Genomic DNA, 70,331 nt, shown 5'->3' on the forward strand with positions numbered 1-70,331 from the left:
ACCATGTTATTATTTATAACCAATGAATCCCCATCAGCTCTTATAAGGGCAGATATTAAGAATTAAAGAAAAGAGAAAAGGGGGACAAGATTTAAAAAAAAAAAAAAAAAAAAAAAAGTGCAAAAACATTGCACTGCCTCCAGCACCACATGGCAACACCTGCCATGGGACTGTAGAATAGAATAATCAAAAGAATGAAATGGGACACAGGTGCTTCCTTTTCTTGTTATTGTGATTTTTATATCATTTGTTCATTAATTTCTTTTGAATGCAGTTATGGCGAGTGCCAAGGTGGAAGTTAAATTAGTTGTCCGACAACGCCAGACTTGGGCTGGGACTCTCACCCCAGTCACCAAAATGAAAAACACAGGTCCAAATAAATGCACCGTGGCAGACAGATTCAGTACAAAAAAGGATGTTTTATTTAAAAATTGTGTATCAAGAAAATAAAAAAAAGAGCATAACTATGGAAATAATAAAACAAATATAAACATTGAAAAATAACAGAACCATTAAAAGACAAAGTTTTAAAAAGTTGACAGTTCTCCCAGCAGAGTTGGACCCCAACAAGCTGACCCTCAGATCAGACCCTGAAATGCCACCCCATTCTGTCCTCGGTTGTTGAAGTTCATGTCTCCCCTGTTTGAATCTATCTGTCTGGTGTTGCAGACACAATAAGTACATGTTTCTTGCAGTTATTCTTTTAATCTTGGCATTATTGATGGGAGCAAAGTTTAGGTGCCAACTTGTTGCAGCTCAAATCACTTTATGATTTGTGTGAAAGTAACTTTAATACATTGTTGATCCTCATAAAGCTGCTGCTGCACAACCACACGAGTGTTCAAAACAGTCAAAGAAAAAGTGGAAAGGAACAAATTGTAGATGAATTTACAGCATTTATGCTAATAATGGAAGGGTATGGATTGTTGTAAGACGAAAAATTATAATTTGTTTGAAGATCATTTTCATTTCTCAACTCAGATCAGTTTTCTAGGAATCGATATGATGTAAAAATATTTGTTCAGACACGAATAATAAGTAATGAAGGTATAATATACATTGTTCAAACTGTTATTGTAAGAAATGCAAGATAAACATTTATATTTAGCTTTATTGGAGTTAATGCCAACGAGGATTTCAGATTTAGAAAATAAAAACGTTAAATTATAAACTAGTATAGCTGGATCTGTTTTATTTATTATATATTTTGGTTTTATTTGTTTTTAATATTTTATTCTTGAAATTTTTTTTATTGTTTGTAACTATTTTTAGAAACAGTGACCAGTTATTTTATGGTACTATTATTTAACTGTTTTATTCTCTTGTGTTGCTTTGTCTGATTGTGATGCATTTTGTTCCAACTCTGGTTGTTTTAAAGGGCTTTATAAATACAGTGGAGTTGAGTTTTCAACATTAGAATTTTTGTTTTTGGAAAAATCAGGCTGAAGTGCACTTGGATAGCCTTTTTCCAGTCATACCGCCACCCAAAATACTTTACTCTATGTGTCACCAATTCACACACACACACACATATCATTAAAGGCACATTGGGCAATGCATGGTTCAAAGCCTTTTCCATGGACCCTTAGGCAAGCACTCAGGTGAAGTCTTTCAACTCTCTGCTCTTCTGTGGTCGTTTTTCAACACATCAGAGCTGGTGTTCATTTCTGTAGATTCTTCAAAGGCAGAACAGTTTGCCTCCCCTTCCTGAGAAACATAATAAATTGATGGCATGCTAAAATTCGAGGATGGAAATGGAGCACAAACGCCTCCACTCTATCTCCAGTTCCCTGTCAAAACTTTTCCCAGCAGAAATAACCAAAGGCTCAGAGTTTTTCTCATCTTGTCTCAAATGTGGACTAAAATACGGATAAAGCTCGTCTTTAAATAAACAGTTGTTGAATGAGTAGATGTGAGATTGAGCCGTCACATCGTAGAAGGAGACGAGACCTTTCTCGTAGTCCACCAACACCCCCACTTTGGTACATTTCTCTTTCAGGGTAAGACGAACTGGCGGTGCTGTCATGGCTGCGTAGTTCTCCTCTTCATAGTGGACCAGAACCCAGTAACCACTATCAGGGCTCAGCGTGAGTTTCCCCTTGCGGTCAGCACCGCCTCTTGCCACACCTAGATCCCACCCCGTTTTCTTGTTGACCTCGACTTCCCAGTATGACTTTCCAGTGGTGAAGCTGTTGACCCCCAGGACGCTGCCAAAATGATCAAACCTCTCAGGATCATCATCCACTTGCTGGTCCTCTCCGCCATCTTTCACTTCTTTCCCATCATCGGAAACAACAAGGCGCTGGTGTGCGGTGGTCCGATCCAGCTTTACATCCACTGTTAAATCCAAAAGGAAACTAAATTATGAGTTCAAACTTAGCTTTTTTTTTAATATTCATGTAATATAAAAGTGAAATATGTTGCCTACCTTTAAACTTTATGAGTCTCTCGAGTTCTGTGAAGAGAAGAAGAGTTCATGATCAATGAAGGCATCATTATAGTCTCTAAGTGTTCCTGCTACGGACTGAACTCTTACCAATGGTGGCCAGTTTCTCCAGTTCCTGTTGAATAGTTTCCATCATTGTCATTGTGGTCTTCTTCATGGTGTCAAAAGACAGAGTTGTGTCAAGCGCCACCTCTGTCCAGTCCTTCAAGTCATCCTGAACTGTAAGAGATGGGTACCGCTGAAAAAGGACGAAAGGACTGGTTAACAATTCCGAACGAAATGAAAAAAATCTTGAAAAGACGAAGAACTTCCAAGATGCTACAAGTTTCTTCTCACTTGTAAGAAAAGGATGTGATCCTCCAGCCCAGAAATGTCATCCATTTCAGAGATCGTCCTCTCGAGATGGCCGATTTCCATTTCCAGTTCATCTTTGAGGTTTTTTGCTTCTTTTTCCAGCAACTGTCTCTTGTCCGCCAGCGGTTGAAGTACTTTCTCCTGGGCAGTCTCCAAAATGGCGAGCACGGCTCTGAAAACAGCCTCGATATCCCACCACTCGTTTTCCAGGTGGTCCTGAAAATGAAAAATTACTGTAAAATCTGCTTGACAAGTCGAGTTTGGGCATTGCTAACATGTCCATATAGTATTTCTTCTAGGCTCAAAGACCTATCTTTGCTGAAATTAACTATCAACATAATGATTCAGTTTTCCCCCTTAGGTGTATCAGAAGTTGTGTTTCCATTACCACTAGAATTGCGTAAAATCTAAATATTGCAAAATAAAACTAAAAACACTAATGGAAACATCTACATTTTCTCTCAAATATAAAAAAGGTTTTCCTGCCAGGAAAACAGGAAGTTTTGATGTAGAATTATATCGCAAAATTGTAAAGGAAACACTTTTTTTTTGCATTTATGGCTCCCTGAGCTTGACTTACAAGGTCATGTGACCAGTTCATTTCTAGTAAAGATGGCACAGTGTTGCCCAAACAACAGCAAATTTCAGAGTTTTATAATGAGTTCGAAAAGGAAATGAAGGAGAAGGGCTTTGAGAAGCCGCAGCAAATTCTCCGCACGGAGTAGAAAAACCGTGAATTACGGTAGGTGGCTACTTTGCTTAAGAAGAAATTCTCATAAAATCTTGTCAGCTGGATGAGTGATAGGGTCTTGGCTGCACACTAGAGAATGAGGCGGGGCGGGATATTGGACGGGGCTGGATGTCTAACCCTGCCCCCTCAACATTTTGATTGGATTAACCCTAACCCTGATACTAGCCCTAACCCTAACCCCACGCCCATTTGACATCCAACTCCGCCCAATATCCAGCCCCGCCCCATTCTCCAGGCTGAAGCTGGGGGTTATTGGATATAAATATCACTTTTAATACGTGACAAAACTGTAACATAAACACAACTAGAAGAAACAGCCTAAGAAAATGTTTGTGATATATAAGGTCAATCTGGTTGAAGTTTTTCTGGTCATACGTGGAAAATAAGTGTCATAAATCCTCAACGTGACAGTTGCAATCTCAACTCGTTCAGAATAAATGGTGAAAATGGATTGGGACATTGCAAAATAAAGGTATTAAAACTGTAGAATGGTTCTGCTTGTAGTCTGAGCTGAATGGTTTCATGCAGCAGGAGCGAAGAAGGTGATCTGATCAAGATATGAGCTTGGTTACAAACACAAACGACTGAACAGATAATGTGATTCACTTCTTTCTTTTATAAATGATGGATTTATAAATGGACTTTTATATTCACTGGAATAATAGCTTTTCAGTCTTGAGCAGAGAAAAAAAAAGTATTTGTAGATTCATTCATTCATTATCCTAACTGCTAAGTCCAATGAAGGGTCGCAGGGGAGCTGGAGCCTATCCCAGCAGGGTACACCCTGGATAGCTCGCCAGTCCATCGCAGGTATTTGTAGATTCATGCATTTGAATTTGTTTTGTGTGTTTGTGTACTGTGATAAGACACACACCATATCAAAGGTGGTCAAGCAGCTGTGTTTCAGGTTCACTGAGTTTTCATAGAGATGTTTAATTTGTTGACAACCGAATGTGAATGTTTGATTCCCCTGCTGATTACCTTGCAAGTCTTTAGAGCAACATTGATCTCATCCAGTTTTGTTTGCCTCTTCTTAATTTCCCGCAGTAACTCTGTCTTGGAGTTTTCAAGCTGTGACTGCAGAAGACAAAGAATACGTCCATTTCCAAAACTTAAACAGGCTCAATGTATTCACAGCGATGCAATACAGGAACCATTTCATGCAGGTTTTTTCACAGCCGAATGAACTTAACATACCTTCTTTTTCTGCCATTCGTACTCAGCCGAGACAACTTCCTCCTGACCTTCTTGCACGCATCGGATGCAGATGCACTCCTGCTGCTTCCTGCTGTACAGCTCAAACGTAAGTCCATGTGTCAGACAGGCCCTTGAGTCCAAGTTCTCCACAGGCTCCACCAACTTGTGGCCCTTCAGCCTTTCAGCTGAATAATGATTCTGCAGGTGAATTGAACAGTATGAGGCCAGACACACAAGGCAGGACTTCTCAGCCTTCTGTTTGGATGTCACGCAGACATCACAAGCCACTTCGCCAGGCTTGCCCACAAATTCTGCAGCTTTCAGCTGCTGAGTTAAATCCCTGAGCACAATATTCACATCAGGGGTTTTGTTGACGTGGCTTTTGCAAATGGGACACGTGCTGGACACACAGCGAAGATGGCGATCCAGACATGACTCGCAGAAGGAGTGACCACAAGCTGTGGTGACAGGCTGAGTGAATGCATCCATACAAATGGCGCAGGTCACATGCTTCTCCAATGAGCAGGGCTTGCTGGGTGAGCTGGAGGCCATGACTGCTGAAACAAAAAGATCAGTGTATCAGAAAATAGAAGAGTCAAACTTCACTTTCAGTGTTTACAGCATGTCATACAAAGGCATTTTTATTCAGTTACGTTTAAAATAGTTATTCAGTTTGCAGATTATTTGAGATTAGTTTAATTAAATTGTACAGATCAGTGGACAACTGTTCATTAGATCTGTTTAACTGCTCATAGTTGCATTTACATAGATTTGGCCTGTCTGGGTTTAGGACATAGATTGTATATAAAAAGATTGACGGAGCCCCATAGGTTTCGGAAGAGCTGAATTGAAGCTCGATGGGCGGTTCCTGCCATCGCCATCTTGGCAGGGGCATGCGTGTCATCTCGCCCAGAAAATACATATATGGGCAAAGAGGCGGAGTTTAGAGGGGAGCTGTGAGCGTCACGGTGGATCCGAAGAAGCGAGCTAACCCGGAAATAACAGGAGCTAACCAGCTATTGGAGGTAAAAACCGCAGTTGTTCTACGTTCTTCTTACTTAAAGCAGGAGATCAGGTATCTGTCAATCAAAAGGACACGCCCCTAAATATGCTGCATTTTGAGATTAAATTACTTTTAAACGGGCATGTTAGAAAAAAATTCACTCCCCCCACAGTTGTTATGAAGGTAAACCTGACCTATTAAACCAAAAATGGATTTTTTAACCAGGCTGTAAACGTGTTTATTTCTGCTGTGAAGTTGGCCTTTTCAACATGGGAGTCTATGGGGATTTGCTCTGATTTGTCCGTTTTGTGTGTCCTGGGTCTCCTCCCACAGGAACGTGCCTACAACACCTCACCAGGGAGGCGTCCATGAGGCATCCTGACCAGATGCCCGAGCCACCTCAACTGGTTCCTTTCGATGCGAAGGAGCAGCGGCTCTACTCTGATCTCCTCCCGGATGACCGAGCTCCTCACCCTATCTCTAAGGGAGAGCCCGGCCACCCTGCGGAGGAAACTCATTTCAGCCGCCTGTATACAAGATCTCGTTCTTTTGGTCACGACCCACAGCTCATGACCATAGGTGAGGGTAGGAACGTACATCGACTGGTAAATGGAGAGCTTCGCCTTCTGACTCAGCTCTTTCTTCACCACGACAGACCGGTGCAGAATCCCCATTACTGCAGACGCCGCACCGATCCGTCTTTCGATCTCACGCTCCATCCTTCCCTCACTCGTGAACAAGACTCTGAGGTATTTAAACTCCTCCACTTGAGTGAACCTTATTTATGTAAATACATGATAAATGATCTTCTTGGCAGCTGTGGTTTGTTACTGCACTCCAGAAGGGAGACCATTATCTAATAACTGCAAAATTAGCTTCAGAGGGACCTTTATAAATATATTTTTCTGATCAAATTAAGCTAACAAAGGGAGTTTTATGCATGAGTTTATAAAGTCTGTTCTGTTGTATATCAAGCTATTATTATGAGTTAATTTGAAGGTGCATTTTGGTGGTTTATTAAGAAGACAACACCTTTGTTAACATCCTTGAAAGACAGTTTCTGCTGAAGGCGGCCAGGCTGGGTTGTCTTGCCATGGTCAACATCTGGACCCTGGTATTATGAAGTTATTCTGTGCAGTCTTGCATATTTTCAGTAGATGCATACCTTTTTTTTTCTTTCTTTATTTTTTAATAAAAGGTCACATGACCTTGTAAGTAGGTAAAGTAGTTTTAACATTTATGTTGAAGAACTGTTCTTCCGTTCGCTTACGGCTCTCATTTAGTTCACATCTGGATGTAGACTGTGCACAGTTTGTTGTCTTCTGTATTTCAGCTGAGGGGAACTCCTAGCGAGATTTATTCCACTTATATATTTATTTAAATACTGCAAATAAAAATGAAAACACAAAAATGCTATGAATAGCCTTTACTTTTTCTAGATTCCAGGGTCAGTTTCACACAAACTCCTTCTGATGGTGGATTCAAAAAGAAAAGATGATTTGTGAAAACTTTCTTATTATCAAATAAAATACAACAACTTTGAGCTTCGCTGTGGTTTGTAAAGTTGAACATTGTGTTACAAAAGCTATTCCTGTGCTTTAATGGATGGTGCAAAGTTTGTCTCCAGTTTCTTGGGATTTTCTTACATTTCCAACACTCCTCTGTTAAACAGCGAAACATTTTAACCACAGACGCTTGTTTCTTGTCTGAATCAGTTCTGTTGTTTATCTGATGATAAATTAACCTTTGAAACTGACATGATTTAGTGTCATTGCAGGCTAAAAATCATTTTCACATTTCTGCAAGTGCCTAAAATATTTCCTGGTGCTAAAACTAAAAAAAAAAAAAAAATCATGTTAATGTTAAAACGGCTAAACATGTTCACATTGTTACCCAGATGTTTGCTGAGTTTATTCCAAAAAGAAAGCTTTTTTCCCTGAAACAATAACAATGAAAGGAACTTACCGACGTGTGACTGTCTTTAATCTGTCAATAGTTTGTGATCTGCCGAGTCAGCGAAGTGACTGGAAGAGGAAAAAATGTAAAACATGGCTTATTATCCTGAATATGAGGAGCGTTGCCACTTTCTAGTTCATCTAATAAGTTTCTATTGTCAAACAGAGAAAACAAAACGCTTTAAGTTAAATCTAGAAATGCACGTTTTTTTATGAAGCTACTCAGATTTTGGGTTTTCTGAGTCTCCTTTTCGACTAGGAGTGTGTTTGTTTTGCGAGCGCAGTCATTTCAGCTAAATCACCAGACTCAATTCCTCTGAGGTTATAAGGCTGAATAAATAAAGCCTGGGTGGGTGTGACAGTAAGATAACAAGACCAGAGAGCCACGAAAGCACTGAGGTTCATGAAAACAAAATTATTTCCGATCAGATGGATAAAACTTTCTCACAAGGCTTGCAATGATCACACATTTAAATCTGATAACATTGGTAGCTGGTAAATAGTTCCCAGCAGCTGAGTGTTGATTAGTAAGGAGTCTGAGAACTATAATATGTCATCAATCTATTCCAAAAACGCTGAAGGTAAAAGAATCAAAAGATCCTACATAGTCTGTCATTTTACCTTCTGGTTGCTGAGATGCTCCTCTTATGACAGGCTTCAGTTTCCTTCTTGTCTTTACTCCCACCTAGTGTGTGTGCCCTCCTCTTGGACTTCCTCCCTGTGTTAAGTTTCATTTCTGTTCAAAAGTCCAACCAGGCACCTCCTATAATTCAGAGGGAGGCTTGCACACAAATGAGCAAGCAAATGATGTGTTTGCTTGCTGCAGGGCATTGAACGTTGAGCAGATCAAATACTCAGCTTGCAAACAGGTTCTGACAGAGCAAAACAAGGTTTTATAAGTTCAGGTTGCTGAACGGGAAAAATGTTTAGTTGTGTAAGAGTAGAAGCGATCTGTAACGTTCTTTTTTCCATTTCTGATCCCAAAACAAAAAATTATTGAGAACAAAACAAGTCAAAACACAGAAAAGTTGCTTCAAAGAATTTTTCCTACTTTATTGTTTTTAATGTAAACCTGCAGTGTTTCACCTTTATTCATTCATCCACAAAGATAAAACACAAAACTGGAATGTCATGTCACAACATCAACCATTTAGACATAAATGACAGTCATACAAGTTTAGTTTTTCGTACTTCCTGGAAATTATAATTAAACACAAAAGAAAATAAATACTGAAATAATTCTGTCACTTAGAATGAGTGAAATTAATGCTAATATTTTAATATGTTAAAAGTAACAGAATGACTTAAAGGTTACGTTAAATTGGTTCAATATGCTGGAAAGCAAATGGCCCATCTCTGTTTGGTATTAAACATTGATTTTTACAGGTATGAGGTGGATTTTATTTCTTTTTATACAATAAATAGTTTCAAATAAACTGTTTGCAAACTATGTGCCATCTCAAGGAGAATGTGGGAGATATTCCTCCAGATGCTTCCTCATCACCAGTCACTTGCCTACAATGTGAAACTGTTTCTGTCAATACAAACACACAAACTGATATCTTTAAAGCTCCGCTGTGCAGGAAATACAGGAAATATTGGGCACACTGGAAACTGAAACTAACAAGTCATACCACAAAACCACGTTGGCCTCAAAAACTACGAAAATCCTAATACTGAGGGCCTGACTCTCAGTATACAGCAATATTTACTTTCACATCATTTCACAGCAATAAAAACATGATTTTACAACTGGAATGCATTTCTGCAAATATCCGCTGGAACTTTTGCCACTTTGTAGAACTAAAGATAGAAAAGTTGCTTCAGATGATTCGTCGTCATGTTGTTGTCATGAGGCAGAATGTAGGAATCTCTGCGGAGACAAGAGTTTAATGATGAGTTCATTTGTTTCACTTGATTGTTTTTTATGGACTTTCTATCAGGATACAAACCTGTAAGAAATGCAGGCTGTCTTCAGTCTGCGAGAGCAGCTCCAGCTCAGCGTTCCTCCTCTGCAGCTCGGTGATTTCCTCTTCCAGCTGTCTGATGAGCTCTTTGTTTGGCACCCAAGTGACTTTGGGATTTTCTCCTCGGTGGTCCACACATTGCTTGACCTTCTCCACCTCAATCAGTCTGTCTGTGATGTCCCGCTGAAGCTGCATCCGTGTGCGTTTTAGTTTAACCTGTGGAGAAACAGCATTATCATTTGAGAGGAAGCGAGTGCAATAAAACCCTGAAATGTGTTTGCAACCATAGACTGTATATAAAAAAATGGACGGAGCCTCCATGACGTCCCCCATAGGTTTCTGAAGAGCTAAACTGAAGCTCAGTGGGCGGTTCCTACCATCGCCATCTTGGTAAGGGCATGCATGTTGTCTTGCCCGGAAAATACAAAAATGGGCAAAGAGGTGGAGCTGAGAGGGGGGCTGTGAGCGTCATGGTGGATGATTGACATCAAGCAAACTCCGAGCTTTCTGTAGCTAAGAGCTAACCGAGCTAACCCAGAGATAACTGGAGCTAACCAGCTAACAGTGGTAAGCAGGCTAAAGCTAAGTCACGTTGTTAACCGGCTAAAACCGCGGTTGTTCTACGTTCTTCTTACTTGAAGCGGGAGATCTGGTACCTGTCAATCAAAAGGACATGCCCTCTAAATATGCCAAACTTCGAGATTAAATTACTTTTAAATGGGCGAGTTAGAAAAAAATTCACTCCCCCCACAGTTGTCATGAAGGTAAACCTGACATATTAAACTGAAAATGGATTTTGAACCAGGATGTACACATGTTTATTTCTGCTGTGAAGTTGGTCTTTTTAACATGGGAGTCTATGGAGATTCACTCGGTTTTGCAGCCCCTAGTGGATGAAGAGGGAACTGTAGTTTTGTGCACTTCTGCATAGGCTTCACTTTTTTACTGCCAGAGGCTCCATCCATCTTTCATATACGGTCTACTGTCACAACCCTGACAACTGTTAAGTCACTTAAGTGTTTTATACCTTTTACAACTGATGTAAAACAACCCTGGTCTTTGGACCTTGGATCCACATTCATAAAAGTTTCATTTCCTCTTCAGAGCTGCTGTAGAAGATGTTGTGTTCTTTTGTGCAACTTCATGAAGCCTTAACAGCAACATTTGTGTCATGTCTGTGGTTTTCCTTCTCAATTAAAACCACGTCCTCTCAGAAGTTGTAGCTTGGTCACATAATGCTTATGCATTTCCTTTCCTTTTCGTTTCTCTTGAGACGACTAACACAATGTGAAAATAGAAGCTTTTGCTTTAATCTTTATAAACAATAAAGGTGAAGAAATAAAATGAGTTAATCTGGAAGGAAAACTGTAGAAGCTTCTATAATGTGTTTTAGACACTATGCCAAAAGGCAGAGATATAATAAAGCTTATGTAACTCCACATATAATACTGGAATAAAATGAAGCTGAATTAACGTTTTCATTTCACAGATGGAAGCTCCTCACCTTCTTCTTTGCAGCTTCCTTGCTAACAGATATCGTGTGGTGTCCTCTGTGTTCTGTCTGGGCACATCGTGAACAAATGCACGACTGATCAGTCCTGCAGAACCTCTGCAACTTCCTGCCATGCAGCCCGCACACTGAGTCCTCCAGGTTCTTTGCAACACTGATCAGAAGGTGGCGCCCAAGGTCTTCTTCCTGGTAATGAGGTTCCAGATGAGCCGCGCAGTAAGAAGCCAGGCACACCAAGCAGGACTTCACCGCTGGATGTTTTTCAGAGCAAAAATCACAAGGAACCTCCCCGGTTTTTAAAGTTGCATCCTGAGTCGGTGGCGTTTGGTCTGTTTTGAGCTGTGGCCTCCTGGGGAAGACTGCCTTGCAGAGGGGGCACTGGCAGGTCTCATGGATCCTCCAGTATTCTCCAATACATCCCAAGCAGAAGCGGTGTCCACAGGGGAGGCGAGCAGGGCTGGTGAACTCCTCCAGGCAGATGCAGCAACCAGGAGGCTCCGACATCAGGTCCAAACTTAACGGCCCTCCTTTTTCTTTTCTTAAAGCTGTCTGGGCTCAGATGATCATCTATCCCAATGTCTGCCTGGCACAGTTTGTTCCTGCAGTACACAAAGTCCCAAATTAGTATACATCCAGCATGACTCTTGTGCAGATTGGATAAATAATGTTTCTGAAACTGAACAAAAGGAACTTTTCCTGCTATGTATTTGAACTGCTAAACTGTCTTAAAATGTCTTTGTTTACAGGATTAACAAAGGATTCAAGCTGATTTATTGTTTTGAATTTCAGCTTCTGAGTGAGGGAGGCAACCCAGTGAGAAATCAGCTGAAGTGGAGAAGAGAAGCTAGTGTATTGTGAAATGGAAACCTAATCTTTGTTGTGTTTTCTTATTTAATGTTTTTACGTCATTCCAACAAATTAATATGGCTTACATCAGTGGTTCCCAAACTTTTTCTGCAGGGCCCCCTTTTCATCAACGACAATAATGTCAAGCCCCCCCACCCGTCACATGGACCACAGAAACATACCAAGAAATGCCTCTTTAGTTTTAGTGGCTGTATTGTAGGTATCTATAACTAAAACTGTGTCAGTACTATTATCCATTCTTCTGCGTAAGTATGAAGCATTTTAAACCAGGAATCTCTGCAAACGACTTTAAGTGAGTGAAGTTTACTATGAGACAATGCTGCATACTTCATTATATTAGATGATAATATTTTGGTACATGCAAAAGACTGTGGTCTCATTATTACCCACCATTGATTATTATTATTACTGGTCAAGCAGGGACAGATATGTTCCATCTTAGTTTGTTCTCTTTTTTTACTGATTGAAGTCTCTCTTGTTGATTTATCGTCATTTCCTCTGAGTACTTTTACAAATTCATCCAGTGTAAAAACTCCCAAGTTTTATTTAGCCTTGCCGCACCCCCCCTGTGATAACTCTGAGCCCCCCTGGGAGGCCCGCCCCCAGTTTGGGAACCACTGGCTTACATCATAAGTCTGAATGCTATTAAGATGAAAATGTGGCAATTTTGTGGGGTTGTACGAAGGGAAATGTCTAAAAGACCTTCAGTTTCTTATAAAACTCTGCTGAAATAATGGCATGTTGCCAGTATTTCTGTGCTGAATGACGCAGAATATCCCACTCAATCTTGCCGACAAACTGATGTCTGATGTATGATCAAGTTTGGCTTCAGGTTAACTAAAGTGAAACTGTATCATCTTCATGTGAGAGGCGTGTCTAAATCTGTGATGGTGTTCTGCTTTAGACAGGAAGGAGTTGTGGAAATATGTGAATAAAGTTGTCATCAATCCAAAAGAGAAGCTAAACTGAGGTTCTGGCACAGCAGGGGAAAAAGTACAGGGAGGCAAACTGAAAACACTACAAAACCTACACTGTTATCAAACCAGAATAATGAAACAAAATCTTTAAAAAAAAAATCGAATAAACATCATTTAACCCAGCTGTATCAGCTGTTTATGTATATTCAGATGTAAACATATGTGAGAAAGAAAGTATATGTTAATACGTTAAGTTAGATGTACAAAGATGGTTTATGATTTTGGATGAATCAGAACAAAATTAATAACTGTGTAAACTGGTTTCTATGTTTGTCAGAGTTTGAGCCTGTGTTAGCTGATAAAACACATCTAGTTGTAGATTCCTGTGTGGACACACCAGTCCAGATGATGTTAGCGTAAATGACACTCTTACTCAGAATCTGCAGGAACTACAAACAAGTTCATGTAATCCCAGCAAACACCTTAATGCCGCAGTTTAACTGGAAATTTACCACAACAATCCCAATAAACAACACTGAAACGGAAATATTAAACCCAGATAAATGCTGTTTAATCAGAACTTTTTTTTACAGGTGAACTTAAAACTACAAACACAGAATAGACTGTTCTTTCTTAAACAACTTAAACTTAAAACAACAATGAGCATTTAACTGGAATCTACCCACATATCCACAACACACATAAAAAACATTAGATAATTAAAATAGAAATAGAAATAAAGACATACCTGTCTGTAACACATACCAGGTAGTCCTTCGTGGGCTGGAATATGTTGTGTTAGACTCTTATCAGTTAGTTCTGCCTTTTGACAGGTAAAGGCACACCTATAAAAGCAGGAAAGGAGAGGACGGCCCTCTTGGACTCGATAATTGTGAGGTGATAAAGCAGAGGTGTCTCATAAATGCCAAAAAAGGGCAATGAGTACAGTGGGATTGCATATCCTCAAGATCATTTCAGTAAACATGCCCAGACACTCGTTTTATTCCAGTAAATAAAGTCAACAAGTCCTTTTAGGGAGGAAATGAAAGGAATTGGTTTTGTCCTCACAACAATGTAAACTGATGACTATATGATAGCTGAACGTGGTGTGTACCAGTGGTGTAGGTCAGGGCAGGCAGTGCCTATCCAAGGCAGGAAGAAATAAATAGAATCAATTCATTTTAATAAGTAGTATATATGCACTTTCCTTTATAATACTTTAAAAAACCTTTCAGATGATAATTTCTAATACCCTATGGTACCCATTGATTTGAAAATTATAGCATTGAGTCCTTTTCATATCTAATTGAAAATGACTGAACAGCACCCCCTCCTGGTCAGGCAGAAAAGCTGCTCACCCTTGCACTGTATTACAGCAAAGGCCACGCGCCCTATTGAAGACACAGCGTTGCTCGGTCTTTTCGTCTCATACCATAACAACGATGTGTGTGTTCGCACAAGTGAAGTCCGTTTCCATACATAAAATCATCTTGGTTCTCCTAAGAATTCATCCGTGAGACGAGAATTACAACTTTTACCATGAGGCCGTGTAGCATCGTTTCAGGATTTTCCACAGTTTTTTGAAGCCCTTTTCCTTCATTTACCTTTCATTGTAAAATTCTTTGCAATCAAGGATGGCGGTTATAATATTTTCTTTTGTCATTCATACAGCGTCATCTTTACCTAAAAGGAACTGGTCACATAACCTTTTACATTACACCCCGGGATGTGCAATCCTGAAAAAAGCGTTTCCAATTTGCTTATATATACTTATATATCGAAACACCCAAAATACCACCTCAAGAGAATATCAAAACGTTTTAGCGATATGTGAGGTTTTTCAAAATGTAGGTGGCATACTGTCACGTACCCCATTTTGGTCGGGAAACTCTTGCACCTTCCCTGCATTATTTTCCCTGAAATTTCCCAAATAATGATATAGGGAGAAAAAGAACCAACATGAGGAGACAAATCGCTTACCCCTGAGAAGAACTAACATGCGGCAACCATATAACCCCATATAATAGAACAGACGCACCACTCACAGCCAAAATAAAGATGTGCAAACTCATTTACTAACAGCGCACACTGAGGGTTGCATCTTTTAAAAGTGAAAAATAGTGCGTTTCCATTCAGTTAGTACATCTGCCACAATGAATATTCAATATAGGGTGTTCAAATGCTTTTTTGCGTGTTGGATGGAGAAAATGTAAATATATTATTTGTTAACACCTGCAATGTCATCTATCAAACCTGAGAGCAACTATGCTTGTATTTAACACGTTTCAGAACGATGTGCAAAGTCAGTGTGCATAATTGCCCACATGGCTGTAGCTAATGTCATGAGAAGGAGACATGGAAACAATGTAGATATTTTTGGAATGAACGAGGAAACACTCATTCATCATATTGCTTATCCGAGTTATTTTAGACTCCTGGCATTAACTTTTCCATAAATTTGCTCATATATAGCGTTGTGTTGCAGTCAGATTTCTTTGCTGCAGGTCATGTTTTTACTCCAAACTCACCATGCCGCAAACCACATCATGCGCAAAATCCTCATTTAAAAAAAGTCTCAAACACCTGTTTGCACCTGCCATACATTTACACAATTATTCTTACAATTATGCAAACCATTGCCCAGTCCCTTGTGCAAAATTCTACTTTGTACAAGCAAATAGTGCCAACTCGTGTTATCTTTTCAGCGTTCTGACTACTGTTAGTGTTCAGTTATCATGAGGAGACTTTTGATGGTGACTCGTATCATTGCACCTTGGAGGAATGTGTCTGACCAGTTATCTGTTCTATCCTAAGAGAAGATTTGTCAGTAAGTACAGTTGCTCCTTATTACTTGAGTCTGTCCAGACATGTGAGCCACAGTGAAGTACCCTAAACTTTGTTTGTAGTTTTAAACCAAGCTAATGGTGCTAATGCTAATTGGTGCTAAATGTTAGCATGTGTTAGGCTATAAGTAGCTTGGTCTGTGGCCCACCTCGTGCTTCATTTGGAAAGCTTTACTTTACTTTTACAGATGTCTTTATTACTTGTTTCTGCTTATTTGATAACTGGTGAAAGGACTGTTTGATGATGTGTGTTAATTTGTCAAGCATTGTTACCTAAGCATTGGATGCATAGGTATTTGCTAAACGTTAGCTACTTTGTTATATTGTATTTTATTTTAATGTATTTGTAAATGTCCATTTGTATTGCAGTTTTACAAACTTGTGAAGATCTCAGTTTACCAACTCAATCAAGAGTCAAGTCTGCTGAGTCATCTTTGTTAGCTATCTGTCTAAGCAATACCAATACATATCTGCCAGGACAGAATACAAATTACTTTTGGCTAATTGGGATCTTAGTAGATCTGGCCAAAAATCTACAGTCCTAGTTCTAAAGTTGATCATTTAAGAATATTTGACAGCATTTAAAGGCTTTCTGGATGTTTTCATTTTTTCAGTTTTTTTAAAGGTATTGTTTAGTGGGGTTTGTTGCTACAATAAGTTTATGTCATTCGATTATTTTTTAAGCATGTTCCAACAGCTTGAATAAAAGCCAGGAAGTATTGTTTAACTTACGTAGTAGTGATATGCAACGTGCCAGGTTTCTTTGCTGTGCTGTACATGTAAAAATATGGGAAAAGTTTTCCAGTGAAGCGCTCTACTCTGAATGTGTAAATATGCAGCTTTTCATCCACATCATAGAAGGACACTCTGCCGCCTTCATAGTCTAAATAAACCCCCACATGTCTCGGCCTGGGAGAAAGGTGGAGAACTTTGCAGGGTGAACAGTTAACCTGATAATCAAACCCCGTCTTTCCAATGGAGAAGAATCCATTTTCTTTTTTCACAATGACCTCTTCTGTTTTATCAACTGTCTTCATAGCAACACCAACATCCCAGTCGTTTCTCCTACCAACTTGGACTTCCCAGTAGTGTCTGCCAGAAATGAAGCAATCTGTCCCAAAAATCATGTTCGATTTAAACCTCTGGGAATTATCAGACAAAGCGGATGATCTCCAGGTTTTAGTGTGCTTCAGACGAGTCCCAGATTCAGTCACCATGAGGTAGGGACCAGCAGTCGATGCGTCAAAGGTGACTGATTCTAAAATAAATGACACAAGTTTGTTTACCTGAAGCTGTTTAGGTTTAGAAACAGACAGTAATGAAATGGATTTGTGATCTCACCTTTATAATATCTCATTCTTTTCAGCTCTGCAGTTAGTAAAAAAAATAACAGCACTGTTATTGTTAACTAATAACAAATAACACATAAATGAAACCAATGCATCTGATATTTTACCCTTTTTCGTCAGAGTCCTCAGTGTCCTTTGGGAAATGTGCACAAATTTAGTCATTGCACTCCTCAGGTACTCTAAGCTCAAATCTGAGCTGAGCTTGACTTTGGACCAGTCCTCGGTGTCTGAGGTGTTCAGAGCCTGTAAAGTCTGACACGATTAACATAGTTAGTACAGGCTTTAAAACGGAATCATGGTACATGTGCCTTTTATCCCTGGATGTGATGTGGGATGTGAACTAAGCAATGCAATAAGCATAAACACACAAACGGTGAGCGCGACTAAGTATCGATGAGGGCAGCTATTGAGTTCATATTAGCCTAATCCTTCTGTTTATGAGATGTTACATTGACGGCGAAAGCAGTTGCGGTGCGCGCTCCCGCTGTAGTCCAGTGGCGGGAGGCGGGGCTTAATGCGGAAGAGTCTCAATCCACTCGTTTTGCTCACAGGCTGATCTGACAGCCTACGGAGAGGGTCGGTCTGAAGTAAATAAAGCCATTTGTGACAATAACTCGATCAATCCCAGCCCTTGTGGGCTCAGATATAAAAATAAATTAGCCTGAAATGCACATAATAGTTCCACTTTAAGCATTAGCTGCAGAATTTGCTTCATGGGATGTTCGGCCATAAAAACTACTTGGATAAATTCTTTAAACAAAAGTATGCTTCATGTTTTACCATGCAAGTATGTTTCTTTCATGTTTTTTTTTTTACACACACGCACAGAAAATTACTAAATTCAATGCGTACATTTTCACAGTTGTAGGAGTGTGAATGGGTCACCACAATGAAGCTACTTAAAGCTTATAATAAAAGGCCCACGTATATTTTAGAAAGCCATAACTTTCAGCTGTCATAATTCTCCCTCTTTTTTTTCATCAGCGTATGATGGAAGTGGCTCCTATCACATTCATAATGCACAAGTGCTGAGAAAAATCTGACGAAAATAAATGTTATTGGTCCAGTGCCTAAAAAACACCAAAGCTCTGAGGGCACTTACTGACAGTTCAATCGGCCCTGCGCCAACTCTCTTCATCCTCATTCCACACATACAAATGAAAAACAAGAACAGAACCTCACCCTGTAACTTCCAGCCAATCGCAGATCTCATATATACATATCCTTAATATATGACTATTATGTAAAACATGTTACAAGCTTCTGCTGGTATGCTCGGGGTCCATGGCTGATTGTCGGAAAAATGTTCAATGTGGTGTATTGATTTGATTAGGATGCTTTTTTTTTTTATTTTATATCCAAGCTCCATCTATAAATAGCAGCAATCAGAGACCTGATTCACACAAGTATATAACTCACATTGTGTCTCATGTGAATAAAAGTGGAAAAGTAAAGGAAAAATATCAATTTGCATTAACATTATACGTACATAATTTTTTTAATTGATGCACAAACAAGCCAGATGGATCGTAAACACACTTGTGCTAAGTTTTATTCTTCTATTTCTTTTTATTTTTAGCTACCAGTTTGTGATGTACTTCTTTTAAAACCGGTCCTGCTGTGTTTTATGGTCCTAAATGGATTTTTGTGTAAATGTCATTTAATTCATTTGACTGTGTATGCATTAAAATATTACCCATTCATGTCTAAAATTTTCAACTTTTAAGTATTAACTAATTGCACAGCGCTTAACAATGCAAATGTGATTATTTGTCAGTCAACATTTTTTTCTTTTATTACAGATATTTAATAGAAAACTTGCTTACTAACCTGCAGAATCTGAGCGTGGTCTTCATTTTGCAAAAGTTCCCCTAGCTTTGAGTGCTTCCTCTGCAGATCCTTGACTTCCTTGAACAGCGAGAGAAGAATGATCTGGTCCCGTTCTTGTGATTTTCTCAGCTTTTCTTTCATGTTTGACTTCAGTTCGTCTTGAATTTCTTTTACTTTATCTATCAGAGTTTTGAAAAGCTTCTCGCTGTCTTCAATCTCTTTTTTTATTTTTACCTGTGGAAAAACATGTGTATTAATGGAAATTAATATGTTTGCATGACCTTTTAAATGAACATTTGGCATAAATACTCACTTTGTTCTTTTTGGATGAATCAGCAAAATCCTTGATCTTTTTCATTCTTTCTTGGATCTTTCGTTTGATCGCTTCTTGTCTGGATGGAACAGTTTTCTAAAATGCATGTCAAGATAAATAAGAATAAGTCCATGTTTTTCATCATTCTAAACAGGTTCCTCTTCCAAAAACATAAAAATGATTAGTTTAGTTAAAAAATATAAAAAAAAAATGCTGCCTTACTTTCTGCAGATCCCCTTCCTGCTCAACTGGTACTGTGTGATGGTGTTTGTGCTCCGTCTTGCAGCACACCCAACAGATGGACACTTGTTCATCCCTGCAGTAAAACTCTAGGATCTTTGCATGCTTTTCACAAACCTTTTCTTTAGGATCAATAAGCTTGTGTCTCATCGGCGTTGGGATTCTCTGAGGTTCTGAGTGCACGTCGAGCGTTTCTATTTTTCTCCTCTTGATTTGGACAGTCATTTCTGAGAAGATTGTTGCTTTGGAGAGCTCCTGTTTCAAGTAAAATCTTTTATTACACACCTTGCAGTGGCATAACTCACTGTTGTTATAATGCTGATTGAGGCAGATCCTGCAGAAGTTGTGACCACATGGTGCGTCGACCAGGCACTTTGAGATGTTCAGACAGACTGAACACTGGAAACGATCCACTGGGAATGAAGCAAAAGTGTTTGATGCAGACATGATGTGATTTTCGTAACAAAAAAAAAATATATATATATATATATTTTTTTTTTAATCAACATCGCATGTAAGATGACATGCAAACAACTGTACCTCATGAAATGTGTTTAATCAAATCTATTTTCAGCCTAAAGCAGCTCAGACTCGCCCTGTGAGTCATGCTCATATGAATGTGCACATCAAAATCCTGTGTCACACTCATACGGATGTTAATTTTAAGAACTTAAACTACAGAAAAAGACCAAGTAATGACAGAATAACTCACCTGGACTTCTGTAGTTTTGTAGCATTTGGATCGTGTTCCATGCAAAAGATTGTAAACCAGATAATGCACTGCAAACCTTTCAGTGTGCAGCTTTCTCACAGAAAATGTGACTGCTGAGAGACTGGACCAGCTCCTTGTAATGTGTGGGTGGGGTCATGTTACATACTTCTGCTGAAATGAAACTTAAGAGTTTGATCTCCGATGAAAAATTAATTAAAGCAGCCAGATATTTGAGGATTTTAATTATAGCTGTAATTTTTCTCGTACAACTTTAAACTTTTTCAATATTCAATATGCAATTATATCATACGAGTAAATAAAAACCTTTGTCTAATTATATTTATTTTCTTTATGAATCACTTTAAAGTTAATTGTTGTCCTGCCGTTGAGTCTGGGCAGTAAATTAGAAATAAACTCCTATAGTTTGAGTTTGCCTATAATAAAATGTAAAAACAGCTGCCAGTACAACAACACTTCTAAAAAATGTCACAGAAGTTTGAAAATTTATTTTAAATAGAAATTTTGCAATGGTGCAGTTTTATTCTCATAAGTTTGTTTTTGTATCGATTTTATAACACATTTCAGGGATAGTACAGAGTAAAATGTTTGTATGATGTGCAGGCAGTAATGAAACAGACTGCTGAGCAAATCTGCATTTCTGTAATGCACGTTTTTCTTTATTTAACTTTATTGGATATTGAATAATTACATTTAAAAATCCAGTAACGTATTACAGAGAGCAATCATTAAACATGGGAAACATTAACATGACAAATAGAGCAGAAGTGATAAGAATAAAAAAAACTCATTTCATAGGTGTGACATTGATTCTGTCTGAAACCTGCCAACCCAGATCCACCACCTAACTGGTTCATGATGTACTTCAGATCGTCCCACTAGCCTCATCTTCAACTTGCCAAAGATTATAGAAATTATTTCTGAAAAGGAAAATCAACTACATCACACAGTTGAACAATATTGTTTCTATATAAAATAAAGAAAAAAAAAAAACAAATTAAAACATCTCCATGTAATTGTGTTAGCTAGACCAGTACATCCCACTGTCCGCTGCCTGCTTAAACCGATATCATTTTCCAGAATAGAGAAAAAACACTCCTATTAAAACATTTTTACCAACAGGGTGGCAGAGCACCTTCCAATGACCACAAGGTTTTGGGTTCAAATCCCACTCCCTCAGTCATCTGTCCTTGTGCCTCCGGTGTATGAATGAATATGCGTTTCAGTGGCAGTCAAAAAGCTGTTTGCACCCCCTGGCTTCCATGTTTCGATTGGTCTGCCCCAAGCTACACATGTAGCTTACGATCAACAGGAATAAATTATGCATGTGCATGAATAATGGATCAAATGTGAGTGCCATCAGCAATGAAGTGCAATATAAATATAAACCATTATCTTTACACCTACTGCTATTATTGCAAGACAAAACAACACAATCTTTGCCAAATTCACATGATATGATACAGTATAGACATAATATACTCAAGAAAAACCCATTGTATTGATATTAGCAAGTATCAAGCATAACTTGATGCAGAAATGTGGAAAAGGATGATCTCTGGTTTGTCTGCTAGGTGTGTCACGGCACCGCCCAATTTATGTTTTGGCTGTCATCCTGTGGTGGCTAACAATTTAAACTGTCAGCCAAGTGTGACAGAGAGAATGAGCTGAAACAGGTGAGGAGGACCCCATGGCCCTCTCCCTAAACCCCGATTTTGTTTTTTCTCACGATCTGCATAAAAAAAAGAACAGATATTAGAATGGTCCGCAAGAATTACGGTCCTGCTATTCTGATCCATCGTCCCAGATCAGAATAGCAGGAGGGTAACCTCTATATCTGATTAGCCTTGCTGGTAGGCTGTCTCCCCTTCATGTAGCTGATGATGATTTTGTTGCATGTACAGACCGGTGACCATATGGTAGAATAAATGCAGGGCTGATTAGTGTCGTGACAGGTGTGTGGTTCATTGCTGGCTAAGATAAACTCACAGACTGTGACGAAAAAGAACAACACTCCTATGTGATATCTGGTTATGTTGCCAAGAGGAAAAAAATTAATGTGCAAGGTCCAAAGCTTTTCAGTTAGCTTTGCAAAAAAGATACTTCAAGTTCTCAGCCAAGCTGCTACATTTGACACAAAATAACATCAAAGCTCTGTTTTGTTTACAAATTCTCACAGCAGGTGGTTTTATGTGTACATCAAGTCTCGTTAAATGAACCATTTTCTGAACCTTTACTGGAAAGCTTCAATACTTAATGAAGCTTATTAGCTGCGTTTCCATTACAGTTCTTTTTTTTTTTTTGTAAAATAAAAAGCGTAAATTTTGTAAGTTTCAACAAAGTTGCAACAAACAACAATTTCGATTTGCGGGTGTTTCCATTCAACAGTGTTTAGCGCATTAGCCTCAATGCTCGTAAAATCTCGTCCGTCTCGCGAGATTTTTTTGAAAATTGGGGCTTACCGTATTTTCACAACCATAAGGCACACCGTACTAAAAGGCGCAGTCTCAGTTATGTGCGCCCTTTCTGTATTTAACACATGCAAAAGGCGCACCTGACCATAGGGCGCAAGCTTTATATACCGGTACAATCCACGCCCACACTTCCCCCTTTAACATTCTCAATGCACACAAGCATACAAGTATGCCTTTTTAAAAATAGAGTATATATATATATATGTATATATACATATATATATATATATATATATGTGTGTATATATATATATATATATATATATATATATATATATATATATATATATACATATATATATATATATGTGTGTATATATACAATCTGTTAGATGTTTAGTTTAGGTGGTCCGTCACATGCAGTAGTATGGATGTACGATACTTTCAATCTGCCAGGAGCGTTGAAATATGGTCTCAATCTCAGCGCCACTTCACAACAATGTTGTCACAGGGCACTTTACATACACGAATCAACATACACACCATTTTGAGCCAATTCATACATATCCTTTAATAAAAAACCAACTGATTGCATCGAGTCATGACTTCGATTCAATCCGCCATCCTGAGCGGGAAGGAAAAACTCCCCTTTAACAGGAAGAAAACCTCCGGCAGAACCCGGCTCAGGGAGGGCAGCCATCTGCCTCGACTGGTTGGGGTGGAGATGACAGGAATGACAGATGAAGGCATTTTATCAATCCGATATGCTTTTTGGATAAAATAATAATATATATTAATTGTATCTTTTTAATTATCTATTAGAGCTGTTAGAGACCCCTCTTTTGGGACATCATAACACACAAACAAAAAAAACCCATGTCTTCGCACCAGCCTGTGGGTGGGCCCCTGCTGGTTAAGGGCTTAAAGGTCACTGTTAAATCTGATATGACATTAATGTAGAAAAGAATCAAACTCCTTTGTCATTCCTTATAAACTCCAAGCGTATCCGGGCAGTCTTTAACTTAAGCAATGCTAGATAAAGAAAGAAATGCTCTGTTGTGTGCTCTAAAATGATACTGAGTGTTACATAAGGAAAGTTTCTAGCTTCAGCCACACTAAACAGGTGTAACAACATATGGACTCAAAACAGGAGTAAAACCAAACAAAACTGTATGATGTGTTTAATCAAACTTATTTACAGTCTGTTTGAGGCACCAACTCACACCCGCCCTGTGAGTCATGCTCATGTGAATGTGGCTGGAAATCAAAATCCTGTAAAACACTTTAAAAGCTAAAACAGCAAAACAAAAAAATGACTTTCCAAAGAACTCACCAGATTTCAGAAAATTCTGAATCTTGTCTCATGCAAAGTTTCTTATGTTGCTAATAGAAGTTGCGAACCTTTGCGTACATTTCAGTCATGGAAACTCTATAAAACTGCTGCCAGACTGGAGCAGCTCCTTGTGTTTTGTAGGTGTGGTCATGTTTCACACTTCTGCTGAAATGAAACTTAAAAGTGTTTGATCTCAACAAATGAAAAAAAAAAAAAAAGACAACCTTTATGACTATTTTTTTTTAAAGAAGATTTATTGCTTCAAGCTTTTATCTTACAACTTTAAACTTTTCAAAGATCAGTCACACCCAAAAAGAATCAACATGCAGTTATATCAGACACGTAAGCACAAACCTTTCTTACCCTTATTTATGTATTTTTAATCACTTACAGCTGTTACCTGCTGTTGAGTATATTCACTAAACTGGAAGTGAACTGTTAGAAATAAATATCATTATGACAGCACTACTAACACTTACTAAGTGACATGTCACATCATGTTTGTTCAATGTGTTTTTCAAAAGAATTGTGCATTTATGTCCTTATATATATATATATATATATTCTTAAACAAATCTACGAGCTGTAACAGGTATTGCACAAAGCAAAAAAAAAAAAAAAATAAATAAATAGAGACATTCAAGCTTTTCATCATTGTACTGACAATTCTGCATAATACCAAAACAAAAACATTTCTTTTTAATACGAAATAAGATTTACAAATCTCCATGGGGAGAACACAAGCTCCGCCCACATTTTATCTGGAATTTTACCAGCCTGAATGGAGAAGAGTGGTCATTTCCAGGTCTTTCTCACAACACAACCTTTACCCGATTTTGAGAGTTTCTGAAGAGTTTTTTTTTTTTTGCTTTAAATTACTTTGTATTGTCTTACATGTATTTTGGGGGGGGGGGTTTGACTTGATTAAAAACATTAATTAATTACAGGCTCTGTAATTAATTAATCTTGATAATTTGCATTTTAATTCCCTAACAAAGTTTGCCCCAATAAGCAACTTTTTTTTAAATGGATGATTAAATCCTTTGCAGCTGCTGCCAATGGAGAACATTACACATTCTTTTAATGTTAATCAAGAAGAGTCCCCGATACTACCAGAAAGTCACTAAACATGTTGATGGTCGCTTTGTCTTTACAGACTCACTAAAAAAAAATTAAAACTGCTAAATATATCGCCAGTGTAGCTGAGTTCCTCTTCCTCTCCTGCTCTTAGTGACGGTGTACGCTTTTTCTCTTTGCCCCTGTTTCCTCGCTTCCCTCCCACTCTGGCCTGCAACTTTGTCCTGTCTGACTGAGAGCCTCATTTTACATCTTTTTACTCGAATTTACATCATGGATTTGATCGGCTGGTCTCTCAACGCAATTGATCAAATTTTCTCTACCCGAAGATCGGGCAGAGGGGAGCCTGCATGTCCTGAGGGGACGCTTCTGGCTGGATACGTTCAGGACTCATGGGCCAGGTGGAGACCGATGTGTCTAGCGGTTCTGTCCTTTGAGGACGGGGAGGATGTTTACATCTATGGATAATTGGTAATTGGGATTCTGCTGATTGGTGCTGGCGGAGTTCTGATCTACCTCAAGACCCGTGAGATTCTGGCAACAACTGGCAGGTTGCCTGAATTCTGTAACGGTATGTGCCGGGCTAGCAGTGCACAGACTCTTGCGTTGACCGGACTCGACCATAAGCAGGATACCAGTCTGGTCCATACTGGTCATTTGGCCGAGGTCCCAGAGCTGGTACGCAGAATTGATAACAACATGGAGAAGATGTCTGCTAGAATCGATGGAAATTGACCCCCCATTTGGCTGTTTGGAGGTTCCAGCCTGAGACCTGCTATGGACTCAAGGCCGAGGGCAAATTGTTTTCCTCGCCTGGAACCCAAACAACTATCATATCTGGATTCGGCTTCCCAGCGGCCTTCGGCCGGCGCAACCCCCCTTAAGAACGTAAGAAGAGATGTTCATAGACGCTCTGTCCCCCTCCTCATCCACCCCCGGTCCCCTCCCACATGACTCACCACCTCCCTGGACTTTTGTTTGAGTTTGTGCTTGAATCTATGTGTTTTTTTTTCTCTGTCTCTTCAGACTGCATCATCTAGTGGCATGGCCCAGAGTTACATGACCTTTTTTTCCCTTGAGCCCCCTATGATCCTAATGTATCTCTGCTCTTATCTGCTGTAAGGCGGCGCCGGTGAAAAACTAGCTGTGTGGCCTAAGCTTCAGTTTCGTTCTGTATTCTTCTTTGTCATTAATGTTACATGTCTGTATGTCAAACCTTGGATGAGCTGGCTTGAACTTTGAATTTCCCCTCAGGAATGAATCAAGGATCTTTGATTTGATTAGTAGCGCAGGTACCGAGTGCATCAGTGGAATCGTTGTACGAGGAAATTGTACACCAACAAACGTTACGTGATTAATTGAATTAATCTTTTTAAAGCTTGAATTTTTCTGTAAATAATTAATCGTAATTAACACGTAAAGGTCCCTTCCCAAATTTTTTTTCTCATAACTGTTATTTTCTTTTTCTGGCAATTAATTATAGAAGTATTCAGAACTCTTCGCATCAGAACAGTGATCGATGCCAAACAATCGCCCTTCCAAGCATGCAAAGTCACCTTGGTGAATGTCGGGAGCTAAGAAAAAAACTTGCAGTACCAAAACTTTTCTGTTGTTTTCTCTTAACAATTAAACAAATCAAAACTATAATACACTTAAAAGTTTATAGAGTATGCTTTTATCCTTTATTTTCTGCCCTTTTAATTTGTTTTATGTTCAATAGACAAAATCATTTGCCTTGAAAGAAATTTTGACCATATACAGCCAAACATCTGCATGCTAATGAACATAAATAACCAAGTCCACAATTCAAATCAGCTAAGTGCAACAAATACAGCCAGTTTCAGGGCATTTTGGTGTTTGTCTTTTGGTAAATCTTGCCCTTAACTTTGCTTGATCAGGCTTTTCTCATTGACTGGACAGATGACCATCGTATCAGAGGCTTTGTCGCAGCAGTACAGGTAGAAAAAGGGCAGAATTTTCTCCGTAAAGGTATCCTCAAATGTATAAATATGAGTCCGAGCTCTCACATCATAAAATGATACTTGCCCCTCTTCAAAGTCCACATAGACACCAACTCTCTTGGGCTTAGGGTCGAGGGAAAGCAGCATCGGTGGGGATGTTGACACCCGGTACTCTTGGCCTTTCTTCATGGCCAGAGCCCAGTAGCCTTGGGTTGTGCTGACAGAGATCCTGCCCTTTCTGTTCACTGAAGACTTGGCCACGCCAAGGTACCAGTCGTCTTTGTCTCCTACCTGAACCTCCCAGTAGTGTCTGCCTGAAGTAAAGCCCTCGTGGCCAAGTACTATGACCACAGTGTCGAAGCGTTCAGGATGGTCTGGGAGGTCCTGCCAGGCTCCCAGATGTCTCACCTGATGTCTGTCTTGAGAGAGCTGCAGCCAAGGGTTGGCGGTGTCGGGGTCCAGAGTGACATCCGCTGCAATTTGATTTCAAAACAAATTATTTATTACATTTGACTAAGTCAAGGTTAGAAATTTAAACAAAATCTGGAAAAAGAAAAGCAATTACCTGAATATTTTAAAAGTTTTCTGATCTCTATTCAAATAAAAAGATACATTTCAAATGATTTATTTCATGGTGACTAAATTCAACATTTAGATGCATTTCATATTTTTCATCAACAAAAGGAAAATTTCCCACCATTTTCAGACAGTTTATCAATCATTTCACTTAATGTTGCCTCCAGTTTGGACACAGATCTCCTGATCATGCCGACACACGTGTCAGTGGGAACGCTGGTCTCAGACCAGTCTTTAACAGACGGAGGGGTACTGAGGGCAGGGAAGCTCTGCAGAGAGATGTGACAAAAGGGATCAAACACAAATTACTCCTAGATATTAACTAAACAAATGCATGATTTTAACACATGTTTGCAAATCAAAACAATCAATAAGGATTAAGTTAAGAGTATCAAGAGGTTTTATTTTTCCTTTTCTGACTCAGTCCTCCTCAACTAAACCATCTCAAATACTTTAAGGTAAATTTCTTTACTTGACATAAAAATTATACTAAATGCATCTTTAATCCCCAGGTGTGTTTTTGGACTCCACTACAGAACAGGACTGTGATTGTCATTCTTATACAGTCACTTTGTACTTGGAGTACAGTGAACTCATCGTCATGTTGAAGAAAGCAGTTGGAGATGATTTGAGCTTTTGTGACATGGTGCATGTCTTCCATCAGAAGATGCTACACTCTGCTCATAAAGGGAAGGACATGGTCAGCAACAACACCCGGTTTCTGGTGTTTAGATGATGCTCAGTTCACACAGAAACAAAGTGTGCCAAGAAACTACCCCATTCACACTGTTAGACCACCAGCTGCCTGAACTGTTGATACAAGGCAGGGTGGATCTTTTAATAATGTTTCCACCTAGTTCTGATCCGACTATCTGCATGTTGCAGCTGAAATTAAGACTCATCATCCCACATGTTTTTCTAATCTTGTGTTGTCTTCTTTTATGGACGGGTGTTAATTGTCACCTTGGTTTTCTGCTCTTAGTTGACAGGAGTTTCACCATGTGTGGTCTCCTACTGCTGTATTCAATGACTCAATGTTGGACATGTTCTTCTGTTCAAATGCAGGATTTTAGCTTACCATGGCTGGAACCAGTTTTTAATTGACTTCCTATGGCCTTGGTATCATCTCCTGTCAATCTGCCCATTCTGCTCTGACCTCTAACTTCAGCAAAGCATTTTGGTTCAGACAGACAAATCCCTGTGGAACAGCAGTTTCTGAAATACTCAAACCAGCCCCATGTGGCACCAACAATCACGACATTTCAAACAAACTTCCTCATGATGATGCTCGGTTTGAAATTCAGGAACTGGGCTCGACCATGTCTACAAGACTACATGCATTGAGTTGCTACTACGTGATTGGCTGATTATAGTGATGGTGAGGTAACAAATAATTGAGTGTGTACCAAATAAAGTGTCCAGTGAGTGTATTATCATTCATCCATTCATTCATTATCCGAACCACTTAGTCCAATTAAAGGTTGCGGGGGAGCTGGAGCCTATCCCAGCAGTCTATGGGTAAGAGGTGGGGTACGCCCTGGACATGACACCAATCCATCGTAGGGCAAATGTATAATCAAAAAGTAATTTAAAAAGCTTTTTTATTGCCCATTTAATCAGATAGCAGTAGAAGATTAGGGATATTTTATTTCAGCATAATTATATTCCCTTTATTAAACTAAACAGAAAACATTTGCTCTGATGTGAAAACTTTCATACTAGTTGTATTTCCCTCCTACTGTCTGTAAGGATGGTAGTTCAATGATGACACCTTTATTAACACTAAAATAATTCAAATGTCACCATCATAAAATTATAACATTTCTCTTCTAACAACATTGAGTTAAACATAGATGACTCTGTAAGTCCTTGTCAGAGTGAAAACACACCTGATACATTGTTTCGACTAACTTTCCTCATCAGGACACGTCTTCTCTCACCTTTAGGAAGTTGATGTGATCAGTCCGAGCTACATTTTCTAAATCTGTATTCCTCTTCTTTAGCTCAGCGATTTCCTGCTCCAGTTCAGCGATAAGGCCTTCAGCCCACCGCTCTGTCTGTCTCTGCTTCTCCTCGATGACCAAAACCAGCTCAGCCTGGGCCTTCTGGATGGAGCGGACCAGCTCTGAGAAGACCTGCATGCTTTCCTCGATCTCCCTTTTAGCGCTGGCCTGAAAATACAAAACACTCGCACATCTGCACTGATGATAAGTTGTGTGATTTCAGCCCCTTACATGTGCATGTTTGTGAAAGGATGCGAATGTGATTAGCCCGACGACTCACTTTGTTGAGCTCCACAGAGTGCTTCATCTCCTCCACCTTTTTCACTCTGTCCTGAATCATCTGCTGGACGTCTATTCCTGTCCTTTTCAGCAGCGCCTGCACGAGAAAAGTTCCCACAGACATGGCTGATGACAGCTATATAAATGGTACTGAAAAGGATACTGATCTTGGATTTTATAAAAGGTACTTTGCATGTCAGCAGATTGACCCTCACATTTTGAATCAACACATCTTGAAGTGTCAGGATTTGACTTTCGGACTGCATGTTTATACATGAGCAGAATAAATTCCATCAAAAGAAATGTATATTCCTCATTCTACAACTCCAGAAACCATCATATGTCCATGAGATCCCAGCTGGCATGTTTTCAAATTACTTTTTGATTTTATAATGTGCATTCACTAGCACAAGAACAGTTGAGTTCACATTAGTGTGGATGTATTGACAAGGCTTTAGCTACATAGCTCATCACCGTACACAAATTTGTTGAAACAGTTCATTTCTGCCTCTATAAAACCTGCTGGGTTGATATTAGGAAACACTTTAAAGTGGTCCTATTATGATATTTGGAGTTTTCTGAGCTTTCTACAGTGTTACAGTGTTGAATCCTCATCAGACATGTGAACAGCACTGTTTTTTATCACCTGTTTGAGTTTGAGTTCCAGCATTCTCGCCATTCGGTTTCCATGGCGACGAAAAAAGCGTCATTTTAGAGAGTTTTTTCTACTTCAAAATCCTTGTGACGTCCCGGGGGATAAGGTTCGGTGATTGGTTACCTTCTACTGGTTAACAAGGGCATGTACAAATACATCAGGCAGGTGGAAAACGTCGGATAAAGTTATTTCCAACGATGGCTGGTGAGTTTACCAAAGAGAGACATCCTGCTGCATTCGTTGCTGTGGGTTGCTGTTTTCCACTTTGTTTTCAGGGTCTGATTCAGGTTCCAACATGTAGGGCTGTATGCTATGTGTTGACATTGTATTTTATTTTTTTTTTTTATTGATTTCATATGAGCCTAATCCTTCTGTTTATGAGATGTTACAATGACGGCGAAAGCAGGTGCGGTGCGCGCTCCCGATGTAGTACAGTGGCGGGAGGCGGGGCTTAATGCGGAAGAGTCTCAATCCACTCGTTTTGCCCACAGGCTGATCTGACAGCCTACGGAGAGGGTCGGTCTGAAGTAAATAAAGCGATTTGTGACAATAACTCCATCAATCCCAGCCCTTCTGGGCTCAGAAATAAAAATAAATTAGCCTGAAATGCACATAATAGTTCCACTTTAAATCAGACACAACCACAATGTACCTTATTTAGTTTATGTTAGCAGACACTCAGCTGTAACATAGACCCACCAGGCAAGTTTCAACGTGTTTCGATGCTTCAGTGAGCATCAGCTGATGTATACGTCAGCCTGTGTCGACCTGTTAATCTGATGAATTGGATTGGCAGGTTGATGCAACCTCAATGAACATCCACTGACTTGCACGTCACACACCATCCAGCCAGACCTCTGCTGAAGATGGAAGATAACAGTCGAGCAGCCCTTGATTAGTGTCTGATCATCTAAACATAGAAACTAAAAAGTTCTGGGAATTACAGAGACCATGACCTTTATTGAACCACAATCTTTTCAGGTGGTTTCAATGGTTAATGTTCGCTAGAAAATTGTGCTTAACTGAACCAAGCTGCCTGACAACAGTGCAAGTCCCAGTCTTGAACTGGGATAACATGTTTGACAGAGAGCATTCTCCAACTCGCTCCTGTGTCTGGGGAAAAAAATTACAACAAATATCATTAATTTAACTTATAAAACCAGCTTTGTTTTTAAAAGGTTTTATATCAAATCAAAAATAATTAATGAAATGTGTCCGTGCACATAAAAGAGATATACCAGGCCGATAAGGGCACATTCCCACCAGCCTTTCTGGTTAAGATCCTAGTTCATTCATTGTGAATGTGCAAACTGATTCAGATCAAAATCGATTTATTCTGACAACAAATGCAAATCCAGTTTAGGTGGACCAAATACATGAAGCGGACTGCAAAGCAAAGGACATTGTGGGTTCAGTGTACAGCATTGTTGGTGAATATGTCACAGGGTGGTTTAAGTCTTGCTTTTATTGTTTTATTAGTGGCATGTTTAATTATTGTACTGTTTTTATGCTATTGCATGTTTGGTTTTATCCTTATTTTTTATGGATAATTATTTGACCACTGGGCTCAGAAACCCAGTGACTGTTGAGCGGCTCGTAAACCAACGAATGGGCAGCCGACAGGGGAGGGGTTTTGTTTTCTCCACAGGCTTATTGGTGGAGTTACGAGGCTGAGAGTACAGCTGGGGTGGAGTGAGCCGACAGCGAACGGAGCGGTTCGGACTTCAGCCGGAGTGGTGTGACCTTGCGGTGAACGAGGCAGTTTAGAGCGCAGCCAGAGAAGCATGATCTGGCATCAAACGAGGCAGTGAAGCGTGTGCAGATGAAGCCGGTGGCACGTCGGAACAAGAAGTGGTGACGGCAGTAACGAAACGCCTTACGTCGCGGATGGGCAGGGGAGACGGACCCTGCCCAGAAGATATGTAAGTGAGCGACTTCCCTGTAAAATATCACCGGATAGAGTGGAATACTGCCGTCGCCTTTTTACGTGCAGGACCGCGAGACGAAGGTTTTCCCACGAAGCACAGAAAAAGCAGCCCTTGATGGACGCGACATCAGTCAGCCAAGACTGGTTTTAACCTGTAACAGGAACTTGGGAGTTTTATGGACATTCCTCTTTTTTTCTGACTTTTATTGATTGTGTCATCAACCCCAAATTGTAAAAAATAAACCGGGTTGAATTTACTGGTCCGTCTCCTTGGTGTTGTAGTGGTGTTCTCTACTCGGTCCGCCTTTTAGCTTGGGGATACTTTTTTCAAGTGGTGTGGCTCAGCCTGGTCACAAATACAACCAAAAACAATTGTTCGGAGTCCAGCAAACTATCCTGGCATGAATGCGTCACTGCCACAGGATAACACCAGAAACAGAAAAAACATGAAGCGTGCGTATGTACTTACACCAGACGAAAAAGATGGAGAATCAAGCTAAAAAGGTACGTCTGTCTTTTTACAGATTTTATGGTAAAAGGTTCATCAAGCTCAGTGGCTTCTGCATCACAAACACAATACTGTAATCCAGGGGAGTCCAAAGTCAGTTCTCAATAGTCCTGCATGTTTAGGATGTTTCTTTGTTTTAAGACACATTATTTAAATCCCTGTTTCTCAATCTTTTTTTGAGCCAGCGCCCCCCTATGTTATATCCATATTCCCCGTCAAATAAGCTTGCCGAGAGAAGATAGAAGGAGAAGCGTTTAGGCGGAAATCGTAAACATGAAATTCAATGTGACCAGTCAACTACTGGTCTTCTAAACTTCCACATGTGGTCAAGTCAGCTGTTTATGACTGCCCATCAATGTTTAATTTCCAAGTGCAAAGACTGACAACTATTCTTAAGTAGAAGGGAAATTATTTGAAGTCAGTTCATCACATTTTTTTAGCCCTCTCTTTTAGCTACAACATGCAGCTTAACTTTGCATTTGCTTTATTTATATTGATTACATTGTAGCTATATTAGATGTTTTATTAGATGTTGTTAAAGGCAGGCTCTGACGCAGGGGTCACCTGTTATCCGGGCTCATACTTAGTCAAGATACTTGTGGGACTGCGTTGCAGTTTATGCAAAACCTTCCTATGTATTGGTAGTCTTTCCAGTATCCGATCACAGATACACAGATAATAATGTCATCCATTCTAAAGATGACATAAATCACTGCTTTTGTATCCTAGTCCAAAAGCAGGTCACAGTTGCCTTCTGGAAGCTGCTTACCAGGACTGAATACAGATAATGCCCATTTGGTGCCTAATAAGAACCAATTGTAAGAGTCAGGATGAGGGCTTACAAGGTTGAAAAGCAAAATACTGGTGCTCAGTCAGAGTCTGGCTCTTAACTAACACTGGAAACAGCCCAGTTCCATGTGGACAAAAATGTGCGAATGATAAAATCTTTTAGCAAATGGAATAAACTTGTCTTCATGTGGACATTATCGGGATTTCTAACTACGGTCCTCAAGGCACACTGTCAGTGTTTTCCTACTTAAACCTGAGTCAACATAACAATTCAACTGTGCAGAGCTTGTCAGAGATCCATTTCATCTAAATCAGTTGTGTTGCAGCAAGGAAACCTCTATTATCTGTAGGGTAGTGGGCCCTGAGCACCAGGGTTGGGGATCACTAGTCTTAATTGTAAAGCCAAACATCCGGCAGTTCCTAAAAGTACATTTTTTTTAATTACTATATTACAGCTTAGTAACTTAGAGATTCAATTTGTCACATGAAACTGGTGACAGGCAAATAGCAAATACCACAAATTCCCTTTTTTAAGAAAAACAAGCTGTTCTACTTCAAAAGGATCAATTAAATTGCAGAATCTCAACAGCAAAATCCTGACTTGCACTTAGTACGCAGCTGTATCTGACAATTAACTACCACAATATTGTTTATGTCCTGTCAAAATTTAGAGGTTTAATTCATGCTTTAATACTTTCAGGCAAGCCAGACATTACGTAGGAGGATCACTGACGAAGTGATCACTATCTCTTTGAGATATCGGAACCAACGAAGACCAATACATACTCTCAGACAAATAAAATACTTATTGTACCTTTATGGGATGGGTGGGTAACTTTCATCCTTTTAGGACCACAGTCCTGCAAGTGTTCGGCGTTTCCCTGCTGCACCACACATCAGGCTTAATCAGCAGATGGATGCTAGTTTGCTAATTAGCCATTGATCCACTGTGTTGCAGCAGGGAAACTCCCAACACTTGGAGGACTTCGGCCTTTTAAGGACCATAGTTGCCCAGCCCTGCTTTATAAGTACAAAGGATGTTCACTGAGGTGGTACTAACCCTAACCCAACAGTACAGGTTGTTTTGTTGTCTGCCAGTAAAGTGGCAACAAGGGAGAAGTTGTACTGAGGGACTTATTACAAATGAGAAGCAGGAATGCTAACCAGTAACTAAGGAACCATTGCAACAAGGGAACATGACGTAAACACAACAGGGAGATACCGAAGGATAAAGAAAAGGGATCTCTATACAAAAGAATAAGCTCTGGGAAATGCAACAGGAGCAGCACAGACTTAAAAAAACAGTCAAAAGAACAAACTACAACAGAAATCCTACAAGAACAAAACCAAAAGCAGAACCTGCTCATCATGACAACAGTGTGTTTGCACACTGAAAAGATATTCACACTCAGATCTAGGTATGATAGAAACTTGTCTTTTATGTATGTGTGTTTGTGTCTTTTGGTTGACCTTAGCAATCCACCAAGTTGTTAAGGCAACACAAAGATAAAGTGCTGCACAAAAACAATACAAACAGCAGAGCTCAAGTCTATCCAGTCAAGGAGCTAGCCGCTAGAGCTTTTTTTAGTCTGGTATGACTAACATATGTTGTGCCATCTTAGCAAAGGTTGACAAATCTGGAGCAGACATCACTTTGCAAGTGAGATCTGCTGACTAGGTTCACTGACTGAACCCTTTTCAGGCCTAAGCAGTTTATAGCCAAACTGACTCTTTTATGTTACAACAAATTCTGCTTTTTCTTGCTTAGAAGAAAGCCATCTCACCTTTTTATCTGTCCATTCTCTCTCCACAGGGACGGTGTAGTGCGCCCTGTGGTCGGTCTCAGTGCAGAGAACACACACACAAGTCTGATCTTTCTTACAGAACAGCTCCAGGAGCCTTTCGTGCTTTGGACACATCCTGTCCTCCATGTTGGAAACCGGCTCCATCAGCTTGTGCTTGGTGAATCTGGCGGCGTGAGATTTGAGATGCTCCTCGCAGTAGGAAGTAAGACACACGAGACAGGATTTGACCGCTTTCGGTCGACCTTCCCCCAAGCAGACATCGCACAGGACTTCCTCCCAGGACGGAGTTGGGAGTGAAGTGGTGGAAGGCGAAGGTGAAGGTGAGGTTTGAGGAAGTGGAGAGGTGGGGATTTGAGGTGAGGGTGGTGGGGATGTTTGGGGAAGTGGGGGTGGAGCCTGCGCTGCTGCCTGGGGTGACGATGGAGGAGAGGTTTTGATTGGAGGGATTAATGGGGGTAACTCGTCTCCACATTTCTCCTTCAACCCCTCTTTCTTCTTTTTCTCCTCCTGCTTTTGTTTCAGCTCCTCCAGAAGCTGCTGCTTCTGATCTTTCTCCAAAAGCCTCTCCTCATCCTCCTTTTTCCTTCTCTCCATTGACCACTTCTTTGCTTTCCCCTCTGTTTCTTCGCCGCTTCCCTTCCCCTCAACGCTCTTAACCCTGATCTGCTTGAACTGCTCTGCAATTTCCCTCAAAACAGTGTTCACGCTGATATCGGGCCTTTTGTAGAAGGACTTCTTGCACATGGGACACTGATACAAAGGGCTGGTTTTCCAGTAGCCCAGGATGCAGCTCTGGCAGAAATTGTGACCACAGGGAATGGAAACTGGGTTGGTAAAGACGTCCAGACAGATGGAGCAGTGCACCTGCTCTTCAGAAAGGTTCCCAGTGGTGGCCATTCCTGCACGGCGGAGAGGCAGGGTCATTTTCAGCGCAAGCAACCAGCCTTTGAATGGGGCATCAAACCTGCTGTGATATTGAGGTCACTACGATTAGATGGCATGACTTTATATGAGATGATGTTCATTCAAAACTACCATGCAAAGCATCAAGACACTCATTTATTGGAACTGATTCCAAAATTTTGACTGTTATCACAATAATGTCAGTGACAGTAAATGAGGTCCTGTAAGTCTTGAAGGAGTGTTGTTCGACATTATTGGCTTTGGTTTTAGGTTTAAATAATTCAATATATTTGAGCTTGAGCACCTGAAACCTTAAAAATAATAAATTCTCATCACAATAGATCAACTACAGTAAAATCTATACTTATGCATATGGTAGAGTCAGTAAACTCTAGTGCCCAAAAGTATACTGGTAATTTAATTCAATAGTATATATATATTTTTCTTTTTTACTATTGTTTTTGCAGACTAGATCATCTCATCTTTATGGATACATGCACTTTCTAGTAAGCACATTTCTAATTAGAATCTAAATCAACTTTGACCTTCACATGTAGGCTCTACACTAAGCTTTTGAAAGCAGGTCTTAAAATGCAGTAGTACAACCTCAGATAAAGAACGATACATAGTGTACTACGCCATGCAAATATTTTTTTCAATCAAAAAATTAACCAAAATGCAGACCCAGGGAAAAAACTAAGTCCACAACTTCCTGTTTCCTGTCAATAAGAGGTTAAATCAGTGTTTAAATGTTGAGAGAAACTGCAGAAAAACCAGAGAGATTCTGCAGGACTCAATTAGCATATTAAATGTAAATAGTAAAAAAAAGATATATATGGCTTTATTTATTTATTTTTTTTTAGAAAAGGTGGCAGAACAGTGTAGGTTTGCAAAGTTATCTACACAGAAAAAAACACATATGTCCTGGAGCAGTATCCTATGGCAAGCATGGTGGTGGTAGGGTGATGGTGTGGGCTGTTTTGTATCTACAGGACCTGGACATCTTTAGCTCTATGAGACAAACATACAATTCTCTAAACTCTAATTCCACGTCAGATGCGATGCCGTTTGATTGACAGCTAAAGGTTGTCCAGATCTGAGTCGTGTTTCTCAACAATACAGCAAATCAACAACAAAATGACTGAAATAGAAAATAATCAAGGGGTTGCAATGATTTTGTGAAGTCCAAACCTCAACCTGATTGAAAAGCTGGGGTGGGATTGTAAGAGAGCCCTGGATAAACTGCAAAGTCCACCTCGATGCGAAAGATGAATGACTTCATTCAGAAAACAGCTACGTCATAATATGCTGTTAAACATTACTCTACAAGCTGCTGAATCATGGGATGTAATAAACTAGGTTTCACTTCATTTTAAATTACATAAATAATATTGTATTGTAACGTGTTTGTTTTATTGAGGTTGTAGTTACCTGGGGGCCCTGAAAAGAAACATATGGCTTTATTTTCAGTAATATATCAAACCTGGTGTACTTTCTTTACACAGGCTATGTTGGTATGCTGTCGGTGGGCCTACAAAGTGTTTTTTATTTCAAACACAATCAGCTAGCTCCCAGTTTGAGGCCTAGGTAAACATGACGGACCAGATTAACATCTTTCCAAAAATATAGGTCCAGCCTGGGACTTGACTTGCAGACATTGCAAGCTTTGTTTGTATGATTCGTATTCTTGATATTATCTGAAGTAAACTTACTACATGTAAAAAAAAAAAAGTTCTCAGCACAGGTCACAATTCTTTGGGAATCTAATATTAGCCTTTTTTTTCATTTGTTTTTTAATAATAACATCCAACAACACTCCCCTAAGAGATACACTATGCTTTTGCACATAGAAGCAAACAACATGACACAACATATGATATAATACAGAAGAGAAAGATGAGGAACACAAAAAGCAAAGATATGTGGACACTCACCAGAGAGCAGCTGCCTCGAGACTCCACTGTACACTGACATATGAGACAAGCTCTGACCACTGCCACTTCCAACGTCCCCCAACGCTAACACACACCTCAGACCCAAAATATATCCCCCTCCCACCAGCTCTTTTTACCCTAGATACAAATTTATACACACTGGCCCTGCACTCTGTGGTCAGGAGGAATGGATTCAGTCCTTTTAGTCTTACTAGAGTCAAATGCAGGTTCTTAACATTAATACCCATCATGAGGTATTCTCACTGAGTTAAAACTAAGTTTAGTTAAGCTAGCTGACTGGGTTCAACCAGAAATGAATGTAAGCTTTTGAAATATTTTTTTTTTATGTGTTAAGTTGGTGGTATTCTAAATATTAATAGCTAGGAAATATTATCTTCTTGTCTTTCTGTGTAAATTAAAAATGTGCACAGGTTTTTATTAGCTCATTAGCTATTAGCCTAGCATAGTTTAGCTCAAACAACCAGGCTATCATGTTGCTGTTCCAAGGAGAAAAGCAAAGGAAAAAAACTTGAATAACCCAAGACCATTTTAAAACCAGCAGACCATGCAGACTGTTTTGCTCCATGTTGTCCTCCATAGCCCTCTGCTGGAAGCAAGGACTCTCAACATGGGAAATGTGGCTAAATTCAGACGCTTAACCAGTATGTGTGAATTTACACACCCTCTTAAGTGTGTAAAAATCAGCAAAGGACTGAACAGAAATCATATTCAAATTGTATTTTAGGTGACCAACACTATGCGAGTAATATTATAGGTCTTTATTTTATTTTAATTTTAGATTTTTATGTATTACCTTTACAACAGCTCTGTTTTTTTTTTCATTGTGTATTTTTGTCATAGACCGTATGTACAGTCTATGGTTTTTGTTTTGTTCTGTTCTGGTCTGGTGTTGTTTTTTGTTGTTGTTATTTTTCTTGCCTCAGTCTAATGTGGAAAAGCAAAAAAGATATGGTTAAAAAAGGAAGAAATAAATAACATTTTTTTAAAAAAAAAAAAGACAAAAACAACTCTGCACTTGAGGAAGTGTGAACAGAGGCAAATCATCTGCTCTACAAAAGAAGTAAACCTGACTTGTGTCCATATTATGAAAAGATAAAACGCTTTCTTTCTTTATTAAAATCTGTGTACAGATGAATGAACAGCATCCCAAAATATATCATATAAGAGAAAATTACTTACTGTCAGAAAAAAATCTAGACTTTTTTACATCTGGAATCAATTTTAATCCACCTTAAAAAATAGTTGTAGTAATAATAATAATAATAATAATAATAATAATAATAATAATAATAATAATAATAATGAAACACCGGTAACTGAGGCTGCATTTGCATACAAACATTTAAAAAAAAAAATGAAACAATGGTGAAGAAGGGAACTAAAACAGAAAAAGGGAAAGAAACAACTCAATCATTCGTCAACTTTTGTTCTCAAAGTCATTGTTGGTGCTTGTAGAGAAGCTCAACAGAGGAGCAGAATAAGGTGTATTGTGATAGACAGCCACAGAACATCAGAGTTCTGAGAAAACGACAGATCATGGTATGTGACCATAAGGTCTTCAGATTTGTGTCGTCATCAAGGATATCCCATCTGGTGCGGCCAGCGGAGAGCAGCTGGAACGCCTGACCTATCCTGGTAGCGGGCGTCTTGCTCCTTCAAGATGTACATGCCATGTGACAAAGTGACATTCTGCGGCAATTTCTGACCACCCTGCATCATATCTAATCAACCGTATTTATTATTAACAGGTCACTGGTGACAACAGATCAGTCTTGAGCTAAGAAGTCAGTAGAAAGCAGCCTTCGGTCAACTGCAAGACAAACCGGTGAAGTTAAGATCCTTTTATCAACATAAAGAAAATGTGAACTTCATTGTCACTTCATAGCGTTCTGGAAAAAGCAAACTTTTACGCCATAATTCAAGAAGAGGGAGGATCAGTGTGACTGTGTTCCACATGTTTTCAGACTTAACTTCTTGACACAAATCTGGGACTCTTACTTGCTGTGGTTTCTTCACCGATTTTTTCTTGTGAGAAGCAAGGAATGTGCATGAGACATCCACACTTAAACTTTCTCTCCTCTTTGCAGCAACCTCCGCAGCAACTCACTCAGCTACAATCAGCCTTCTTTGATCAATATGCTGTTTTTATAGAGTTTCTTAAGTCTTAGCAACAAATTTAGAGTCTGAACAGATGTGAATGTAAATTGCAAATGGGCTGAAATAACTGCAGTAATTTAAATTATACTTACTTCCTTTAAGCTGTGTTTAGCAATGTTAGCTCTAAAGCAGCATCAAATAATAGAACAACACCTGAAAATTATCTCTGATGACATGATGAACAAAATTAGAGCAGTTTTATATCAGACAGCAATGGCATGGTCTCCAAAATCCCCATTTAGGCACAGTTTGGCAGCATCATTTCTCAAAGTCCCCTAAGGTTTTTAAAGGGTTAAAATAACAAACTTCAGCAGCATTTTAAAAGTTTGCTTCTAAACTTCAATAAAGTTTATCCTCCAGGTCGGGTTTTTGAATATTATGGCAAATGTCTTTCTTGCTAATGTGGTTATGTGTGGTATAAAGGATGCACCTAAAAGTGAAATAAACAAGATGTTGCTTCAGTGACATTAAAACAGCATCTGGACCTGAAGGATCTGACCAAATTTGGTTATGAGCCATATCTTTATAACTGCAAAAGCATATATTACTATTTGGGTCATTATTCATTAATTTTCTAAACTGCTTAATCCAATTCAGGGTCGCGGGGAAGCTGGAGCCTATCCCAGCTGGCTTTGGGCCAAAGGCAGGGTACACCCTGGACAGCTCGCCACTCCATTGCAGGGCCACACAAAGGCAAACAACCACTCATGCTCACACTCACTCCTAGGGGCAATATATTACTATTTGGGTCAATCAACCTAACATACATGTCTTTGGACGGTGGGAGGAAGCCGGAGAACCCAGAGAAAACCCATGCATACACGGAGAGAACATGCAAACTCCACACAGAAAGGCCACTGACCAAACCTTGCCCCAGCCAAGGATTGAACCAGTGACCATATTGCTGTGAGGCCACCGTGCAAACCTATTCGGGTCATTATGATAATAATATTGAGATTGTTTCAAGTTATTTAAACCTTTTCAGCTCCATTTCCTACCAAAACCATTGTGGCCAATAACAGGATGAAAGAGACAATTTCATTGGATGACAATTTTATAAGAGATGATCTTTATTAATCCATAAAAATATGTGTGATATATATGATACATACAGTTTTTGAGATATTTGGCATCACTTAATGGTACAAACTTGCTCAAAATCCTGTGGAACAGAATTTGTTTTCTGCCCTTTAATTGACACCAGAAAGCTGAATATCACACTATAAACATTTTGACAAATCATGTGGGAATAAGTGGTAATTATCCCTAAAAAATGTTAGCAATTTCTTTATTTTACATTTTGACGAATCAAGACTCATTTAAAATAAAAAAAAAAATTGGACTAATCTGGTCATTTTTTCATGAGTTGGGTCTTTATGGGTTAAACAAGTTTATTGAAAAGGTACAAAAGCAACTGCACATTAAGTTTCCAATATGTGCAACAGTTTTTTATCTGGTGCCCACTGCCACGCTCCAAACATAATGAACATTTACATGCACAAACTTCTGCTTTAATATATTCAGCCCCAAAGCATCATAACTATGACTTACACAGAAAGTGTGGCTCACATGCATTTTGGACAGTTTAATCAGGACGATCAAAGTACAGCAACAGAGTTAAGAAGACTTTGGACCTTAATCAATTTTCCTTCACATTTTCATACTTTAATATCCCATTTGTTTATTGTATAAACATGTGAGATAAAAGATTATTAAACTATTGACATTTATGTAATCAAATTATAAAAATGTCAGTAAATAAAGTCTTTAGTAAAGAAGGTCCACAGTTGTTTTGCAATATCACACATTGTTCTTATATTTATTATGACTGGACGTTGTTTCTGGTACAAAAGAAAAATCATTGTAAACAAGTAAAATGATCGTTTAACTGATTCTGAAGTGTCACATGTTAAAGACAAGTTAACTTGGCAAAATAAAAACACTAAAAGTTCTGTCTAAATTTTTCTCATGAAGATGTTAGAAGTATTGGGTCCCGACTCAGCTGTGTTTAACGTGGGCTATAACGAGAGCAGCAGCATTTTTCCCATCTTGGGAGAGACAAGGGCTGAAGATTGGATACACACCCTCGTTGAAGCTGTTGATGAAAGTGTAGAGATGTAGACGTGCCTTCACATCATAAAAAGATAGCTGGCCTGCTTCATAGTCGAGGAAGACTCCTACTTTACTGGGCTGGGAGGGCAGCATCAGAGGCAGGCGAGTCTCTGCCAAGGCCTTCACCTCCCCGTTCTTCAGCCACAGACACCAGTATCCTCCTTCAGGGCTCAGCTTGATTTCGCCCTTGCGGCGTGCAGAGGCACGGGCCAAACCCAGAGTCCAGGCAGTCTTTCGCCCTACATCCACTTCCCAGTAGTGTCGGCCAGAGGTGAGGCTCTCTCGAGCCAGGACAAAGAGGGCAGGTTGGAAGCGTTTGGGACCCTCAGAGTGGGAAACCTTGCGCTCTTCGTATTTCACCTGCTGACCATCGTCAGAGACGACCAAGTTCCTCTGGGCCGTGGACGGGTCTAGAATCACCTCAGCTGGACAGAACAAAGCAGAATTAGGGCTGTGAAGAATAATTTATCGTTACAAGTGTTTGCTGTCTGCTTAAGACTTAAAATAAATTATATAATCTGTTTATTGCTTGTAAATCGTGCTCAAATCTGCTGCAAGGAAATGGCACCATCTTGTGGACACTTTGGAGAACTACAGATGTTATTATTTTTTTATTTTTTTTTATTTTTTTTTTTAACGAATCAGAAATTTGTCCTGAATTCTGATCTGCAAGTTAAATCTTTTTTTTTCTCTTTTTTTTTTTTTTTTTTTTTTTTTGCTCATGCAAGGTCAGTAAGCAGCAAAAGGGGAAATGTAACTCACTTGCATAGTTCTGCACCTTCCGGAGCTCTGATGAGAGTCGAGACAGAGCCAGAGTGAATGAGAAAAAGAGAAAGGAAAAAAAAACTAAGTCAACATGTCATTCTGTAAATAAGTCAAAGTCAAGCAGATGTCTCGTGAGGGTGTTAAACATGTCGAGCTAATCCAGAGCTGTAAATGCTTAAGACATGTGCTGCTGTCACTCAGCTGCCTCCCTGGTGACTCCGCTGAGCTGCGGCTTCAACACCATCTCCATCTGTCCAGCCCTCTTGTGTGTGTTAATGTGTGAGTGTGCTGCAAAGATGAGTCACTTTTCTACTCCAGAAACTGAGTTCGGTGGCCTACATATTTGGATTTTGCATCAAATGTTGTGTTGGTATCAGACGCGGGGTGGATGAGTTTAAACTTCCAAGGATAAATCCAAAAAAGCTGATGTGGGATTTTAAATGGATGCCAAAAAGAAAAGCATCAGCAAGACGAATAAAAGTTGACTTTCATTTCATTTGAATAAAAAATGTCCTAAGCTACCATATAATGCTGAATGTAATTTTTGCAGCTCTGCATCCGCCACACAGCTCATGCACGGTCACTGAACTAGAGTGTGATGTAATCCTTCAACTTTGCAGCAGTTCATCTCGATAATCTGCACATTTTTGCCACTTTTGTTGTTTAGACGTTAAATAAAACCATGTTTCAGTCTTTACCTTTCCCGTACAGACGCTTAAGCTCTTCCTGGAACTTGTCAACGAGGCTGCTGACAGAGGAGCGGATGGTTCCCAGATAGAGGTCAGTGTTGATGCTGACGGCTGACCAATCAGTGGGCTCGGGTGAGGACGACAGTGTAGCCACGTTCTGTGGGAAGCAGAACAGATGGGTTACATAAGGTAAGATGAAATGAAAATTTAATGACCCCTCTGGGGAAAAAACAAAGTCTGTGCAGCGAAAGAGAACACACTGCAGTACAAATATGAAGCAGATGACCACTTCTAGTGCCGTCCTCTTGATTTATGCACATTTATTATGTAAGAAATCGCTTTTGTTTGTGCACTTCCTGCTTTGTGTCTTTGCATCCTTGGATACTTTTGTAGGAAATGTTCCTGACTAACTTCAAAGATGTTTTTCATGGAAGAAAGAATCCCTATTTTATGCACAGAAACCGTCCAGGATAAAGGCTTGAGGGTGGGGCAGCAGGATATTACAGCAGGCTTCTATTCATAGAAGCTTTTCATGTTGGATCTCAGATCTCAGCATCCACAGCTGCTGCTGCAGGATGGTCCTCTTACTTGCTGGTTGTACAGAAGACTGTATTATGCAACATTTTACAGTTAACTGCAATAAACCATAAAAATCTTTTGACTTATAAAATTTTCTTCAAATTTCAAACAGTCTGTTTGCTTATTATGCTATAAATAAAACAAAGGCTTATGTTTAAGTTTAACCATGAGCCACTTTAGAGTGTCTGCTACCTGGAGGAAGACCACTTTGTCTAGGGTCTGTGCATGGGCATCCAGCTCGTTGCTCCTCCTCCTCAGCTGGCTCAGCTCGTTCTCCAGACCTCTGGCCGTCTCCTGAGCGTGACGCTCCGCCTCGCGCTGCCTCATGGCGATGAGCTCCACCAGCTCCGCCTGACTCTGCTCCACCAGCCTCTGCAGCTCGGCGTACACCTGCCAGCTTTCCTCCAGCTCTTTCTGAGCGCTGGCCTGCAAACAGAGGAAGGTTTATCTGGTTTTAATCTTTACAAGAGGACGAAATTCAGTTGTAAAAAAGCAACATGTTCGTTTGTTATACAGAAAAGCTGAGGATGAAATTAGTTACATTAAAGAAAATGAGGCATTTCAATTCTCAAAAAAAGGAAAATCCTTGAAATGTTCTGATAAATGTTGCATCTGCATCCTCTGCCGGCTTTTTTTAACTAAAATCACACACATCTAAGACTATTCTGCCCAATGTTATTTTTATTATTAATGCCGAAGAGCCTCTGCTGACACAGAAACTCCTCCCCACCTTTCATCTGGGTCATATAGAAAAAGATGCACCATGTCAGGGTATTCGTAATGAGAAACCAAATTCAGAGTCCAGCAAATTAATATTTAATTCTTGGTAAGAAGGAAAAGATCACCATCCTTCAGAAAATAGGCATTATTCAGAAATAAGCAGGTGCGTGGCTTAAAAAGTTACATAATGTGAAATAAAATGAGATGGAATGTAATAAAATAAAATTAAATTAAATTAAAAACAGATGTTGACCATCTACTTTTGAAGATTTAACATCAAAATCCATTTATAAATTTGTGAGTTTGAATATAAATTTTACGTTTCCATTAAACAATTTCCCCAATTAATGTTATTATAGCTTTATCTAATTCCGTTTTCACCCTTTTGCAATGAGAAATATGTTCTATGCAGTATATTTTTAGCTGTCTGATGAAATGACAGCCGTACTTTCTCCAGAAGCCTCTCGGCGATACCAAACTCGAAGTATTTCAGTGTCGAGTACTTCAGTTTTGAGCATTTTTTTCTTTTATCTTCTTTTATCTTGGAACATGAAGTTAATGTAATCATTATTCTGCATACATACATGACTGCAGCTCACTGTAGCAATTTCTATAATCATTTAATGTTTCCATTCAACATGTGTCTTAGTTGACAGAGTTACTGCTTTCCTGGAAGAAGCTGTTACTTTATAAAATTTGCTGTTTTTCTTTGTTAAAACCAAAATGCCATTTCAGGTGCATGGCTTTCAGAGATAAGACAGCAAGGTCTCATATCTAGTAGAAATGTATTGAGAAAGTTTTAATAAACTAAAATTTAGGACATTTATTATATGAAATCTGTGACTAATCAATGAAAGTATCTGTTGTTTCTTTCTCCATCAACTTCAAGTTGTTTATGCAGCAAACCAATGAAATTCTTCCGTTTCAAACATTGCAGCCTGTTTAATCATCTGTCTCTTGCATGGCTCACTGAGAGTCTGTTTGCCGGTTTAACAACTGGTCTAACAGGTTGTGTCGTCGCCCAACCAGACGTAAAGAAACCACTGAGCTTTTCATCTGAGAAAAAGTTTCAACATTGCTCTCCAGTTTCCAGCACTGGTTTTAATTTACACCTAAAATAACCCCAAAATGTTAAAATTTGATTGAAAAAAAAATCTGTTTACACACTTAGAAAACTGAAAGTGATTGTTTTTTATCATGTCAGCTAGCGCCCAAACACAGACGTGAACACACATGAAGTCGTGTGTGTCCAGTGTACACACTGATATAACTTCCCTCATCGTCCACAGACGGTTCAGTAACTGAACCCTCACTGTATGCAAGTTAAAAGACATAGAAAAGATAAAAAGATAAAAAGGTCAAGTAGGAAATAAAGAGTTACATAAAACAGGAAGATAAAAAAAAAAAAAAAAAAAAGTCAACAATAAAAAAAAAAGTCAGATGTAGAGCTCCCAAGTGTGCTATTTGGAAACTTAAATATCTGCCACCTCATACTTTGAATGCTTTTCGACTCTGAATTTATCTCCAGGTCTTGGCACACTCGCTCACACAATTCCCCTTCAAGCTTGTACTCCTTCATGTTTTCTTTTCTTATTCCAGGGGTGTGTTTTACTGCCCTGCAGTTTTGGGTTAAGGTGCGGTGTGACAAACTAAAGGTAAGAGTTTACACTGGTTTCACCGGTTGGACGGCCTCAGACATGGATCTGAGTCTGTGTGCACAAGGAAAAAAAAAAACAAACAAATCGGATTAGCTCACCATCTTCTTTATCAGCAATGAGCGGTAAGAGGGTGACGAAATGTGTTTCCTAATCTATGACAAAGCAGATTAATCTACATTATGAAAGGAGAGAATGTCTGATGTGTCCCTTCAAAAGGGCCCTTAAGCAACGACCAGTTCATGTTTTATGAGCCAGCCTTGATCAGATTGTTTTAATGAAGCCTTTGAGCTTCAGAGGATGATAACAGCTTCATTACTGTAATTGGTAAATATTTAACAGGCTGTTCCAAAGGGTTTTTTCAGTGGCAGTGGATCAGAACCTGTTGTGTCCAATCCAATCCATCTACAACAAACTTAATGAGAACTTTGTACTACTTTACTGTAAGCTTGACAATTAGCTTCATTTGTAGCATCCACAGGCTAGCAAAAATGTTATAAAGATTTATCTCATTTAAAGTTTGAATTATAGTTTTAAGCTTTCGAGCATTTTACAATAGCGGGATGCCATTGTTAAAAAAAAAAAAAAAAGCACAATGTAGTTGTAATACTTCCAAAGTTTCTATTAAACTGCTACCTAAAAATGCAAATGTTTCAGGATGCTAGCATTAGCCTTTGGGTTCTCCAAAGACGAGATTGACAAGAGCCATAAACGAATGAAATTGTCAACAGAAAGTTATGAGGTGGAAGAGCATTCTCTATATGTTTGGTACACTACGAATATGAATAATTTTCTTTATGCAACATTTCTGATTGGTTGAATTTTGGTATTTATGATGCTAATGCTAATAGACAATTACTTTACTTGCGCTACAACAAAAGTTTTTCCTCATAAAACATACAATAACCAAAACAAAATGTCATAAAATCTTTCCAAAACCAAAAGAACAGAAATAAAATCAAACAGGACTATTCCATAAAGGTTCCCCACATTGGAGATGTTCAGATAACATTTAGGGACCCAAACATACAACTAAGTAACAGTCAGGGAAAAAGATTTACTGGAAAACCACAACGGGGAATGGAAAAAAAAATAAATGAAAGGAAAGAAGATAAACATTTAAAAAAGAAAAACCATGTTCCTTTAAACCTAAACTTGTCAGCTGATTTCGTTTGTTCTTAGTTGTTGTCTAGAGTTTACACTGGACCCACCTTGATCACCTTGATTGATTGCTTGATCTCTTCCAGTTTCTTGGCTCTTTCTTTGATCAGATGTTTCAGCTCTGACTGCTTCTTTCCCAAATTACTCTAGAAAGAAAACTAAAATTTAGTTATTGATCCTGATACCCCTAGCTTTACATGATTTAGATATGACACTGTGTCCTTCAACTGTAAGTGCAGTCACTGTCCACTCTTTCCCTTCCCTTCGACACCAAACTATGACAACTTTCTATTGACTCATTTAAGTTGCGACAGCAGTTTTTCTTCTTCTGTAACATAAAGGAAAACGAATAAATGCCTCAGTCACCCTCTTCCTCTGAAACTCATGCTCTATGGAGACGATCTCGTGGGATTTGTGTGTGGCTTCGGCACAGGCAGCACAGATGAGGATGTGGTCAGTGCGGCAAAAGACGTCCAGAAGAAGTTCGTGTTTCTTGCAGATCTTTTCCTGCAGGTGGAAGGTTGGTTGGATCAGACGGTGAGATGTTTTAACCTGGTGGAAAGACCAAGAATTGAGTCTTTTATGAGTCTCCAGATGGTAAATGTGGACATAAACAAGTTCAGGAGCTTTTGTGTACATGAGCTTCCAAGCAAAATAGACCATTTATCCTTTACATGAATATACAAAAAACACAAGGTGGAACAGACCTTCTTATGATGTCTAAGGTGGGTCTCGCAAAAAGATCCGGGGCAGTTCAAACAAGACTTCTTTGCCTTTAACTTCCTTCCAATACAGGCATCACAGGGAACCTCCCCAGGCCGAGCGAACTCCCCTGTATCCTGTCTAAGTGAGCTGCTGAGGCCTGTGTCTGGGCTAACATTCAGTGAGCCTCCCTGTGGTGTGGTCCCCCCAGCACCTCCACCCACAGTCAGCCCCTGGAACTGGGAGCAAATTTCAGCTAGGACCCGATTGACGCTCATCTCCGGTCTTCTGGAGTAGCTCTTCTTGCACATAGGACACAGGAACTTTTTGCTGTGGTTCCAGTAGCCCTGGAGGCACGCTTTGCAGAAACTGTGCCCACATGGCGTGGAGATCGGCTCCACAAACACCTCCAAACAAATGGAGCAGGTGAACTGCTCCTCAGAGAGGACTTTGCCTCCTGGAGAGCTCACACCTGGGAATTAGAATGAAGAAAGCGCAAGATTTAAAGTTTTATTTTGTTTCTGGATTGTAAAAAAAAAAAGAAGACAAATACACTATGTATACTGTATAAAGACAGGTGAAATGATAGACTACTTGATTTGTTTGTTTACTCATTAACTTTATTTGCACTGACCAACTATAGCAGGGTTTCAACAGCTAAAGAAACAAAATTATCTCTATGATAACATTGTGGATTCTTACCCTGCTTAATAATGTGTGTAAACTAATCCAACTGAATGCACACAAAGTTTAAGTGAAGCAGCTTCTCTTTGGTCTTGCTATAAATACACTTTATGTATTTAGCTTTTATCTTAATCCATTTATAGCTATATGTCCCTGTTTTGACATTGCAACCTCATGTTCAAATAATGAACAAGAAAAATTAGAACAATTTTTAGGAACTGTACATATTAATAGTTATTTTCTAAAAAAAGAAAAGAAAAAAACACAAGAGGAAGGACAAGGAGAAGCTGACAACCTGTGACGGCTTAAAGTAAACATAGAGGAATGGTGAGAAAGTAGAAGGGCATGAACAAACAAAACAGCACAAGAGAGGCCTTGTTGATGAAGGTCATCTGATTTCACACAGTTACACGTTTCACAGAAAAGAGTATCAGTTTGAAGAAGGTAAGAAAAGCTCAGAAAACTATGTTTGACCCAAGTTCCACCACAATTCATTGTGCGTTAGGTAACTTTGACAGTGAGCATTCAAACTAAACCAGGAGGCGTCATTCTGTCAGGTGATGAATGAGGGACAATGTGAGGAATGCAAAAAATCTGGACTTTCTGCCTCAGATGGGAACTTGCTTCAGGTTTGAAGCTGAATAATAACAGCAAACCACTCTGAAGACACAACAATACACCTGCTTTTGCTGGTAGATTTGTCCTGATTTTAGCTTCCCATCACCTTTAACCCAAACTGTTATCTCAGTAGTCTCAGTAGGATTTAAACAGACCCATGTGACATTACCTAACGCATCCCATAGCAGAATGTGTAAAACGTCTCTTATCTATGTGTACTTCTATGTTTTCATTTTACAAACTCGCCAGAAAACTTTCAAAATTCACAACATGTCAAACACTGAAAGCAAGACAGACTAAAACCACATAAGAAGCAGAACTTACTTTGCATGTTTGTCTCTGACACGTCACACCGCAGTCCTTCGCTTCATGAACTTTGCAATGAATCTCTCACCAACAGGTGCTGAGCTCTTCCTGATACTCCAAGTGGCCCTCCCACTTTCAGGGTGGCACGCCCAAGCTTCTCCACCTGCCCTCCCTACACTTTCTGTGGCTTTGCAGAGTGAATATTCAGAGCCCTGAAACCACAGAAGTAGCTGTGTTTTCATTGTTTGGATAACTCTTCCCCCTGAATAGACTCCTTTCTGACAGGCACTGAAAAAACTTAAGCTGGGAAAAGCAAACAGATGTGTTAGGAGGGATTTCACTCTTCATTTGTGTGACTTGTTATCTGTTGCAGTTTCAGGACAGAGTTTAAAATCCTTTTAATACTGTTTGATTTAAAAAAAGTTACATTAAACTTACATTATACAATGCTCTCGTATTACCATATTTCAATTATTGTGTGGAAGTCTGGGGGACCACATTTAAGACTACTTTGCAAAGACTAGTTATTCTACAACGAGATCTATCAAGTTTATCAATCATGCAGGTTATATGTGTAACCAGGTGGTGGAAGGAAAGAACAGAATATGTGGTGTAGAAATAGTTTATAAAATCCACTTAATCTAATATTGCCTGTGAGACAAATCTATAAATTTAATCCCGATTGTGAACAGCAGGGGGCCTATACATGTATTGAGACAGGTGATATCCTGGTTTAAGGTGCTCATGGGAAACTAATTCCAGGAAGTACTCTGGAAGGGGGAGGGAGCACATGCCAATGTACTAGGAGTGTTGATGCTAATAAGAGAGAGCACATGTGTGTTGGATGTCATTGCATGTGCTAGGTGCCACTGCCGTATTGTAAGACCAAATTAATACCCATATTTCATATTTTCTTATGTATCAAGTTTTTCCACATATTGGAAATCATCTGGCATTGTTAAATGTGCCTAAAGTCTGTTAGTGGATTCTTTTATTTTTTTGTTAATCAGAGTTGAAATGCACTGGCAATAAAAATACGGGAGATCAAGACCCCCACAAAGACGAGCTGTCTTTGAAGCTTTGTGTGTTCCTTCTAACCTGGCTTCATATAGATCATACAAATAATTTATTTTTGAAAGCACGTTGCCTCAAATTTTGTGACTTGGTTCAGTTTAAAATAGTTCAATTTATGTTCAAAGTTCAAAGTAAAAAGATGACATATAATATACAAAAGGTGTTTAAAGACAGAATTGCTGTGTACAATCTGAGAGGTAAAGTTATGTTACAGAAACCATATGCACCGCCCTAAAAAGCCGATGTGTTTCAATTTATGGAGTAACTTTATGGGATGGACTAAATGATCATTTAAAATTATGTGAAAACATTATTAAGTTTAAAAAATGTACAAAAATATTTTTTTTTGGATAAATATAAAAAAGAAGAAAATTCATGATTTATTTTGCTGCTTTATATTTTGCCACCTGGCTGATGACTTTCATAATGTAAACCATGTATACAGCCATATAACTGAAAATTCAAGACTGTAAATAAGGAGTAGGATTTAAATAAGCCTTGGGCTTCCTTCTGCTCCTTCTCAAACAATCTATAATGTTACACTAATGTGCATCCTTGTGTTGTATATGTGTTTGAGATAAATAAAAAATATAAATAAATACATTTAAGAAAAGTATTGCTCGCCATTGTCTTGCTGAATTAAGCAAGTCCTCCACTTAGAAAGACAATGTCTAGATGGAGATATGTGTTGGCTGTATGTTGTTTATGCTGGCTGTTGAACTGTGAGCTGATTACAAACTTAAAAAATCTTTCTTTTTTTTAGTTCTAAAGCAAAAATGTGAAACTTCTGACTGATTTAATAAGAAACCAAATTGTGTCCAAAAGATTTTAATTGTTTCTCATGCAGATATCCAAAATCTTCACCTTTAGAATAGAATTGTTTTTTGTTTTTTTAAGATTTTATTTTCTCATTTAAAAATGACCAATGATGTGATTTTTAAAAATGAAAAAAAAAAAGGTTAATAGAAAATATCTGAGGCACTCAGGACGGTAATGATTAAAATGTGCTTATTATAACACACCCCTGCTCTGATGAAAGCCTTTCTGTCTGAAACGCTAAGACATGTTTTTATTCGCCGTGTTATATCAAGGTTTTTTAATCATTACCCTCCAGAGTAACTCAGATATTTTTCTACTTGACTTGTATCCCTTAACTAAGGAATACTCTTTTATACACACAAATTGCACAAAAAGTAACTTTTAAAATGTAAATAAAAAGCTGTAAAACTGTTAGGAATTTGTCATTGGAATTTGTTATAAATTCTACCTAGTTCATGTTTCACAGTCCTTCCCATTAGAATAAACCTTTTCCCATCTTTACTTCTGACTCTGACGTGAAGAAACTCTTTCTTCATATTGACACTTCTATGTATATAACTTATTATAATTGTTAAGTTTGTTTCATTTAAACAACAGTAAACAGTAGTCAGCAAATCCTTAAGTTTATTTTTAAAATGTCCCAACCCTCAGTTATCCATAAGGCAAGTTTATTTGTGAAGCACCTTTCATGTACAAGACAATTCAAAGTGCTAACATAAAACATGAAAAGCATTACAGATGATGTAAGGAACCATAAAGACAACCATAAATAGCCAAATCTCAATAAAATCATAAATTAAAATAGTTAAAAGCAAGATAAACTAAAAGTTACCTTGCAGAGTTTTACATAAGTGCATGAGAAAAGAAATGTTTTTAACCTTAAAAGGTTTTGACATAAAAAAAATTAACAAAAAAAAACAACCCAAAAAACAGATGCTGCAAGACATGTTTTTTAAGCATCTAAAATAAAACTTTAGAAAACTGGCATTATTTAACTCCAAAGAAACTAAAACTGATCAGATCTTCAACAAGTGTGACTCAGTACAAGAAATTTTACAGATATAAACAAAAAAATCCATTCATCCATTTTCTTAACCGCTTAGTCCAATTCAGGGTCGTTGGGAAGCTGGAGCCTATCCCAGCAAGGCGAGGACACCCTGAACAGGTCGCCAGTCCATCACAAGGCCAACACAGAGAGACATTAAATATAATATCTAAAATCTAATAATGAAAACTAAATTAAAAAAAAAAAAAAAATGTAAAAAAACAAATATATAAGTGTGACAAAAAAAGACAAAAAAAAAAATAGTTTGATCCCTTTTTGTTATGTTTAACATACAATATTAGTTTATTGGGACACTGAGTCTCCACATTGCTCATAATGTGTTGTACAGAATAGTGTAAGTGCTGTGTGTAAACAGGAGGCAACAGGAAGTAGAACTAAGACTAGATTAAAAAGATTTGTGCACATACGTGTAAAATATTTGGGACTTTTTTAACAGCCCAGCAGTAATTCAGCATTTTACCTGCGTCTGTGCTATGACTTCCTTGTTTCTCTAATGCAACTACTAAATGTACATTAATACTAAATGTAACAAAGTGCTACACAACTTTTACATCTTTAGCCATTGCAGCACATTGACCCAACATGCTAAACAACGTCACGTTTGCTTCTGTGTAGCTCCTTCCAAAGCGGACGAACCAGCGGCTGCAGCTTCACACGCATAGACTTTAGACTTTACCTTCCCCCGAGGGGGAACTAGTTTCCAAAGACCGAGACCCTGGATTCCTATCACCAATTAGACTGTATTGCACCGAGCACAACATGACACAACAGGACATTCCTACAAAATCTAACATACCAAGCATATTTGCATGTATTTTTAAAGCTGTAAATTGCATCATGTGCAGTTATTCACTAAGGCAGAATGAGTCACAGTCAGCTGATCACTTAAGTTTATGATGGATTCAGCATTAAGTTTGAGGGCTATTTTATTTTTGAAGCATTTCTTATTGAGTAAAAGTGGATTAACATGAGTGAAACACTGACTGAATAAAAGGAAAAATGAATATTGCTGTCTCATAATGGACCCATGATGCCTGAATGCTAGAAGATTTACCCTGCAATGTGAATTTATTGTGGAACTGGGCTAATTTTGTAATTTAATCTCTGATCAAATGGAGTAGTTGTGATTCTGATTGTTCAAACAGATACCGCTTGGTTTTTCACTTGGTGATCTCAACAATCATAAGCTTCAAGGGAGCCACTTCTTTTTTCTCTGTAGTCAGACAAGGATCAAAAACAGGGTAAACCTTGTCTGGGAAGTTGCACTTTGTGAATGTACAGATACAAGTTTTGGCCTCTGTGTTGAAAAAAGACACCTGTCCTTCTTCATAATCCACAAACACACCCACCCTCTGAGGATGAGATGAGAGCATCAAAGGGAAAGGGTCTTCCGTTAGGGCTGAGTACTGCTCACCATCCTGGTGACTTACACCCCACATACCGTTCTTTGGGCAGGGAGCGGCTGGTTCTCCCTTTATAAAAGTGCTAGATGCAACTCCCAGTGCCCAGTTGGATTTCTCCTTCACCCCGACCTCCCAGTAATGCCTGCCTGTGGTGAGGCCTTGAGTTGCGGCAGCAAATGTGCTTTCTCCTGACCTTAATGTGATAGGTAGGAGTTTATATTTTTTCGGACAGCGCCTGACTTCTTTCTGATCTTCAGAGACTGTGAGCCAGGATCCTGCTGAGTTGGGGTCAATGGTGATGTCGTCTGTTGGAAATAAAAAACAGAGAGAGATTATAACAGGATGAAAATATCTAAAAATGTTCATTCAAATAGAAACACTGAGCTTTAAAGCTAAAGGGCTCGTTTAAAAAGACAAACCTGCATATTTCTTTATTTTCTGGAGCTCTGTGGGAAGAGTGACAGAACATAATAAAACCAGAGTTTTTTTCATCACATAACATATGAATGGCTTTTCAAAACACTTCCTTAATCTAAATAACTTAAAACTTGGATTCCAACAAACTGAGTCACCTGTTTTCTTATTTAATAAATTCTTCTGTACATGAAAGCTGCTTGGCATTTCAAAGAACTCCGTGGAAGAAATTACACTCATTTCATGTTATACAGAAGCAGTTGGTCACCGTTCTTACCAATGGCTTCCTGCTTCCTAACCTCCAAGTCGATGAACTGCTGTGCATTCCTCAAAGATGTTCTAATAAAACCCAGAAAATCATTTTCGTAAACAGGAATCTTCGCCCAGTTCTGAGCTGGTGGAATAGCGTAGGCTTGGTTGAAAGTCTGTATGGAAGACAGAAAAAGTGCTGAGGTTATTAGTGTTGCCTTTTAAATGAGAAAATCATAGTATTAACGATTACATCATGCTGATGTTTGTTTACGCCTAAACATATTGATGCTAATGTTTGTTTGTGCTAAATAGAGTTAATACTAATGTTTGTTTGTGCTGAACATTATCAATGCTAATGTTTGTTTGTGCTAAATGAAGTTATTGCTAATGTTTGTTTGTGCTAAACAATGGTAATGTTAATGTTTGTTTGTGCTAAACAGTGTTAATGTTTGTTTGTGTTAAATAGAGTTAATACTAATATTTGTTTGTGCTAAACATTATCAATACTAATGTTTGTTTGTGCTAAATGAAGTTAATGCTAATGTTTGTTTATGCTAAACAATATTGATGCTAATGTTTGTTTGGGCCTAAAAATATTGATACTAATGTTTGTTTGTGCTAAATAGAATTAATGCTAATGTTTGTTTGTGCTAAACAATATTGATGCTAATGTTGTTTGCACTAAACAATATTGATGCTAATGTTTGTTTGCGCTAAACAATATTGACGCTAATGTTTGCGCTAAACAATATTGATGGCAATGTTTGTTTGTGCTAAACAAAGTTAATGCTAATGTTTTGTTGTGCTAAACAATGGTAATGTTAATGTTTGTTTGCGCTAAACAATGTTGATGTTTGTTTGTGCTAAATAATATTGATGCTAATGTTTGTTTTTGCTAAACAATGTTAATGTTGATTAGTGTTTATGCTAAACATTAGCATGAGTTGTTACCATAGAGGTATTTTGCCTTAGCTTATGTTAAAAAAAGGAGTGATGCTTCTGTCTGCAGTAGCTGCTTAACGTTTGCATTACATTTCACCTTGCATAGATATGGGCCTATAAACTCCAGAAGAATACGTCCCTGTCATTCTCACTCATGTTGTACTTGGGACTGACAGGAGGACTGGCAGGGATATCCACTGCTTTTTGGAACCAGTATAGTGATTACCAATAACTAATTATTTTTTTCAAGTAACATTCCCAACACTGTATCCAATACAAATGCCCATGTGAGGTAATATCAAAGATATGCTTGCTGTCTCATACAGCTTATCTTCAAGAAGTTTAATCATTTCTACTGTTTTCTTCTTTGTGTCTTTTACTGGTTGTACGTATGCAATTTCTGGTGGTACTGCACTGTTTTGCTGGAAATTGGCAAACTCTGATAAAGTACTGAGTTTGCGTCTATATGTGTAGCACAGAGCATAAGTGCACCAGACGTTTTTCTGCTGAGTTTTTATTTAAAAAGTAATGGAAAGGTGTGATAAGTAATAAAACTTTATATCTGATTTTGCAAATGCTTTATTTTTAAATGCAGCTGTTCTTCCTTTTTTGGCTCTTTCTAACTGAAGGGGTCGCTTCAGCGACTTACTGGCGTCTAACTACCGAGCAAGTACAGTTGTCCTATGTCACCTGTTTTACGCCAGATGTTGTTCCTGACGCATTTATCCAGCCTGCAGACTTCCATCCCCCTCAGGGTTACAGCATAGGGGAGCAGGACTCGAACTGCCAACTTTCACAAGACAAGCAGCTCCACCACATGACCCATTGCTACCACTTTTTATTAAACGCTGATGATTTTTGTAAATATGTTCTAATACTGTATGTAAAACCTTCAAAATGAATTATGTGTCTTAACGTGGACATGTATATCCATGCAGCTGCATGGAGAAGCAGATGAGCTCCATCCTGCTCTGACCTGTAGCAGCGTGATATGGTCTTCGATCTGTGAGAGCTGCTTTAGCTCGGTGCTTTTTTTCTCCAGTTCATCAATCTCTTGCATCAGTTCGACGATGAGCCTCTCAAACCTCCTCTGTTCAGCGTCGTGCCGCTCTTCAATCCCCTCCATCAGATCTTCATGGGTCTTTTTGATGGCCTCAATAACAGCCGTGAACACCTGAACACTGGCTTTCATTTGTTTCTGAGCATTTTCCTACAAATCAAGCACATAAAAGTTTTCGTATTTGGGAGGTAAACATAAACATCGCATAACTCTTATGAAAATCTATTTCTAAGTTTTGAAATTTTTCAAACAACATAAATTTGTCTTGAATACTCTGCATTTTCTTCCTCTTCAGCTTACTGGTGTGTCTCAAAATGCCTATAGGTGAGAAACTCCATGTTTCCTGATAGTGATTCAGTGAGTAGATTTGACCTACTTTGGTTTCTTTCCTTGAGCAATTGATTCCTTCAATCCTCTTACGTCGATCTTGTATCATCAGCTCCACTTCCCTCTCTCTCCTTTTAATCTGAATCTAGCAGGGAACAAATCTGGTTGTATTAAAAAAAAAACTATCTTGAAAGGCAAAAAAATCACAAGCACACAAAGCTGTCATTTAAATTATTCATTTGTTAAAGCTTCTTCCAGGAAAAAACTGTAGCGTATTGATTAAACTCATCAGCAGATGAGCACCCTTACTCATATAAGCAGAGACCCTGAGACCTTCAAGGTGTAGGGTCTTTGCTTCATATATTTTCACAGTGCCTAAAAACATGGGAAATCAGCTGATTCTGGTGGCTATTTATCTTCAAGCTCAGTGTAGCTGTTTTTAATTATCAAAATGTTTTACTCCCATATAGTTATTGATTAATGACTATAATGTTCACCTTCTTACAACACAACATTCTGCTTCCCCATGTTGCTAATTTCTGGTACTGGACACTTCAGAACAGCCTTAGATGTTCTGGTCAGTCTTCATTTGGCTGCATAAAGAGAACCTAGTCATTGTTAATGTGACTAGAATTTGCTCGATACTGAAGCAGCTGAACAGAAATGTGGTGTAAAAAGGTGAACAAAAGAGAACTGAAGTTAGGAAATAAGATGCTTCTATTTCTAAGAAAAAGGAGCAAAACATTTTGAGACTAATTTGAATTTACAAAAGGAGACAATGGTTCAATTTTTAGTTTTTTGGGGGGAATTATTTTCTTAAAATAATGACCTAAAATAATCATTTATTTGTTAATAAACTGGTTATAAAGTTGAAAGAATTTCTCTCTCAAGCACTCCTCAAGCACTTCCTGATAAAATATTCCCCTAATTTTAAAGTACTCGGGAACAGAACAGAGAGTAAGTAAATAAATAAATATAAAATAAAATAAAATAAAATAAATAAATGTGATGGTCCAGCTGGGGCAGATTTGACCCCAGCTGTAAAGCTTACAATTTACTGCTTTTAGATGACATGGAAATGGTGACTCTTTTCCATTAGCCTCTGGGCAAAAAGCTTTTAATATCACTATAAAATAAGTAATAATATCATGAGTGGTGGTGTCTCCATCAATTCATTAAATAGCCCAGTGGAAGTCCATCATTTAATCATGTATAATGGATAAACCTCCTCTGTAATGCTTCATCATACAGAAATATTTCTTTGACAAATGCAACAACCATTTAGAGGCTGCAGAAACAGACCAAACTGTCAACAGTTTAATCCATCTGAAAGGTTAATCCTGGTCACACCAGAAAATGGCAGAGCTAAAGCTAAATTAATCCATCTCAACACAGTATTTTGGCTGTGAAGGGCTTGATGATGTTGTGACACCTCAGATGGGAAGTGGAGAGCTAACTGCTAAGCTAATGCTAAGCTAAAACAAACTGAAGCTAAAGCTTTTTATTTTGGATGATCTTCTTCTATCTTGGATTTTTTATATATTTAACAACAGAAAAAAAAACCACAAAGCAAAACCTAAATGAATAAAACCAAGAAATAAATTATACCATTTTCTGCTGTGATGCCACCTCTGCCATAACCACTTGGTGCCTGCTGTGATCCGTCTCAGCACAGACCTGACAGATGAACTTCTCCTCCTTCTTGCAGTACAGATCCAAGATCTTCTCATGCTTCTGGCATATTCTGTCCTCGAGGTTCTTAACTGGTTCGATGAGCTTGTGTCTACTCAGAGCAGCTGCTGTCTTGTGAGGCTCCAGATGGATCTCACAGTAAGACGCCATGCACACCAGGCAGGACTTGGTGGCCTTCATCTTTGTGCCTGTGCACACATCACACACCACTTCTCCAGGTTTGGCCTGGCAGCTTTCATAACCGGTCACTGATGATGTGTTTTTATAGTGATCGACCACCTCTCGGAAGGAGATGTTGACCCGCAGCTCAGGACTGTCGTAGAACATCTCCTTGCAGAGAGGACAGCGACACACCTCTGAGGTGTCCCAGTGCTTCTTCAGGCAGGCTTTGCAGAAGTTGTGGCCGCATGGAGTCGAGACTGGGTCGGTGTAGACATCCAGACAGACGGGACAACGAAACTGGAGCTCATCCATGTTTGAACTGATTAGATAAGTGAATTTAATTAGAAACTAAATATATAATATCCAAGTTTAAAAACAAACAAAAAAAAAAAGTTCTTGCAGTGTAAAACATCCGATATTACAAAAAGGCATTGTCTCCTGAAAATGTTATGATAATGTTTTTAAATGTTTTCAATGCCTTTCCTTCTTAACCAAACAGGTTTAGTGGAATGTAAAGACATAAAAAAATTCCTATTCCATTACTCCATTACTTAAAAGGAAGCAAGAAGCAGAAGGATAACATGAATTCAAATAAACTAATAAAAAACAACAAGAATAGTTTCATGTTCCACTTTTTTGGTTTAGAAATAGTTATTCATTTCATCCTAAACATCATATACTGAGATCTATATACTGAGAGACAGCGTGTCCTGGGTCTTCCCCGGGGTCTCCTCCCGCAGGGACGTTCCTGGAAAACCTCACTGGGAAGATGTCCAGGAGGCATCCTGTACAGATGCCTGAGCCACCTCAACTTTATTACACAAACCACATTTTGTCAATGTGCATGTTTTAGCTCAAAAGATTACTTTGACAGAGTGAAGCAAAGTTCTCACTGCAAGTTACAAGCGAAACTGCTGCACTATTACAGTTAGGTTATAGTTGGGACATCATAATGCAGTAATATGTTTAAAATAAGACAAGCCTAACTACCAAATATATTCTAAAATTTCAAGAGGTTGTAAGACATCAAGACTTACCGTGTTGTTCGTTGCTTCTCACTCTGGTATTACAGGTGTCAGGTGTATTTTCTTTTCCTTGCTGTACTAATGGGTGGTGACTGTGATAGTGATTGGTATGTTTTTATCAGCATGTGTAGGAATGTGCCAAGTACTTCCTGGTTCTGCATTTCCTCTTAAATATGGTTAACTGGAAATTTTTTTTAGCTTTTCAGGATGTGCCAGTTGTCTGGAGTTTTGTAGTTTTATCCTGCCAAAATTTTCTTTCCCCAAGCTAATGTTTGGTTTATTTACATTGACTTATCTTATTAGTGCACTGCAACAGGTTGACTTTGTTATTCCTAACTATGTGGTAGATCTTATGTCAGGTACCGATGGACCTAATTATTAAAACTAATATGAACTTGGTTTTTTATGCTGAAAACTCTTAAAACCTTGTTATGATAGTTATTTTTACAAACCCCATTCCAAAAAGAGTTACAAGCTGTGCCAGATATAAATAAAACCAAATATAATGATTTTCAAATTTCATAAACCTATAAATTATTCCTTATAGGACATAAGTGACATATGAGATGGTTTTGTTTTGCTTTCCAGTCTTTTGATGCCCCTGTTCTAATATTTTAGAGGTGAAAAACGGCACAAATCGATGTGCAAATCATTCTCAGGGAACAGACTTTAACATTATTGAAGCTGTATAGGATCATATTGACAGAACAATGGACAAAGAGCAGCCAAAACCCAAAGATCTTAAAATGTTCTTCAAATAGTCTTAGAAAACTATTTCTGATTATACCATAGGCAATGGCTCATATTACATATGGACTCTTCTTCTTCTATGTTTGCACATATTTCCATAAATCATTGTATCTAGTTAGTGTTTTAATTGGTAATGCATGAAGAAATGATGGATAGCTGAAGGCATTTGTGCTCTATACCGTATATTTAACTCCTGATGCCTGTCTTTAACTCCAAAAATGTGACTATTCATGGAAATATGGTTTACAACTCAGTTTGTATTGTTTATCCTCCATAAACACACAGCAATTAATAAATGATTTGCATATTTGTGTTATCATTACACATCCAGCTGAATCGCTTGCAACTGCAATATAAGTCTGCACATCCCCTTCAGATTTATCTTGTTTTCTTTCTGTTTTCATGAATAAAAAGACTGAATGCAGTTCTCAAAGAAAGGTGTCTGAACTTCTGGGCAATGGGGTCTTTTTGGACCTTAAGCTTGCTTCCTGTAGATGCTATCAGATCCAGTCAGATTGGTATGTGGGTTGGGAATCTACCACTTTCTTTGAGACCATCCTGTTTGGCTGATTTGGGTTCCAGCTGCTGTGCTGTTCAGATAGTCTGCTGCTGATATACTAAGTATTCTCAAGGTTCTTCCTCTGCCTTTCTCCACCTCTTCACGTCTTGGTGGATAGGTAGAGCTGACCAACTGCCAAACAGAAAATAATCACATACCTCTGCACCAGCTCTCAGCCTGAAATAGCCAAACAGGAAGTTAGAGGAATGCCAAGACGTTTACCACCTTCTCAAGACAACCTGATGAATGCAAGAGTTAAGACTCTGGGTGTGTTGACACTCACTGCTCTCACTTCTTTGAATTGTTGTATCCCCTTGTTGTTATGTAATGTACACAATCACAACTTTCTCATTGAAAATACCAAACCTTCCTTTGTGTCCCCCTTTAACCAATTCTTATGTTTAAGCCTCCACATAATGCAGATCAGTATTAAATGCAACAAAAGCTGCCACTCTTCAGCTTTACCACTAGTGGGCAGTCTGAGGCTGGCACTGAAACAACAACATCTCTTCACGGTACATACTTTACATTCATCCTGCATTTTTACCCTATGTAGCAGCTGATGCTGTCACCCATAGCAACAATTTAGTACAACAAAGGAAAAAGCAGAAATGGTCTGGCTATATGCAAATGCATCACAATCAGAAGTCAAAGCGGAAGTGACAATACGTGAAAATACACTGTGACAGAAATGTAATCCATTTCCACTCAACTACTTTGAACTATGAGCCTCAGTTTGCCATCTCAGAGGGATGGATATCCTCATTGCACTGCAGCATATTGGTAGTCAGTAACACACGTTGGTCTCTAAGGATACCGATCCTTCCTCTCTCTACCTACAAATACCACTGCATCTCCATCTTTTACACACTATTGATCATCTTGTATGCCTTCATCATCTCATTTTCGACTGTGCTGGTCTTCCCATGCGGTGGTCTCAGTCCAGTGGCGTTAGGTTGGCTTTTGCAGCAAACCTGCGTGCAACTGCAGCTGTTTGAAAAGTTCTTTGATCTGCACCGACGTACGAACACATCTTACTTGTAGACTCGCTGATTTATTTGGCATGTGTGTGAGTGTGTGTGTTTCTATGCTAAGTGTTCAGGGTGGCCCTACAGCTACCCCTCTGCAGAGATTATGTCGCATGATGTTATGGAGGTATAATATCTTGGAGTAGGGGGGGGGGGATTCTGTTTTCTCTCCCTGTCGCAGTGTCAGTCAAGGTAAATGTATTCCTCCCTCCCTTCCCCCCTTACACTCCCCCCCTCTCTTTCTCTTTCCAGCAGCTCCTCTTTGTTGCCATCAAATCTTTTCATCTCTTTTCATCGTCTGTCTTCTCTTTTCCATCCTTTGTTCTGTCCTTCATTGCTTTACTTTCCACTACCTCGTCCAAACGTTCTCTCAGGTTTAAAAATAGAAATTGAACCCTTCTTCTCCAGTTTCTTCCTCTTGCTTCCTGTTTTTTTTTCTCTTTTTTTCTTTCCCTCCTTGCAATCCAGCACTCAGCAGACTCTGCTTGAAGCTACATTGCGCTACTTATCCTCTCTTGAACCTCGCTTTCTTCCATCATCTCTCCACACCTCTCACCCTGATCTCCCTCATGTTGCGCCTCCCATGTTATGATTTCAAGAGCTCTAAAAGAAATGTCTACAAATAAACAGAAATTCCTGCTTTTGGTAAGAGTCTCGTCTTGCTTATATGTCTTATGCATCCTTCCTCGGAGGACAACAAAAGAAAAACCAGCACACTTGACCTCGTCATAGTTTTCTCACATTAGCATGTTGCTTCCTCTGCATCCACCTCCCTCCAGCTAACATCTGCTATTTTGTCTTACACCTGCCTGCATGAGCTCCCTGGTTTTCTCTAGATAGAGTATCAACACACTCACCTCCTCCGGGAGGATACGGTAGCACCGCTGAGCATTAATGATAGTCAGTGTGGATAGTGTCACTCTGTCTGGGTTACTGATAACCTCCCTGTGCCCTAGCAATAGGAAGGCAGAACCCAGCACTGAAATTATGCCTCCCAGATCTGATCATGCAGCATTAATCAGTGGGGTAAACAGGCACTAAAGTTAGCACTTCCGAGACCTCCGGAGCTCTGTGCCGTTCCCAGGTGGGATTTTCTCTCAGGAAGTGAGATGCAGGTCATTAAAGTGGTGCAAATGACTTGAAAGGTGTGTATGAATGTTTACTCATTCATTAACAGAGTTTGTTATGCAACCTAGTTACATAAAGTCTATCAATGTTGTTCAAAGCGTTGCAAGCGTTGGGGAACCAATGATTCTTTAATCAGTGACACAGTATGTAAATCATCAGCAGAACCAGAAGCAATAGCTCCTATGACTGAGCTTCATTGTGAGGATCCGATCATTTTAATCCCATAAAATGTCCACGTTCCTCAAAACTGTATATTTTCTTCTGTTTGCAACTGGGATATATAGTATAGGAATGATACAGCATGTGTTGAAACATCCATGGTAAATTTAGGTACAGCCCTGAAATATGCTGACTGAATCGTTTCCCATTGTCAGTCGAAGGGCACCTAAAACGCCTCCCAGGGGACAAGTTGGCAGTAGGTCTCCATTTTTTACATTAAGTTCCACCTCAGAGGGTATTAAACTCTCCATGTACCAATTTTATTTGATTCTACAGTCATTTAGCAGAATCTTTTCTCCACATCTGAGAGTGAGAACAACGCAAGCAAGCAACCAGAGTAAAGGACATTATAGATGGGAGTTCTAGTCAGGCTGCTGAGAGTCCAGTCTGGCACAGGTGTTGCCACGTAGTGCTACAGGCACTTTTTTTTTATGACTGATATTGGAATATTGTAGAAAAGATCTACCCTTTTTTTTTTATCAGGCACAAATCAGACAGAGGTAGCTCTAAATGAAAATAGTATTTCTTTTTGAGTGTCTGAAGTTATCATAAAATGAGTTTATCAGCTTGAACTAGATTTTAAACTTTGTTTTTCATGGTACTCCATAGTAAAGTCCTGATATCTCTGAGGGGTCTATATATAGGGGAATATTTTTGATTTTGCCTTTTATATATACCACAAAATAAAAAAAAGGAACATTTTTACCACAGCGCTGTTTGCTATTCTTTTTTTAATGCCAGCAAAACTTTGACTTTATGATCTGACAAGTATTTTAACTTTCATCTGTTTTACTGACATATTGCCCCCAAAAGTACAAGAATGGTCAAATTTGTTTAAAAAATACAATTTACTACAACAAAGACCAGCAAACACCACATAAAAAAAATAAAAAATAAAAATAAATCAATTTCGATCAATCAAAAGATGTTTTCAGTTGTGCTAAGATTTTTTTAAAAAATCATATTATCTAATTCAAACAATCATTTTTCTGTTTTTTTGTGAGTATTTTAAGCATTGTCAATTAAATTCTGATAAAGAGACAAATCCAGTTTACTTACTTTTTACTACAGCACTGTGAAAATGTCATGTGATCCAACCATGCTGTGCAGTATTGGAAGTAACAATATTTTTCATTAATTTGAAAAATAACTGGTTAGTCATGTTAAAGTTGGGCAGCTAGTTGGAAGGTGGAGAAAGTGTTTCCAGTAAGCATGATGAGGATTTTTCCACTTGTGTAAACAGCCAGTGCTGACATCTTGATCAACAGACGTTAGCTTTAGTCTCAAACTTGGCTCTTCATCCATCCTTCCATTTCTTTTCTTATGTCAGAAAGTGAAGAAAAACCTTTATCACCGAGTGTTACAACTTACTGATCAAGCAGAATGTAAAGACATGGATATTATCCTAAGATCTGTGATCACACAAGCAAGATCAGATTGTATTCACAGTGTTACAACAACTATGTCACCGGAAGTTGATGTTAGCTTCATTTAAAAGTGCAGATCTGAAACCCTTCTAGGTTTTGTTTGATATTGAAGGACAATGGAAAACAAGAGATATAATAGCTTCAGTTTAACCATAATATAATCAAATACCCATACGTTACAGATAATTTTTTTAAACTGGTTAATGTTGGAAAATTCTTCAGCTAACTACGAGAAGGAGCATGAGTGCCATCATTAAGTACCACAGTTCGAGAGCTACCGCTACATCGTTGTTACTTTGGATCACATAACCTGGAACCCCCGAAGACAGCATACTGATAAGTTTCCATCAATGACAACTTCATGAGATCACTGATGGATTTTTAGCCCAACACAGCAGAACTAAGAACAACCCAACAGATTTCTTGTAGAGAGATTTTGCCTGGTCCCTTTGTTGATAAGCCATTGGTGTGTATTTCACAGCTTGTAGATTAGATATTACAGCAGGTAAAATATTTTGTTTACGCTTATGGCCCAGAGTGTGATGGCATTAAAAATGAGAGTATGCACCCGGGTGTTGTACTGCCGTTGATTCCAAATTCGAATTGCACTTGATAAATAAGACAGCGATCAGCAAAACTGTTAACTATTTTTGTCAACATTTTTCCATATTCCATTATGTCACATGAAAAAACAATATAGATTATATGAATTCTAGTCATTATATGAATTCTGGCTATGTAAAGACACATGAAGCTTTTTATGCGGTGGAGGCGATGGGGGGGGGGGAGTCTGGAAAGTCAGAAGTGTGTTTAATCAAATCTATTTTTAGGCTGTGTGCTGTACCATGCCAAGGCTCAGGCCTGTCCAGTGAGTCATGTTGATCTGACTGTGCCTGTACAGTAAAATCATGCATCACACTATAAATGATGATGATTTTAAAATGATCAAACAGAAAAAAAAACTATTCCTTCAAGAAGAACTCACCCAGATCCCTGTAATTTGGTTTAATTCAGACTTTTGTCTGAAGTAAACAATCATATGTTGCAATTAAGGTATTGTGAACTTCCAGTGTTCACAACAGAAAAAGTTTATCTCAATGACTGCTGGTAGACTGGACCAGTTTATTAGGTCTGGTCAATACTTTTATATAAATGAGTCATGAAAAGTAAGTTAATTCAATCTAACAGTTGAGTTTATTTTGGTGTTATGTTAGAAACAGAGCAGAGTAGTCCAGCCACTACTTTATCCTCTCATTTTAATCAGATAAATTACTGTTACTTGCTATTTAAACGGTAAAGACGGCTAATTTGTTAGCCTGCAGTGGAAAAGCTCTGTTGCACTAGTTTTCAGTTGCTGTTACTCTTCACTGAAGTCATGTCAGCTGGCGACCGTGTGCTTCTTTCAGACATATTTTCCAAGAGTTTTTGTTTGTGTTTCATAATTTATTTCAGCTCATGTGTAAATAGGGGTGGGGGCCGATGTCCTCCCGTTAGCCACACCATTTCACACGATGACGTTAGCTATTAGCAGTAGCTCGGAATCATATACATGGAGGGTGTGGTTGTAACTTATCAGCATCAATAATGAAACAGAAGTATGTCTCGTTCTGTATCTCATTACATGATGGGACACTCCAACTTGTGTAAAATTTGTGTCTTTCCACAGCTTCAGTGGCAGCAAAAACGCGCTTAAAGCTGGGGTATGTAATCTTACTCAGTCTTGCTTTTACTCTGGGTGAAGTGGTTCCTCGTCCTGATAGTAGTCTGTACATTTTTAAATCATGAACAATAAGAAATATAGTTAGACCCCTCAGTTTACTGTAAACATGTAAAAACTCTGACCAATCAAAATGTTCGGGCCGAATTGAAGCCGTTCATTTCTTATATTTCGTAAGCTTCTTCATAGCTGAGAAAATGCAGGAAGGATTTCCCCGGCCCGCCTCAGTTTATTTGCCTCCTCTCGCTAAACAGCCGAGAAAGAAAATTGTCGGTAGAAAAAACTGCAAACTAGAAAAGCACTAGGTGAACGCAAACCTCCGCCACAGCATTTAAAAAAATTCCTGGATCCAAATGATGATCTGATCACCACCAAAATTATACATGTTCTTCCTTTTTCACATTTCCAACAACTCCTGAAAACTTAATCAAAATCCGTCCATAAACTTTTGATTTTTTCTTAACACAAACAGATAAATGCCGGTAAAAACATAACCTCCTTGGCGGAGGTGAAAAAAAAACCTTGAATCACGCAAGGAGCGAAACCAGAGGGGGAGGAGCCAAGACAGGATGCCACTTTCACATCTTGCTGGCTCGCCAACATTACCCACCCCAGCTTTAAACAGCAAGGCGCCAGAGAGCACTACTCAGTTTTTTTAATTCAATTTGTGTGCCACTGAATGGGAGTGATTCTTAAACACTGGTGCTTTAAGTATGACTTGGTTTTCTAATTTTAACACACTTATGAGCTACTATACTGCAATATTAATTATAATACAAAACTTTCTTTTTTGTAAGATAGCAAAGAAAATAAGATCTATGTTTACCTTGACATGTTTCGGCTTCTTTCCAAAGTGTTCTTTAGGAGGAAGAACAGCCCATCATTTCACTTTGAAGCTACACACCAAAAGATACTTCTGAAACATTTTAATTGTGTGACATTTCTGGCACTAGCCTTTCTACAGACACGCCGTCCAAACTGCCTGTAAAACTCTGAACTAAAACCATCAGGTCCGGGTGCTTTCATGACTTGTAAAATACCATCACGTAATTGATGACATCGTCACATTCTCTTTTCTACCCATCCTGGTGCTCTTCATCTTCAGGTAACTTCTGGCAGTTTCATGGTCTTTTATTCCCCCAACCTTAAAATTATTTTTTTCCAACAACAAAAGGAGGTTTTGTTTCTTTGTGTTGTGAAGATGTGGTACTCCTTTGCCATTTTACCAGATACCAATAACTTGTCACCCAAAAACCTTTTTATGTTAAATCTGCTTATGTTTCACATCCTCTTATGTCATCGACATTCTCCTCTACCTTCATCCTTTCCATGTAAGCAGCCTCATACTTTACACGGTCCAACCACCCCCAAATTTTTGTTTATACTTCTACACACCACTTACTTTGTTTGATTTCACTCATTCAGCTGCACTTTGTTCATACACTTAGCATATTAATGACAACTCACACTCTGTATGTGTCATGAGTTAGTGTAAAACATAGTGGCAGCACTGCCAGGCCACATAACCACAATAGTTTGCTTTAACCATCACCTGCCAAAGTAGCCAATAAGTTTTCATTTATAACCAACAAAGTTTATTTTGACCTGCATTTCTTTGGTTAATTTAGATTGGAGGAAATGCCATCCATCCATTATCCTAACCCCTTAGTTAAATGAAGGGTCGCAAGGAGGCAACCTATCCCAGCAGTCTTTGGGCAAAAGGCAGGGTACAGCCTGAACAGCTTGCCAGTCCATCACAGGGCCACACTGAGACAAACAAAAACTAACGCTCACTCCTATGGTCAATTTAGAGCAACCAATCAACCTAACATGCATGTTTTTGGACAGTGGGAGGAAGCCAGAGATAATGTGCAAACTCCACACTGAAAGGCCACAGTCAAATCTTACCCCAGCCAAGGGCTGAACCAGGGACTTTCTGTGAGGCCACAGTGCTAACCACAATACCACCGTGCAGCCCTAGAAAAAATGCCATTCTCAAGTTTTCATTCATTCATTCAAACAGTCATTAATTATCCATAACACTTAGTCCAATTAAGGGTCGTGGGGAAGCTGGAGCCAGTCCCAGTAATCATCAGGCAGGAGGCATTGTACACCCCGGAAAGGTCGCTAGTCTATCACAGGACCAACACAGAGAAACAAACAACCATTCATGCCCACACTCACTCCTAGGCCTTTCAGTTCAAAGCTTCCATGTTCTCCCCATGTCTGTGTGGGTTCTCTCGGGGTACTCAGGCTTTCTCCCACTGTCTAGAGACATGACTCTTAGGTTGACTGATGACTATGTTCTCACTAGGAATGATTGTGAGCTTTAATAGTTGTTTCTATTCATCATAATCCAAATATACTTGGCACTTGTCTCGACTTTACGTTTACGTTACAAATCAAAACTACTTGCTAAGGAAACAAATTTGGTAATTGGTAGGGCTAAAACGGAAATGTTCACAGATGCTATTTATATAATACACAAGCATTACAAGCAAGTGCTCTCACTACCAGAAAAGTAAGCAGCTTCTTTCAAGGTAATTGGTGGCTTTGGCAAAAAGGTGCAATATTTTATTTGGAAGGAAGGAAATTAGGCTGCTTGTTCCACTACTGGGCAGCAAAAAATATTAACTGTGCCATGTTGGAAACACTGCGATGG

The 70,331-nt window shown here is 38.9% G+C and overlaps 3 protein-coding genes across 3 annotated transcripts; all 3 read right to left on the minus strand.

Moving 5' to 3' along the window:
• Window positions 1–1,735: 1,735 nt before the first annotated feature.
• Window positions 1,736–5,300, minus strand: LOC306769183 (E3 ubiquitin-protein ligase TRIM21-like; the record flags this gene model as incomplete). The annotated part of the gene is made up of 6 exons (XM_079257749.1): window positions 1,736–2,337; window positions 2,429–2,455; window positions 2,537–2,684; window positions 2,783–3,016; window positions 4,533–4,628; window positions 4,749–5,300. The coding sequence occupies 6 exons, from the start codon at window positions 5,298–5,300 to the stop codon at window positions 1,736–1,738; spliced, it is 1,659 nt and encodes a 552-aa protein (XP_079113875.1).
• A 21,676-nt stretch (window positions 5,301–26,976) lies between these two features.
• btr12 (bloodthirsty-related gene family, member 12) lies at window positions 26,977–50,630 on the minus strand (the record flags this gene model as incomplete). The annotated part of the gene is made up of 16 exons (XM_079257750.1): window positions 26,977–27,530; window positions 27,623–27,649; window positions 27,755–27,902; window positions 29,574–29,804; window positions 29,917–30,012; window positions 35,579–36,566; window positions 38,437–38,469; window positions 40,085–40,178; window positions 42,618–43,151; window positions 43,489–43,515; window positions 44,190–44,337; window positions 44,952–45,185; window positions 48,346–48,441; window positions 48,662–48,847; window positions 49,003–49,469; window positions 50,624–50,630. The coding sequence occupies 16 exons, from the start codon at window positions 50,628–50,630 to the stop codon at window positions 26,977–26,979; spliced, it is 3,870 nt and encodes a 1,289-aa protein (XP_079113876.1).
• Window positions 50,631–54,724: 4,094 nt separating this feature from the next.
• On the minus strand, window positions 54,725–60,128 carry LOC306769185 (E3 ubiquitin-protein ligase TRIM39-like; the record flags this gene model as incomplete). The annotated part of the gene is made up of 5 exons (XM_079257751.1): window positions 54,725–55,272; window positions 55,659–55,806; window positions 57,552–57,785; window positions 58,012–58,107; window positions 59,571–60,128. The coding sequence occupies 5 exons, from the start codon at window positions 60,126–60,128 to the stop codon at window positions 54,725–54,727; spliced, it is 1,584 nt and encodes a 527-aa protein (XP_079113877.1).
• Between the last annotated feature and the right edge of the window lie 10,203 nt (window positions 60,129–70,331).

This window comes from Telmatherina bonti (genome assembly GCF_933228915.1).
Source record: "Telmatherina bonti genome assembly, chromosome: 18".
Classification (NCBI taxonomy): domain Eukaryota; kingdom Metazoa; phylum Chordata; class Actinopteri; order Atheriniformes; family Telmatherinidae; genus Telmatherina; species Telmatherina bonti.